The following is a 72,089-nucleotide window of genomic DNA, read 5'->3' on the forward strand; positions in this document are numbered from 1 at the left end:
AAACCTTTTAAAAGATCATTCAAAGTGGTAGTTCTAGGACGATGACCGTGTTGATGATTTTATTACGGAAAAGAGAGAAAGGTGTTGAGATGTTACCTAATTCAGAGTGGCAAGCATCAACCAAGTATGAGTATCTGGGAAAAGATAAAGCTCATGGGATTGAGATTCCAATTGTTGAACAAGGCGAGGAATAGCGATGTAGCAGCGTAGATTGAGAAGGGAAGAGAAAACGTTGTTGTAATGAGATATGTCAGAGACACGTCTAGAGAGCAGGATATTGAATTCATTGATAGCAGCACCCACCATGGAGATCGATTTCTTTTGCAGGAGAAACAAGGTAAGAGGTTTTTAGTGGGGACAAGGTAGGAATGTATGAACGATGAGAAATAGAAACACGATCACCAAAACCAACACATCTTCGTAACTTTGACAACATTGTTACCCAAAATCAATCTAGTATGGGAGCATTGTTTTATGGAACAGTGCTTTACTGTTCCTTCGTTCCGATCAGTTTGTTATTTAGTCCATTTTTATAGTAACAAAAATGACGACTAGATAGTGTCGGAATGGAAATGAGTCGCATGGAAAGCTCAACTCGACTCGATAAGAATTTGTTTAACTTGACATTCAGCTTGAGTTTAACACAAACTTTTTTTGCAGTTCGAGTTTGGCTCATTTAAAATTTATGAATAGTTCGGTTCAACTCTTTAGGTTTAGTTCGTTTGTTCGAATCACATCACTTAAAAGCAACAAATTTGACTGCGTAAATTTTTTTATCTGAGATTTCCTATTGTCGATCATTGGAAGATCTTTCGTTTTGGACCATGTAAAATAGCTTAAATGTGACGTGGCGACTCGACTTTTCTTTGTTATTATTTTTTTTGTCCACATGTTATTTTTATTTTATTCAAAATGAGTGTCGTTTTAACCAATTGCACACAGATTATAGAATGGAATAAAGTAGTCAAATATCATATCAATTTTACTAAAATAACCTTACTTATAAGAAAAAGACAAACTTAAATTTGCATTGAAAATTGTGTGAGAGAAAAGTTAGAGTATTTATTGAGGGTAAAGTTGGAAGAAAAAATTAAAGTTAAAGTGACATTCATTTTAAAACAAATTTTTTTGGCTAAAGTGACACTCATTTTAAAACGGAGGGAGTGCATCTTATTTTAAGGTGATGTGTTTTGTTTCGTGTATTTTGGAGTAAAGTATCTTCGCGAGAAAATTTGATTACAGATTATGTTCATGTTACTTGTGCTCCAAGAAGTGTGTGGTTCTAGAAGCTTGCCTATGCTGGTTTAATGTTGTTGTATATTTGAAGTAATTTTGCATATGGCAGATTGTAGCTGAAAATATAATATTAGTCCGCTGTTTTTGTTTAGCCCGTATGAAGAAAAGCCCATGCTTACTATGAGTATATAAGGAAGACTCAACACTTGAGAAGATTATTGAAGCCATCATTTGAAGAAGAGTCGTTAGGGTTTCGTGTCTTTGTATATCTCTCTATGTGTCGTCATTAATACATAGAGATGGTTTATTTAGTTGAGTTGTAAAAACTATCGAAGTAGTAAAATATTGTTCCCACAAGGATTGTTTTTAATCTCAACAATTCAAGTACGTTATTAAATAGGATGTATAAAGGTTCTTTTGTTTTGTCACTAGGCAGTTGATTGGTTTGATTGGATAAAAGTAACGACATAAAATAAAGATTGGTTTTAAAGAATAAGAGAGAGATGAGATCATGTATTTCGAATCATCTATGTTTCCCTAATTGGTATACTGCACCTATTCTTGTAAATGATTTTCTAGTTCCACGATAGTTAAAAAAAAATAGTCTCAATCAATCCCTTGAGTTAAGACCCTCTTCTCAAACTACAACCCCTAATTTTTTAGGTGGTCTAATAATCTTTGAAGGGTTTAAGTACGTTAACATAATATCACTAATAAACGATTATTCATTCCTAGACTAACCATGTTTATTAGAACAATTCAATTAGGTCTAAGTCGAAAGCTATGGTCAATAGTCATTCATTCTCACTAAATCATGTTTATATTTTATCAGGATATAAAAAGCATTAAGAACAATTGAATTGAATAAAAACTAGATTGTCATTCACAATAAATAGAGTTTCACAGCAACATGGATCAATTGAGTTTACAAATAGCATAATCAATGAAAAAATTAAAGCATACATAAACCGGTAAAGAATGGAGGAAATCGCCCCGTTCTTCAGTCTCTAGGTCTATAAATCGCACTTTCTCGCTCCAGAATTCGTAACCCTTGTCTTCATAATAGACTTCAGCTTAAATAGGCTCAAAAATTCGCCCTAAATCGTGACACGTTTTCACTTTTATAACAATTAGGGTTTCACCAAATCGTGTCACGTTTTTTCCATCATGACACATTTTCCTTGATGTCGAGAGCATGTTTTTTGTCTTGTCAAATTGTGTCACGTTTTTGGCAAATCGTGACACGTTTTTCTTCTTTGCATTTTCTTCAATTTTTCCTGCTTTTCTTGCTGCATAAGTTGCTTTGTGAACTCCAAAATGTGATCAAATTACATATAAAATTACGTAATGACGAGATGTCATCACTTGGCATGGATGCCTCGGGATGTAGGTTACGCTGCAGCGAACTGGGTTACCAATTCTCTTGTGTTCTTCTTTACTGCACTTTACTTTATTTATGTTTATTGTTTACTGTGTTTATTGTTGCACATGTTATCGAGGACATCATATTGTGTCATACATGTTGTCCAAGACATCACGTAGATTATCTGTCTTACGAGTACTAGAATTTCAAAAGCCATCTTCCAAGGAAAGAATGGACCTTTTGTGACCACTTGAAATTCAACAATGAAGTTGTGCAAGTCTGGGGAGTGGAGAAAAAAATGAAGTTGTATCTACTGGAAAGAGGTTTTCGGCCAGGAACCGATTTTCTCAAAGCAATAGGCTCTAGAAAGCAAAACTGAACATACTCAGATTGAAGGAAACCATAACTCACGATGGTTACGTGTGGAAAGCAAAACTGAACAGACATCACGTCATAAGTGTCTCACATCAACCATTTATTGCTAATTGCCTCCGCTCACCACTTCATGCCGCCACCAGATCCAACACGAAATGAAGAAGAAGCCTACCTCAACAATTTTTGTGAGTGTCGTCAAGGAGCCTTCAGCAACGCCACACACATTAAGCCATTGCGCCATAAAGATGACAACGACTTGGGGGCAATTGTTATGGACCGGTTAGAACGTCAATCCCATGAAGACACATGGACAAACCCCTCGAAACAAGACACAACATCATGAGTGAGCACATTAGCTCTAGTGCACACCACCTAACTGGAAGACGCCCTCATGCTGCATGCACCGTACATATGGCCTCCAACGTCCCCTGATGAGGCGCCCCATTTCTAGGGAATCATTTGCGCCTTCTTCTCCTATTAAAGGGTGACTCAACTAAAGGTGAGAAAAACACAAGAAGGGAGGGGGGGGGGGGGGGGGGGGGGGGGGGGAGGGTTGAATTGTGTTTTCTTTTTCTCTTAAAAAATCTTCTTCTGGTATTACTTTAGAAGCTAGTTGGGAGTGCTTCTGATGTAATGTTCAGAATCAGATATGCAGCGGAATAAAACAGAGCAGAGAAAAGAAAGAGAGACACAAGCAATTATCCTGGTTCCTTCCACAAACCGGAAGTAGTCCAGTCCCCCTTGCACTTCCAAGGAGATTTCCACAAATAATCACACAGATTACAAATGCTCAATACTCTCTAGTATGAGACTTCTCAAATGCTCAAGCACGCAGGCGAGAGACTTCCAATGCTCAAGCACTAAAGCAAGAGTCTTCTAACGCTCAAGCACGCAGGCGAGAGGCTTCTAATCAAACAAAATTACACATAAAATGTTTGACTTTGAACACTTGATATACAATCAGTGGTGTTCACAATACAATGCAATAAAGACTCTAGACTTGAGAATTTCTAAGATGTATCAAATTAGTGCAGAAATTCAAAGTGCTTTTTAGAATCAAATTTGGCAGAGTTTTGGCGCTTTTAACTTGTGTTGATGTCTCTTGCCAATCTTCAAGTCTTCACTGCTTTATATAGAGGTGAGTAGAAAGACGTTGAGATTTTTAGCACGTCTAAAGAGTCGTTGAGTTCCTTTGATCATCCACCAGTAATCTTTTGCCTGATTTGGGTGTAGTCCTATGAAGGATCAACTTCAAATTCATTCCCATTTTGAAGGAACATTTCTGCAGGCAGAGCTGTTGTCTTGTCTTGTAGCGTAGACAAAAGCAGAGTAGTGGAGGTAGTGGTTGTACACTTGTACTTTGTCAACTCTTCAATGAAGGACAAGCACCGAGTGCTTTTCAAATGACCGTTGATACCTCCCTTTCAATTCTTCGTCCTCTTAGACGAGATTAAAACGAAAAACAGCTCCTTTGAAACTTCAGTTTAAATATTCTGTTCAACTGTAGCTTCTGGTGATGATATAGCTTCTGATGAAATCTTGCTTCTGGTGGACTTTGCTTCTGATGATCTTCTGCTTCTGATGACGTCATTTCTTCAGAGGCACTTGTTACTTCAGAAACACTTCATAGCTTTAGACGCAGTTTCCTTCAGATGCTTTAGATTCCTTTGCTCTCTATTGTTCTTCCAAGACCTATTGAAATTGCTTAACTATGTCTATGGTCCTGTACACTTGAACAAATATTAGCAATAACCAATTGACAATTTTTAATATCTTGTTATCATCAAAACTCATTAAGGTTTATTGTGAAACACATTTTGTTCCAACATCAACGTCACCCTAAGGTAAGATTCATTTCTCACACGGTTTTACACATTCGACCTTATTTCCTACACTGACTTGAATGTTGGAGTGTTAAAATATCTGCAGGCATCTTTCGCTTCGCCGTGAAGACTGCACTGCCACTGTAACAGAACACCACACGACACCGTTGCCTTCATCCGCTCATTACCGGACAGATCAGATTCCAATAGCGAAATTTGAGTTCCTTATTCATTCATAGTCCAAGTTTCTATCAAGTTACTATAGTTGCAAGTCGTAAGTACAAGAATGTGTTTTTTTGTTAGATAGTATAAGAATATGTTTGTTTCAAGCTATATTTGTATATTAGTGAATTGTTAGGAGTTTATTGAATTTTTTTTATTCCAGTGTATTAAAGATTTTTTGGAAAGTAAAATATTCCATTGAAAAAGGTGGAAATAATAGTTTTCGATTAGAAAAAAATTATGTATAACCTTCCTATTATAATTGGTTCCCTAAAACAATTTTCTCTTATAAAATTGTGGTAATGATGTTGTCGATGTTAAGAAGAAGATGTGTTGGTGCTGTTTCTTCTATTATTATTCCCAAAAACATCAACAACTTGTTTCCTCATCGTGCTTTTGTTTCTACCTTATCCCCATCCCCATGGAATCCCTCTGAAGCAATCAAGCTCCAAGGTGATGCTCTCTATGAATTCAATACCCTCCTGATCATTAAAGGTGTCTCTGACATATCTCTTTACAACAACGTTTTCTCTTCCTTCCTCAATCTAGGCAGCTACATCCCTATTCTTCACCTTGTTCAACAATTGGAATCTCTATCCCACGACAATATGTAACATGATCATCGACACCGGTCATCGTCCTACTACTTCCACTTTGAATCATCTTTTAAAAGGTTTATGTCAAATAGGAGAGAGTTACAAACCAATGGTGTTTTACCATTACATCATACTCAAGGGTTTTCGGTTGGACCGTGATAGTTATTATTTTCTAATCCGTGGTTTATGTTGTTATAGCGGAGAAACTCAAAGAGCCATACAATTGTTGAGAGAAGTGTTAGTACTACAACCACAGATTGACACTGAACAAGATTATGATTTTCATGTCATGCTGTATAACAGAATTATATTTAGACTCTGCAAAGATAGACTTGTACATCAAGCCTATGATTTATATTCTGAAATGATTCATGTTACCAAAATCAACCCTGATTTTCACACACATTGCCATCTCCTCTATGGCTATTGCATTGTTGATCAGTTTAAACAAGCAATTTGGTTGGATAGAGAATTGGAGAAGCCAAACTACAATCCAAGCACTGGTTTGGTTTCTATGACGAAAACAGCAGAGAATGCATTGCGTACGTCCAAATACATTCCACCATGTATTTCTGCTCTTAATTTAGTTACTGAACAAGAGGTCAAAGATGCTAAAACTGTAGCAGCTGTGATGATAAAAGCTGGTATCCGACCTAATTTTGCTGCTTACAAGTCGGTGATTAATGAACTATACAAACCTGGAAAAGTTGAGCAGATTGCAAAAACGGTGGAAATGTTGCTATTTCATAAATCTTCGCTAGAACTATATTACTCCGATCCATATTGGTGATGTTTTCGCAAGACAATCAATGGTTACATTCCTGACTGATGATACTATATAACTTGCTCAACAAACCATACTCTCTACGTAAGAGATAGAAATAAGGATGGTGGAGCAAAGTATCTTTTGTTTGCGTGGTAAGGTTCCGAAAAAAGTTAGACATCATCATTTCGACAAGCTAATAGCATTCATGGCTAACTTATTATGGCTTCTGAGTCACCATGAAGAAAAAAATGGTTCCAATTCCATTGGTTAGTGGAAACTTGCATGAATAAAATACTCTTAACTGTATACAGAATAGTTTTTAACTGTATACAGAATAGTTTATGTCTATAAGGGCTTCTTCGACAACATGTCAGAGATCTATTAAAAGCGTATTAGTATTTAATCAAATTGAATATGAAACTCTCTCCTAAATGGATGAGGATCACACAACAATTGGAACTTAAATGAATATGATGCAGGCCATATGCATCAACTATTGTTGTTTCCTTTGTTGTGAAGCTGTTGAAGATTACAGGAAAATGAGGGGCTATGATTTCCTGTTTGAGGAATTGATTCAATTAATAAAATACTCTCGAAGACAGTTGATTAGTCAAATTCTGTCTGCTACATGATTTCGCTCTACTGTTTAATAAATCATCTCTTGACAATTCAAAATTTTATAGGCTCCAGACACAAAATTTTACATTTTGTGTTAAAGTTTACTTTGTGCATGTGACTTGGTTGACACTTGATAGAGGAAAAAGTGACAATAATGTCAAGGCGGGGAAGTGCCGACTGTTTAGAGCAGTTTTATTTGTTTTTCTTCCAATGAGAATGTTGGAATATGAACTTTAACAGAGCATTAACACTCGCTTATACGTACACTCTTTTCCTACTGTCATGTTTCCTGGGTTTGAATAGCAGTTGGAACCATACAAATGTGTTGCAGTTGTTATAAATTCAATGTAACATTTCTTATATAGAAGCTTGTGTATCTTTTTTTTTAGTCTGCCATTGATTTCTGCGGATCAGCTTTCTTATATCAATGATGCTAGTTGCACTACTTATTTGAAACTGAGATTAAATTTGAAGAACCTTTTGTCACAAGTTACTAACTGAACAAAACTAATAACACTGTTATGCAAATACTAAATTTGTTATTGTTATGTAGTTTCTGTCACAGTTACACTCACTGTTATCACCATTTCTTAATTATTTGACTCTGAAAATTTGATGCATCTATTTACACTTTAGAACAACCAAATTGTCATTAAACCATGAGTTTTAAGGTGAATCTTTATCATAACAGATAGTGCAAAAATTTAATTTTGGTGTCACAGCTACATGAAAACAAATCTGGATGTAATACTTATCAGAAAAATATATATATAAAAACCTGTGGTATTAAGGCATGGTATTTTCTTTAATAATTCAAAGTAGATTTTGAATACATAGCATTATTCAATATATAGAAATTTCCAAAACATTCCAATGAGTTTGTAATGTTTATTGCAGCTAAAATTGTTTGGTTGGGGCACTATTGTATCAGCAAGAGACAGAATTTGGATCTATCTTCACACAATGTGTTCTTTTATGTCAACTTTTTGTTCCAACTCTTATGTGGGGGATTATGAGAGAGACCGGTATGGTTGCTCATAACTATGCTAAGATTGACGCATATAATGATAATTCTCATCTTTATTGTGATAATCTTATAGGTGGTATTGATTCTTTGATTTATGATGAAATGAATTAGTCATCTCTGGTAAAAAAAAAAAAAAAAACTCTGAGCAACTCTTAGTTGAATTATTCCGTTTAATAATTCATTATAAACATTAAATTTTATCAATCCAACCGTCGTATTTAAGTTCTTATAGAATTTATCAACTTCAAATGAAATAAATGTATATTTATATAAATTTAATATACACCTACATTGTTCCTTAAAAAAATAAGACACCTACATTGTAACTAAAAAGGAGTCCATATTTAAGATGTGTTATTCTCGACCTAAAAAAAACAGTAAAGTGAAATAGAAAACATAGATAAGTGGATATGTGTGACTAAAAAAAGATAAGTGGGATGTGTGGAAGTGAATTTTGATTTTAATTTTTGGTAATGGCGAGTTAGCAATTCTAAAAAAAGATATGGACGAAAATATTCACTCAAAGCATGAAATGAAATCACGGGAAATCTCATCTTGCCGGTTGATAGAAGATCAATTGGTCCTCTCCAAAAAAAAAAAAAAAGATCAATTGGTCACATCACATATGTCACTAAAGAATAGTTAAATTAATAAATTGCTTACAACGATCAATGGGTTCACCAGGAGTAAAGATCTTCTTCATTTATAAAAATAAATAGAAAATGTCATTTAGAAAGAGATAGACAAAAAAAAAATATGGTGGGTCTCATTATCATTAATTATTTTTTTACTTTTTGTGTGTCTTTATCTCTCCAAATAGAGTAAATTGATAAAGTTATAAATGGAGAGGATCCTAACCCGTTCACGGGATGATCATGTTTGTTGAAACTGACTGTTCAATGGTGGTTAATAACGAAGCGGTTGACCCTATTATTCTAGGTTGTGGTTTGAGACAAGTGGATCCGCTCTCTATGTACTTGTTCATTATTGTACGGAGGGCCTCTCTTCTCTAATTAGGAGAGCTGAAGATAGAAGTGATCCAGGGGGAACTTCGGTTTGTAGAGGGCCGCTTTTTCCGTACTTGTTCATTATTGGAGTTGGATCTTGAATAGAACAAGTGGATTCACGGTTAAAACTTACCTTATAGCATGTGTTGTTTTCACGTTAAAGTAGAGGTAGACACACGTTTACTAAACTCTATTGGTTATAGTTTTTGAGCAAACGTAGATTTCTACCGTGATTTTTCGCTCTCATCCTCTACAAACTAGTTTATGGGCTATCCACTCTTTTTTGCTCAAAAGAGGAATTTTTTTTTTCTGCCCTATTTCTTGCCAAAAAACACAAAATTGCCCTACTTTTTCGAAAAATTGCATAAATGCCCTACTTTTTCTGGTACCCCTGTCACCACACAACCCCAAGATGCGGGGTACCCTCAAAGTTGACGAATTTTTTGTCCTTATTATACCCCACAACTCCAAGTTGCGGGGTACTTTATTTATTTATTTTTTTAAAAATTTTTAACTACCAAGCAAGATGGACTTGCGAGGTAGTTTTTATTTTATTTTTAAAAAAAATTTAAATACCCCACAACTTGGAGTTGCAAGGTATTTATCATGTTTTCCGCGCCAATAACAAATGTGGACTCAATCGCTGTCGCGGACCGAAAGGCTTTAGCATGGGTTGACAACATTCCCAAAGAAAAGCGGACTCAATCGCATGATGATGGTCGACGATGGGGCCACATGACAAGTAACTTGGTAGAGTCACAAAACAACGTGTATAAGGGAATTCGAGGACTCCCCGATCACAGCAATTGTGAAAGCATCCTATTACAGGTTGGCGGCCTTGTTTGCTAAAAGAGGACATGAGGAAGCAGCAATGGTTAATTTTGGTGAGCCATTTTCATCAAACATCATGAAATTTCTGAAGGCTGAGGTGATTAAATCCAACAGTCATAATGTCACTCAGTTTGACCAAGATCGGTATACCTTCTCCGTCCGTGAAACCATCGACCATAAAGAAGGATTACCAAAGGGCGAATACAAGGTGGATCTGCAAAATAAATGGTGTGACTGTGGACGGTTCAGAGCGTTACATCTACCATGCTCACATGTCATTGCTGCCTGTTCTAGTTTTTGTCACGACTACAAGACTTTTGTCGATAACAAGTTCACAAATGAGTGTGTATACGCCGTATACAACATCCACTTCGACGTTGTTCACCACCAGACATATTGGCCTGATTATGCATGACTAAAGGTGGTTCCTAACAAGTCCATGCGTAGGGGGAAGAAAGGTCGTCCACCAATTACTCGCATTAGAACCGAGATGGACGATGTGGAAACTGAGAGAAGATGCGGCGTGTGTAGGATGCCTGATCATTCCCGCAAAAATTGCATTAATATTAGACATCAGTAGCAATCTAGTCTTTATTTCATATTTATTGTATTTGATATGTTTTTTATTTTATAAATATTATGATTATTATTATAATTACTTTATTATTAATGCCTAAATTAACATTATTAATATCCTGACCAAAATAATGCAACTAATTATCAAAAAATGAAATGGTGTGATAAATTGAAAGATGAAAGAAAGTATTTATAGTAGATGAAATAATATATTTTAATTAATTATAAAATTAAAAATAATGACAAAAATACCTTGCAACTCCAAGTTGTGGGGTATTTAAATTTTAAAAAAATAAAAATAAAAACTACCTCGCAAGCCCATCTTGCTTGGTAGTTAAAAATTAAAAAAATAAAAAATAAACAAAGTAGCCCGCAACTTGGAGTTGTGGGGTATAATAAGGACAAAAAATTCGTCAACTTTGAGGGTACCCTGCAACTTGGGGTTGTGTGGTGACAGGGGTACCAGAAAAATTAGGGTATTTATGCAATTTTTCAAAAAAGTAGGGCAGTTTTGTGTTTTTTTGGCAAGAAGTAGGGCAGAAAAAAAAAATCTCAAAAGAGTGTAATGCTCATACTTTTGCATATAAATGGTGAAATTATTTTCTCTATAATCCCAAAATTAATAATTAAATATGTAAATTATTAAGTTAATATATTTTGTGATTTCAACAACTATCTTATCATAATTAAAAGTCAATTGGAACTTGTCCATAAATACGAAAAATGTTGCTGAGAGATAATATTTGTAGAACGTGGTTCACACTTGTTGTACTTGATTGATCTAAGTGTAGACTTGTACAGTAGGTAGTTTTAAGTTTTAACACATGGTGAAGGAGTTGTACTCTCTTTCTCCGCAACAAAGTGTTCCTTCTACGAAAGGATATTAATTAACATTGATTAATCTACAAAATTGTAAGAAAATCGTTTTAGTGGAATCTGAATTTGAATGATTACTACCTAAAATAAAATCCTGAAATCACCAGAAAATAAGTTGTCTACATAGACACGGAAGAGGAATGCAGTTTCTTCTTCTGTAACAAAATATGCTGACATGTCACGTTTTTATTGGCCACACACATAACACCCCCAAAACTGAAACGTTTCTTCTTCTTCATATGACATATGAATAATAGTATTATTACTACGAATTTTGACCATAGTGTTATTTTTGCACTCTAGTAGTAGAAGATTGATTACTCACTTTCATCTTAACTAACCAGAGTTAACTTAACACCCAGCCCAACCCAACCCAACCCTTTTTGTCTTATTCTCTCTCTTTCATATTCCTTGCAGTAGAATGGTCACTCACTCACACTTTTTTTATTTATTTCAACTCTTCTTCTCATTGTACCACTCGCTAGCTCAATATATCTCCAAAAACCCATTCAAAACCCTTTCTCACTTCTCTTCTTTCCTCGCATAAGCACTTTTCATAATCACTTCTTACTACAAACAAACTTCACATTTTCTTTCCTTCTTCTTCACGGTACTCATTTTTCTCTTCTTAACCTTCGATTATTCACAGCTTCGATTCAAAAACTCTCAAGAATCGTGTTAACTAAGTTTCTATTTCTATATAAGATATATCTCATTTTCAAATCAACATTATCATCATTTTTTATTTCTATTTTCCTTCTGGTTTCTTTATTTTCTTTGTTTCAACAAGAAATGGCATTGATCGTTAAGTTACTTGTGTTGTTGTTCGTTTTTCTGTTTTTACAGAGTTTGAAGCATGGAAAGGGGAATGATTAATCACAACCCTAAGAAACGAAAACTGGTGCTAAACGATGATGATGATGATACCGGAATCCGAAAAATGCGAAAGTTCAAAGTGTTGTTACCGAATGGAACTAGTGTGGAATTGAAAGTTCTGAACACAGAAAATGCAATGCATTTTGGTGAATTCGTTGGATTAATTCGAACTAGGTATCTACAAGTTCAGAGGAAGAATGAATCCATGAGGAAGAAAAGGGAAATCAATTGGAATAGTGGTGGTTTGTTTCTTGAAGATGTTAGTGATAATAAGATCAAGAACGTTGTTGATTTCAAAAATTTCATTCCTAACAAGTGCCACATTTTACGCCTTAATGTTAGTATATACTAATAAGATATTGATTCTGAATTTTTCTATTTGTGTTATTGTGTGTTAATTTTTGAGCTTGATATTTGGTTTTATTGTTTCTCAATCAGGATGGGAAAGGCGATGTTGCTGACACCTTTGAGGTTAGAATTTCTACTATGGATTTACCTCCCCTGCAGTCAAATTACACGCATTCGGGACATTAGTGATCGTTCAATCGAGATCAGACAAACTAAATTCAAACTCATTAGTTTAAATGATCAATATCGGACGATCATCAATGTTCGGAACGGGTGAATGTGTGGTCCTTTATATTATTTCCTTTCCTGATCACATTCTCTTTTACTTTTGAATTACATTTTCTCATTTATTTCTTTAATAACTATGATCTCCTACCATAATGTATAAATACAAACATGAATTGCAATTTACTCTTTTTAATATAAAAGAACCTTTTAAGGGTGATGAAATTGTGAACATTCTGGTAATCATGTTATTGGTGCAAATTATCCATCGGGTCTCTGCTCTCAACCACATTTCTCCCTTCAACATGGCTCTTACCCGAGACTTTGCTTAAGATATCTGAGTTTAGTTCGACTTGGACCATGTAACATGCATAAATGACTTGGAACATTTTGTATTTATTTTAGAAATTTACGAGGGAAAATGAATTCTTAAATAAGAGGAGGTAAAATAAAATCGGATGAACGTTGTGATTTTGATACTGTTGTTGTGCATTGTCTGAAATGCAGAATATGTGGGACTTGACGCCAGATACAGATTTGCTGCTGGAGCTTCCTGAAGATTATAATTTTGAAGCTGCTATTGCTGACTTGATTGTGAGTTCATTAACAAGACATACTATAAACTCAATCTTTTTATAAAGGTTTTGCACATATCAATACTAACACTACTATTCATTTATCAGGATAATGCTTTGCAGGCTGTGTGGTCCAATGAAAAAAACAGTAGGAAGCTAATTAGGTATGGTCGCATAACACAATGTGATAATGATATTTTCTTTTTTATCCTTCATTTGAGAAAAGAGATATTTTTTGGCTCAGATTTGAGAAAAGAGTTAAAAACAAAAAAGAATCCATCACTGTTTGATCACAGCACTAGACATATATCTTTTGGCAATCATAGTTTGGTTAGTAATCATTGTCAAAGTCCCTTTAGTCTATTGAACTTCAGTTTATTTGCACTAAAGGACTAGCTATAACAAACTCCTCAGGAAATCCATAGCTTGTCAGAAACGCTTACAATGTGTCCAATTTCTATGGAAATTAAGTTTTTGATATTTTAATGATTAACTGGCATCACCATTTTTTGCATACACCATTGTCAACTTATTCTGATCGTAAATAGAAGTATTGATAAATACATACTTGATTTGTATTGTCTACTTATTTTGATTGGTTGGTTTCTTATACTGACGCAACCCATCGTCACTTGTTCATGTGACTTTTTTGTTTTGCAGAGTTAATGTAACTAACAAGAAGATTACAATTTTTGACAATGGCTCTGGAATGGATGACTCTAATGAGAATTCCCTAGTAAAATGGTAGCTATCTGATTGTAGTTTATTTCATGATTTTTGAAGTTCCTAAGTACATTCTGATATCCTGTTACTTGAGTTAAAATAACCTTACTTTCAGAAGCCTTTGTAGCTTTTTATTATTTAAAATTTTGATAGATGCTAGATTTGTTGGTCAACTGAATTCAACTTTTTCTCTTTTTGACTCAATTTCATTGCATGTGAATCCTTAGTTGCTATGTTATATGTCACTTTCTTACTTAGTGATCTCTTACAGTTGATCAAGCTTCGTATCTCAAAAAATATGGATACAAAGGAGAGATTGAAATAATTGTACTGATCATAGATAGCAATAGGCGATGCAATTTTCAGTTGCAAAGGTCTAACTATGTTTTGCCGAATTTGTTGGTTATTTGTGCTGAGTATATAACAATCGGATATACATTCATTTTATTAAAAACAAAATCTCAAGAGGTACTTCGTTTGGTTTGAGAAAACATTTTTGTTTCTACATTGTCATATAATTATTAGAATGCCACCTTATGTTCCTTTTATTTTGATATTTCCTGTTGTGTTCTCTATTTCAGCATTGTTGTTTTTTATGAATATCAGCTAATCCAAACATAAAAACATGAACATTTTCTCAACCAAAAACAAGTCCTAAAATTTCAGTTATGCTAAAACATAATAGAACTTTTATAAATTACACCCAGTTTTCAAACATTGCTAGCTTTTTTTCTTAATAAATGAATATTTGTTTGAACAGATAGACTTTTAAATTTTAAAATATTAATCACACTCACACTTTCAGTGACTTTCAATCTAGTTGTATCATACCTTTTATGGTTTATCTGTTTGCATATTCAACTGCCGTCTCTTGATTATGGACTTTTTATCTCTTGTTCAGGGGAAAAATGGGAGCGTCACTTCACCGATTATCAAAATCACAGGCTATTGGGGGAAAACCCCCATACTTAATGGTATTCTTCATTTTTGTACTCTCCGACCCTTCATTCTTTGTTGAACGTGCTCGTTGCTGTCTGTGATGCTTATGTACAAAGAAACATCAAAATGTTAATCATTGGGATTGGGTTAGATAACTCCTTTGCATGTTTTAAGATTATTGTTTGCTTTGCTGTGTTGGTTGTGCTGTGCAGCCTTATTTTGGAATGTATGGATATGGTGGACCTATAGCATCTATGCATTTGGGGAGGTATGGTTTTTAAAATAAATCTCCTTCTGTCTTCAATTATATCCTAAAACTTATCTCTTTATCTTTTCCCCCTCTGATTTTTGCTACTCTCACATTACAGGCGTACTTTTGTTTCGTCCAAGACAAAACATGTAAAGAAAGTCTACATGTTACTTCTTCAGAGAGAAGCTTTGTTGAAAAGATCCAACTCTGAAGCCACATGGAAGGTATTCATGTTCCTTTAACAATGCAATCACATTAATGCATTCTTTTCTATCTTATTTTAATGTTCTCAACTGATAGTATTTTTTTTATTCGATCTAGACAAATGGTGGCATAAGGGAACCCTTACAGGATGAAATCAGGGATTCTCATGGCAGCTTTACAAAGGTATATAACATCTATTCTCGTTCTCTTGTCTGTTTTCACATTGCGTAATGGGAGAGTAAGAAATTTAATAGAGGGAAGGAAAGCAAGGGGGGTGAAGTTAAAATCCTAAAATGTTATGGTTGAAGTGGAGTGGAGGGCAAGGAAAATCAAAATTATTTATTATTTATACCCTTTGCAGAAGGTTGAAGAAATGAAACATGAGAAATTCATGAAGTAGTTTTGATAACGAAGAGTGGGATAACAAACATATGCAAGGTTGAAAACTTGAAATTAATCACATGATTCGATGCTGTTGCAGGTTGATATTTTTGAGCCAAAAGTAAAAGATGTTGATATTAACAAACTCCAGTGCCACCTCAAGGACATATATTTCCCCTACATTCAGGTTTGAACATGCTAGTGAATCGAATCAATGCAACAGATGTGATTATGTCTTGTCAAATTTTGTATGATTGTTGCTTCATATGTTCATTTTTCTTTTAATATTGTCAACATAAAAATTAACATTAATCGATTTCTGTTCCTTGGCAAAATATTGTTTTCACTACCTTGAACATATGGGTTTTTATTTGTTTCATTCATGCAGAATGATGACTTGTCTGAAAGAGGGAAGACCATTACACCGATTGAGTTCCAGGTTCTTTCTCGAGTATTATTTCTATTATATGATTTAATGAGCCAAAAAGCTTTCATATTAAAGCATCCTGTTTCAACAATGATTTGCTGAAGAATCATATCTTTGCGCTGCAGTCAAATTTACCGCGGTCACATTTAATAATTTAAAGAAAATTGTAATTTTTGTTCCATGAAAGAGTTACTTGATGTCATGGATCGGTATATATCAGATTGTAATAATAAATTTGGTTCTTTTTTAGGTCAACGGTGTTGATCTGACAGAGATTCAAGGTGGGGAGGTTGCAACAACTAATTTGCATTCTTGCAATGGTCCTGAGTTTGTTCTGCAGCTTCGTATGTCTCTTGTACAAGATCATGGTATTTTCATAAACTATTACTCTATCTATCAATATAGTTTGTAATATGGTAAATGATATTTTTTTAATCAGTAAAGAAATGTGATGTGAGTGTTGATTTCTGTTTGAATAACTATATTTTAGGTTCAAGGGAATTCCAAGAAGCAAATGCACGCCTTAGATTCGTATATTTCCCTTTCTCAGAGGTAATGGAAATAAATAGCCTATTGTATTGGACTTTGTCTATAATGGATCTCATAATCAAGACCAATCAAATGAACACTATGTACACAATTATAGGGAAAGGAGAGCATTGAGAGGGTTTTGGAAAATTTAACGGCTGACGGTTACATTATAAAGGAGAGCTTCGAAAACTTTAGTCGGGTTTCCGTTAGGCGGCTTGGTCGTCTCCTTCCAGATGCTCGCTGGGTAAACTTCCAACCTTTTCTCTGAACTTGTCAATATAATTTGTCCTGTGCGTTGGTTCTAGCACTATAATGAGTTTGAGTTCTAAAAATATTTTCCTCCTTAAGTTCTATTTCTATACTTGTTAGTTACTCTTACAAACTTGTTTATACTTCTTGAATACTTTTTTTTGAATAAACCATCAATTTAACGTACTCTAAACTATCATCATATCTTCAATTTAGTCCATAAACTATATAAATCAAATAACTTTCTTTCAATTAATTCATTGGTTTTTTTATGTGGATTAACTTGCTAGTTATTTTTGCCTAATTGAGCGAAAATATTGTTGATGAGTTACAATTCTTTTGAACCAGACTTTACTTCCTTTTATGGACTGGAGGAACAAAAGGGTATTGACTAATAAGACAAGGATACTGAAGAGATGTTCCCTAAGAGTTAAATGCTATGTTGGTATGTAGTTACCGTATGTAATCATGCACTTTCATATTTATTATGTTTCTTTGCTTGATCATCTGAGTCTGACTTTCTAATTCGCAGAAACTGATGCTGGTTTTAAGCCAACCCAGTCAAAGGTTAGACTTGCGATATTTTAAAATATTTGTTCGTAAATAAATGTGCTATTGTGTGTTCTTTTCTGTTGAATATTGTTGTAATAATTTGCATGCTTAATATCAAATTGGTTCCATATTATGTGGTGCACATATAAAGATACATCATGTATGGTCTATTGTTCCTCCCAAGAGAATACAAGTGTTATTATTTGTGTATACATGTATAATGCTATCAATTACAAAACCATAGGAGAGTAAGTTGGAAAACAGTATAATTGAGATAAAACTAATGAGTCTGTTCTTTTTATCTAAACCCTCCGGTTCCTAGGGAAGGGGCCATAGTAATCCCTAGTTTGGTCGTGACATAAGTAATGTCTAACCAAAGATTGTTTTAGCTTGGATAACTTCAAACTTGGATTCTTCCGAAGGATTTGTCCTTTATACAAGAATGATATTGTCATGTCTTTTTTTTTTCTCCTTGATTAAATGATAATCAAAATATCAATGCTTTTTCAGACGGATTTAGCTTACCACAATCCATTCACCATTGCTTTGAAGAACTTGGGTAGTAAAATTTCATACAAAGACAATGGTATTTTCTTCGTATAAATTCTCATGACACAGTTTAAAGCTTATTGTCTTTATTATTAATACATATTCAACTTTTCTGTTATTTTAAATCAGCAGATGTTTCTGTTGAAATTAGCACAGCCTCAAAAATGTTAAATCCTTTACAACTAGAAAAGGAGTACAACAACTGGATTCTACAAATGCACACTCGTTATGATGAAGAAGCTGATGCCGGTGACGATAAGCCAGTTATACTTGTCAATCCGCCAAACAAGAAAGCACTTGGCATTTCCGATGATGGTATGACTAACAAATTTTGATGGCAATTGCTTCTATTTATGTTTTTCTTGTGGCAGTTCAAGCCATAGCGTTTTGAAGAAAATGCCCATGTATATTAACAAAGAAACCTTGCTAATCCTCTGATGCGTGAATTTTGATGTATATTAAAACAGTTGCACTAGTTTAGTTTTGTGTAGTTAAAATGTATATATTTGCTGCTATTGGACTAAATTGAATCTTCCTTTTTGTGATTCTGTTTTTCTTGCTATCATGAAGTCGTTAGAGTTCATCGGGTTCTGAAGAGAAAGGAAAAGACATGGAGTCATGGACAGAGAATTAAAGTGTTAAAAGGAGCATGCCCAGGGTGTCACAACAACAATGTTTATGCAACCATAGAGTACTTTTTGCTTGAAAAATTTGAAGGAGACCCGGGTGGTAAGATTTCTGATTGTAAAGCAATAACCTTTCCTCTTTGTTTTGATATTTAATCTAGAAAGAAATAGAATATGCCATATCTTCCAAATTACAGCGAAATTAAAAGTAGAGTATTGAATGAAATGAAATGCAATAAAATATATTTATGGTTTCATGCAATCCACGTTATTAAAACCTAAACGATTTTATATCTTTAAGCATACTATAAGTTTTGAATCCTATAATGTTGTTAAATAAAAAATATTTTATATGATAATCAAATGTTTTATACCCCTTTTAATTATAAGGACTTTGTTTTTACAATACTAATAATTGATAACGACTTATAAAATTTTGAACTCACTTGCAGTTTCTTCTTCTGTGGTCTGCATTTTCTTCGTGTTATTTTTACAAGTCAACATGTTTATTAAAAATGAAACATTTCTACATCTAATACCTGTTAATTATTAATCTATAGTATAATAGCCTAGTGTACCAAAAATAAGTCAGAAACCTTAATAAGTTGACAAATAATGAATCTTTTTGTTGCTTAAAATATTATGCTGCCAATGAGATTTTAATATAGTACTAAAAATCTAGCTTTAATCGGCAACTTAATTAGAGCTGACCACTTTCAATGTTTTGTTGTTAATAGGAGAAGCTCAAATCATATGCAGGTTCGTTGTACATATTTTTACAAAACTCTGCCTACTAAAATCATATAAATCCTCTATAATTATCTCTATTCACTGTGCTTTGCTTGATTTTAAAGGCCAATAGATATCCCAGAGGAGAATGGGTGCTCTCTTGACGTCAGTAATGACGAAAACCCCACCTTGAATATTGGTAGCTCTTTGTCTTTACCATTAAGCGTGATCGACGCAGAAAAGGTTCGGTGATTAAATTTTGCTTTCTAAATGTTTTACGGTAGAAAGGCTTTATGATTTATTACTTCTTGGCAATATGTAACAGCTTTTACCTGTTGAAAGTATTGAATGGGAGCGTCGACTTAATAAGATACAACAGAAATCTCCTGCTTGTATTGACTCGCCGGGCTCAAACCGTCATAAACACTATAAACGAAAGCAGATTGACGTGGTAAGTATTTTTAGTTACTTTTTATATCTGTCTAGTGAGTTATTTATACTTTCAATCGTGAGGTTAGATACGGGTTTGTTAAATCATACTATATTTCATTCATCTGTTTAGTTGAAATGCTTCTGCAATAGAAAAAAAAGTAAGAAATTTGAAATTAGAAAGTAATATACCGATAAATTTTCTTCAAAAAAAATATACCGATAAAAAAAATTATTTTAATTTTATTATTGATTTTCAAACAAGAAAAAGCTTACTTGTGATTCCAATGTTTTTTAATATTTAGATTAGATTTGAAATGATAATTTATCATCAAATGACATTAATTTGTCTTATAAAAAAATGACATAGATTTGTTATTTGTAAATAGTAACTTAGCTGTTTTAATGCCAGTGTCGTGTCTGGTGCCGTCTAAATAATTAATATCCATTGTGTTACATTCATGAACGAAAGCTAATTTATTCTCATAAATAAGGGTCTTGTGATGAGTTGAAACATCACAATTCAAGCGCAACGAAAGGAAGTTTCTTTTTTTGGTACATGTCATATGCCAGTACATAAAATGACTCACATTTAATTGTTAATAAATGACTTGAGAATTTCATCTACTTTTACTCAGCAGAGGAAAAAATTATGAAAAATTGAAGAACTAACTTTTGAAGGACCTTTTCTAAATCTCCATACATATAGTGGATTAACTTATGGAAATTGCCTGAATTCTTTTTCACTAGTCAAGTCTATAATGTTTAATTTATTTCTACTTGAAATCTCCATATTTTCTCTACAACTTTGGATTCGATGCTGTTTTTTAAGTTGTAGTTTGCCGTTGTAAATTATTTTTTTGGGCGTCATGCAATGCAATATGGTGCCTTGGTGATTTTGTCTATTAGGTGGATTCAATCAGCAAAAGTTTTGAGAAAAGGGTGACAGGAAAACCTTCTCATTGTGCTAAGAAGTACGAACTTCTAACTGATGACCAAAGTCCTGAGCTAGATGTGAGGTATGATTGCTAAAGATATGAATCCATGAATTTGTAAGACTATAACGTGTCTTTCCTTCACAAAGCTTTTATTCTTTTCCCTTTGCTTATTGCTGGGACATATCTGTTTTAATTATTGGAATATCTTGTGTAATTTTAACTTCTTTTATTTGTACTTCTGATCAAGAATGTTTAATTTGGTATGACATTTGTTCAACAAATGATTTTCTGTACAGGGTTGGTTCTACGTTTCCAACCTTAGCCATTGCATGTTATGACATCCATGGTAATCGAGCACCGTTTCAAACGATTCCGGATGTGACTGTTCAACTTCAGGCAGCGAAGGACTTGTACTTCAAAGTGCATGGAACGAAGATTGGTCTTTCAACTGATAAAATGATTTTAAAAATCATGGTAAGCATGTTGTGTACTTCTTCGGTCTTATTGATAGACAAATAAATAAATAACTATTGCATTGTTTTGGAATGATTGACGCAGGATGCAATGGTTACACTTACAAGTAATGATTTGGACAAGATAAGGCCTAGCTATATGACTAATTTGATTATTGCTTCAGAAAATATTCCGTTGTCACTATCTTTTCCGTGCCGAGGTGATTTTGATTGATGTTTGTCTTTTATTCATCAGGAAATAATTAGTTTTCAGTGTTGTTTATTCTTATGCTTGCTATTTGTTTTCAGTTTCTCCTGCTTATCCCGAACATGTTGAACTGAAGCCTAATATAAGAGAAGACCAACTAATTCCAGGTTTCATTGTCAAGGAGTTAGTGTTGGAGGTATCTCAAAATTGGATATGTTGATGTACATTTTGTCTTTATCTGATTCATTTGTTTTAGTTCATTCACATATGGGTGTTGTAACCTAAAAGCAACAATGTGTGGGAGGGTTGTGTTTGGTAATTACGTTTCGAAATAAAAAAATTAAAAGTTTAAAATGATAGATCAATGCTACAGCTGCTGAATTCTGCCAATGTTTCGAGATACAAAAAAAGTGATTAGATAAGGGAAAGCCAAATATTTCATGGTTTATATGGCTGGGTTGGATCCGTCGGAATTCATGGTTTAAATACCACTATCATTTTGTGCCCGACGCTCCTCGAATAGGACTATTTCCCGTGGGGAAAACTTGTGGGAAACCCAAAAAGAGTAGCAAAGGCTATTAAATCATGTATAGACACATCCACACATCAAATTGTTTTGAGAAAAAATATAAAGTTGTGTAGGTATACCATTTAGAAGTGCAGATTTCCTCCAATCCTTCAGCCACCTTATATCAAGCTGCTGTTTTGGAAGTACATATTTCTTGTTATAAATTTAGATTTCATAAAGTATTTCATTTGCGCTCGCGTTCATTCTTTAATCATTATGTATTCATGCAAAACAATATGGATGATCTTAAGAAAATTGTTCATATATTATTTTAACTCTTTGAATGGCCAATTACAAGCTAATATCTATGTAACATTGCTGACACACACACACAGCCACATATTTGTGTTTCTATCGGTTTCAACTTAAGTTTCTATGGCAATTTTATAATTCTATATTTCCAATTGACATATTTGCTTGTATTTCTATCGTCCAGATGTTTGACGCATATAGAAACCATGTGTCTGAAGGCATGGAGGTTAATATTGTTGTGGATGGATTTGAAATGCTAAATCATTGCAGTGCATACAAGGTAATGCTTTGTACGAACTCTAGTATACCTGGATAAATGTTTTGGATTGATAGTTGTACTATGACAAAAATATATATGTAGGGAAATGTATGTATATCCTCTTATCAATATATGCATGAGCTTTTATTTCCCTGTTTTCTTCTCATGTTGTTAAATGAAAATTCTGATCTGCAGGTTGCTGATAAAGGAAAAATTGATCTTAGTGGTCTACTAAAGTTAACAGCAGGTTATGGTGAAAATGGTATGTTGCTTTGAAATATGATGCTACAAATATCAGATATGTATCAGCTAAATATACTTTTAACTTTAGCTACTGCTCTAAATTTTCTGCCTACGTTACTTGTCATTATTCTCTTTAGCGTCAAAATGTTATATATTGATGTAGTTTCAGTTAGTTTGCGGTTGTGGACATGATGCCATAACTGTTTCATTATTTAAATTCACATTTTGGTTGCAGATTGCAACATTGTTATATCTTCTTTTCTCGTCATCTAATTTGTTTGATTGATGGTGCAGCATCCATATCGGTTACATTCGAAGGTAGACCAATATTCAAGCAGGATTTTTCAATTGCACGAAGAATCTTGAGAATAGCATCTAAGGTTATTTTTAAAAACAATTGTAAAACTATAGTGTATTTGCTTATATTTTAACTGATATATTGTGTATAATATCAGGTGCCTGATTTTTGTGCTGCTGGTGGTCAGCTAGAAAACGTTAAATTTGAAATTGTCAATATTGATGGAGATGTTGATACGAAGATTCATCACGACAATCAAGATTACCAGTTTCATATGCTTACAATTAAGTCAGACCTTATTAATGCAGAGGAATCTATACGATATCTTTTCAAGCAGGGATGCTGTACAGTTCCATTCATACGTGTTCCAGAAATTGAGGGGACTTTTTGTTTTGAAGCTTTTCATTCACAATATACCAAGCTATGTCTGGCTGTAAAGGTTATATTTTTTTTTATTTTTATCATTGTTATATTTTGGCATAGTTATGATGTATATAAGTTGAAGGAATTTATCTGCAGGTGCGAGTTATCAAAATGTCCAATGCGAAAGATGTTGCACAACTTCTATCCCCGGATAAGAATATTTTTCCCTTGCAGGAACTATCACCATTTAATCATGAAAATAACTTAATGATCTCTGTCCTAAATAGTGAAGGAAAGGTACGGACGTGAAATTTGTTATGCTTTGTTTCATTTGTGTGCTCAAATTTAAATGTTTTAGATGTCAATAAGGCACAGCTTTGTGTCGGCATGCTTCAAAACTCATGAAAACAGCAAACTTGTTGGGTACATGAGATTAAAATTAATGTTTTCCTAAACATCAAACTTGTTGCGAACAATAAAATTTGTTAGGTGATTGCTCACGTGATTTCTTTTATTCATGTGGCATTCCACTTGTTTTCTTACACAGATTTGCCAACTTGGAAGCAAAATTAAAAAAGTAGAAGAATATCTTAAAACTTGTCATGAGGAAAAGGCTGAGAAGGAGAAAGAGATGTTGAAGCTGCGAGGTTCTCTCTCTCTCTCTCTCTCTATGTCTGTGTGTGTGTGTCTCTCTCTTTCTGTCTCTATTTTTACTCCTATCAAATGATGAGTTATATATTTCTCTCTTATGAGTTGTATCTGTTTACACAAGAGTGCATTTGTAAATGCTAGTTTGAGTCTGTTGCCACATTATACTAAACGTTTACTGAAATAAAAAAAAAAAATGACGTGTTTAGTTTGTTTAATTTTGTACTGTATAGTGAAGGTAATGACATTTGAACTTAGGACCTCATCATTAGACCAATCTTAGTGTCTTAAATGACGTTTTTTGTGATTGGTGTTTGTTATTTCACAGATAATGTTAATGTCAACACCAAAGAGGAAGTGATTACAAAAATTAAAAGCATGGAAAACTCAGCAACTTCTGTCCTATGTAGTCTGTCTGCACACGAAAAGCAACAGAATCATTTCTTGGAAGATATAATTGGGGTCGTTGCCCTCCTTGGTTCTGTTAAGAGTCCTAAGCTTAGCAGGTTTGTCAAGTGTTTCACCTTTCCCATCCCAGCCGACCATAAAAAAACAAATACTCTAAACAATCTTGCATTTCATTATCATTGGTAAAGGATAAAATTCTTGGTTCAAAAGTGTGATTGTATAAGAAAGTACCACTTAAGCTGAAAGGAAAGTTCTATCGGACAGCAGTCAGACCGGCAATGTTGTATGGTACGGAGTGTTGGGTGGTTAAGAGCCAACACGAGAGTAAAGTAAGTGTAGCGGAGATGAGGATGTTGCGCTGGATGAGTGGTAAGACTAGACAGGATAGGATTAGGAATGACACCATTAGAGAGAGAGTGGGGGTAGCACCTATAGTAGAAAAGTTGGTAGAAAATAGGCTTAGATGGCTTGGACATGTAGAGAGAAGACCCGTAGATGCCGTTGTAAGAAGAGTAGATCATATGGAGGAGAGTCAGGTTAAAAGAGGTAGAGGAAGACCTAAGAAAACCATTCGAGAAACCATTAGAAAAGATTTAGAGGTCAATGAGTTTGATCCAAATATGGTTTTTGATAGAACACTATTGGCGTCATTTGATCAATGTAGCCGACCCCACTTAGTGGGATAAGGCTTGGTTGTTGTTGTTGCTGTTGAAAAGTGTGATTGTAGTTGTAGCCAATGTAATTATGATGATTGTGGTAGTTGCAATGCACTTGTAGTTATGCTGTTTGCACTGAACATAATATTCCATTATTAGTTAGCTCCACAAATGATACATCCCCTGTATCACTCGCTCACCAACAATGAATCTTTTGAGGTCTACGACTACTTCTGAACTAGTTATCTTAATTTATTTACAGAATGCTGGCTGAATATCTTGGTGAAGATCAAATGCTGGGTGTTATTTGTAGATCTTTCGATACTGCAGTTTCTCTTTATAAGCAAAATGGAGAAATTGATTGTTTGCATGCTGAAGCAGCTGGTCTTGGAGAAGCTATAATAAGCAAGCGTTTTCTTGTTATGTCTTTTGAAGATTTAAGGTAGTGTAGAGTTTCAGGGTTCTCTATGACCATAATTTTGACTATTATATGATATGATAATCTTATAGAAACTTTTTTTTTTGAGAAAAACCTATTGGATAAGGCTTTATGCCTAGGTGCTTTTGATTTTTTATTTTTTTTTCTCGAGAAGACACTATGCTGACAGTGCTTCATTTGACAGGCCATACAAAGGGTACCTGCAAGAACATGACCCTCAGATGAAGCTGGCATTGCCCAATCCCAAGTTACACAATGGGAGAACCCCAGCAGGCTTTATCGGTTATGCAGTTAATATGATTGATCTTGATTCCCATCACCTACAGACAAGGACAGCATTGGGCCATGGGCTACGCGAGACCGTTCTATTTAGCCTTTTCAAGAAGCTCCATGTTTATGAAACAAGAGAGAATATGGTGGATGCTCTTGACTGTATAGAAGATGGTGCTGTATCATTAGATGGTGGTATTATAAGAGAAAATAGAGCTCTTTCTATTGGTTATGGGTATCTTCTATCCTTTTCTCTTTTTCTGTCTGTCAGCATGTGATGACTTCTAGCTTGTGCATATTTATTTAGTCTCAATTGTGCATGGATCTCATTAAACTTAGGGGGTGTTTAGTGCAACTCATATCTCATGACATAAACACAATATAAGCATTTGAAAGAGAGAATAGTTTTAACGATGTACGGGCACCCCTAATTCTTCAACATTTCATTTTCTCTTTATATCTCTCTTCCAATCACATCATCAAACTAACCAATCAAATATATCTCATCACTTTCTCTTTCTTTTTCGCAATGTGTTTAATGTGGGCGTATGGATGTTTAAACATTTTCTAATAGTTTATGATGTGTTACCAAACCAGGGAAAGTGAAAGAAAAAAAAAAAGGAATGATTGAATCATGATAGTAACAATCTCTTTTAAGACACTTTTTTAAAATTTATATTTTAACCAATAAATAAATGTGTTAGAAAATGTGTGTTAAGGATTTTTTTTCTAACACCTCTTTTTATTAAAGACATTTAAATTTTCATTTGGATTCATTACGAAATCTGCCTTTAAATGTCTCTGATTTTATACATAATATGATAGTTATGCATTTAGTTGATTATGTTCTATATGTATTATGTATAGGGCTTGACTAGAAATATTACTCATCTAACTGTTCTGTTTTGTAGGAACCCTTCTGTATACTTTCCTTGTACGAACAAGTTGGACATTTCTCCGGAAGCTATGGGAATCTTAACTCAGATTGAAGAAGAGTTGCTGCTGATTGAAGAAAAAATTGATAAAGCAACAAATTATCATCAGAAGTGTCTACATAAATTTGAGAGAAAAGAGAAGAAATATAAAAAACTTATGGATAAAATTGAGCCTATGGCCGAGTTATTGGAACCTAAACCAGAGATTGGGACCTTGGTAAACTTAGCTGACTGATCTGTTTTTTGTTTTCCTATGCTTTTGATCATTGAGCTTAGAGCTTTGGATAGTGTGCTTTCTTGTGGAGTTTTTGGTGGCCGGCAATCAATGACTGACTTCAGAGGAAATATTATAGGCTTTGGTTTTCTTTCCTTTTTATGAACTAATAGGCTTTGGTTACTGCCATGGGTTAACTGATGTTGTGTATATATCTTTTCCAGTGTGTGACAGGGTCATTTTTAATGCTGATGAATATATTATATATCTTTAATCCACAGTTTCTGTGTAAATAGTGTATTTTGATGCTCTTTCACTTAGTAATGCATTTATTCCACCAAGGTACTTTTAATTTTATCAGATAACAACATATATTTTTGCAATTGTTTTAAATTTCTGTAGTTTAGTTTTATAATGAAATCTTTAAGGGAAATGTTAACAAGTGCCCTTAGGGCATTGTTTAGTAACTTTAAATAGTAAGTTTTTATCAAAGTTTATGAAATCAATGCATTGGAAATTTGAGTTTTTAACTTTTTTAATGAATAATTTCTTTATTAAAAATCCTTAAAAAGTATTATTAGGGCACTCGTTAACAAAACTCAATCTTTAAAGAGTAGTAATGCTTAGTCCAGTAATGTGTGCTGTTTGGAAAATTTTAAACAGTTGGGTGAAATTGATGAAACAGTGGGCATCTTAGTAATGTGTGTTGTTTGGAAAATCTGTACTATTAGTATTCTTCATTTCAAGATGTCTTGGAATTTTGTAAGAGAACATTGTCATAAAATTTTGAAGAGACTCTGGAATCATGGAAATTTAGAAGGGTAGACACATTTTCTCACAATCAATAATATGAGAATTTTTATGAAACAACACGGTTCACCACCTAAAAATACAAATTGTCTTTTTTAAGAAGGAATGCAAATAAGTGGTTAAAATAAGTAAATAAAGAGGTGATGTAACTATTACATTGACAAAAATAAGAGCTTGTATTTTAAAAACAAATACTAAAACTGTTCTTATCACTACCCGTATCATTTGAACTATTTACCTGTTTCAGATTAACTTTTTCAATAATACCTTTAATTATTCAGCCACTATCACTTCTAACCACCTTAATCGATATGGGTATTTTAAGCTATATACACAGTTTTTAACTTTAGAATTCACTATGAAACTGAAGGGGTGTTATATATTTTGTCCATGAAGTTTTGATTATATATTCCCTTAGCTCACTTTCTCACTTTCACTGTTTAGTTACAAAGTAAGTAGATAAATGTTATGAACACTTTCTAACACCCATTTTTATATTGGATGAAATCGATTATCACTTTATATGTGATTCATTTCTAAAGTGTGGTGTCTACATAGATTACATCTAATAAAAAATGAATGTTATAGAGTGTTAAGAAGAGAATGTCATGTTTAGCCATAGACTCCCTCCCTCGCATTACTATTGACAACATGCATAATTTATCTTCTTTTTTACTCAATTGATTGTTAGCTGAATTAGAGCTGTCAAAACGGACCGGGCCGTATGGGCCGACCCGTTTAGCCCGATTAATTATAGGGCTTGGGCCTTAAATATTGAGCCCAAATTTTAATAGGGCTTTTTAGCCCGACCCTAAAAAGCCCGCTACCCGTTAGGGCTAGCCCGAACGGGCCGAGGGTAGCCCGCTAGCCCGCATAACAAAAAAATCCTATAAATTATATATATTTTTTAAATAATTCTTTACTTAGTTGATTATCAAAGTAATAAATAAAAATGAAAATTTAATGAATTAACACAAATATACATGTAATATAAAATTATATTTACTCGTTCGTTATTTATAATTTTAAAGAACGGAAATATAAATATCTATAACCATAACGTATCTAATTTATTTAAAATGGTTTTCCTCGCCGTTTTAGTTTACGACGTTTGTACAAAAATGTTTACAATTTATATTTGTTCTAGGCATTATTTAAACATATTAAAAATATTATTTATATAAAAAAATTATAGGAGTATTTTATAGTACTATTTGAAAATATATATATATATATATATATATATATATATATATATATAATTTTTAATACGGGCCGGCCCGTTAGGCCCGCGGCCCGTATAGGGTCGGGCTCGGGTAGTATATTTCAAGCCCGTTTTCAACCGGACTTTTTGGCCCGGCCCGATAAAGCCCGGAGCCTGTTAGGGCCGGCCCTAAACGGGCCGGGTCGCCCGTTTTGACAGCTCTAAGCTGAATGATTTCAGTTCACCTATGTTCGAACAGCGTCTCGCATTAGTCGGTCCTTGAATCGGATGCCGAATTTTAAAAAATATTACATTAACTATAAAATTAATATAAAAAATATGTGATGAATATTTTTCACTAATACATAAAAAAAAAAAGTAGGACAAACATTTGTCACTGATAAATAAATAAAAAACACGGAACATATAATTGTCATTGGATTATAATAAACTAGAAAAAAATTCTCATTGATAAATATAAAAAAATATATACTGGAAGAATATTTTTTTTTTAAGGAATACTGCAAAAATATTTGTCACCTATGCATAAACAAAACTATACAGAACAAATACATGTCTTTGATAAATATTAAAAAAAAAAAAAAACATAACAAAAATTATTTTTTATGAATACATAAAAAAGAACATGAGACAGATATTTAAACAAGAAAGTCCAACACACTTCAAATTTACAAAAGTTAATCGTGATAATTTGGTGTACGTATTACTGTTGTTTAATTTTGTTAAAGAATCTCACATTAAATTAAAGATGGATCGAATAAGTATTTATGGAAACAGTCATTGTCTCTCAAGTTAGTTTTGTAAAATTGTGTCAGACATTATAACAAATTATATGATGGTATCATTGCCACTACGAGGATGAGTTACGACAGAAGTGAAAGGGGGCAACCGAAGTTACAACACAGTTTAATGAATTCTTTTTCTAGCTGAAGAATAGTAAGTCCGCCAAAAAAGCACGGTGTATGATGCATGGTCGTCTCTCAATAGAGTCTAAATATCACATTAAAACTCGAATAAAGAAAGTAAGGGATGCAAAACATTCACTAAAACCGTGTTTGAGAAGCCTTGGATGATACTACATGTAAGTAACTAATTGTAGTGAGAGAGGGAAAAAAAATCTTGATTTCTGCTCTTCTTCCAGCAAATTTTGCTCTCACCCAACCAAACTGACCAAAATACGCCTACATTAGTTAACTAACGCAAACACTAGTTTTAAAACACTCTTACTTTCTGCTATATGCTTCAGCTGCCTCAATCTAGTGATTTGTAAGCTTCATAAATGATCTATCTGTATGGTATATTAAGCCACCTGAGCAATTATTGCTTTCTAAAAGAACATGCTGAGTATGATTTGATATTTTCTTTTGTACGTGTCTCTGAAATAACTCAAACTTATCATGCTCAGTATGATTTGATATTTTCTATTGGATAGAGGACGGAGTTATATGAATATTCAAAGCTGCTTGGAAACTCTCAGTTTGTTTTGCATTCATTTCAACCATATAAGCTTATATATGCATATATGCTAGCTGAAGTGGAAAAGGTTTCGAACTGCTGAAGCATATAGCAGAAGGCAAGGGTGTTTTAAAATTAGTGTGACTTAACTTATGCTGCGTGAGTTAAGTCACGCTGCGCAACTTAAATCACGCAGGAGTAATGTAGTAAATTCGGTTGGACGTGAGTGTTTTGTGCTGAACGAAGAGCAGAAATCAAAAATCTTTACTACCAATTATGTGATGAGACGTACCAAGTCGAGGACCCATGGAGTAAGAGATTGTGACTGAGAGATGCAAGCAAATGATTTACTAAAACAACAAATCTTTACCCAACAAATATTGGCAAAATTTTACCCACCAAAAAGAATTTCTATAAGATAGTATTAGAGAATTCATCAACGTCGATTGAATAATCAACCTAAAAGAATGTAATCTATAGTCGAATCGGAAATTTTAAGTTGTGACGTATTTAATTTTGAGGAGTGATATTTGGACAACCAAAATCAAACAACTCTATTGACAACTTTTTTTCCTCCTTTCTTATTGGACAATAACAATAGAGAGGGAAAAAGAAGAAGAGGGAATAAAAATATAACGAAGGTATGAGAGAGAAAATTATCACAAAAGTTATTTAAAAGTGGTTGTTCAAATATCGTTTCTCTTAATTTTTACTTTTTTTCTGAGGACGAATATAAACTTCTATCCAAAAAAAATATATCGAAAAATATATGGCTATAAGTTGGGACATCCATAATTCCATACCCATATTTTAGAAGTCAAATACAATCGATACACATATATTTCATACGGCAAAAGAACGTTAAAAAATCCATCTTTCAAAACAAAAACAAAAATTTTAAAAATCCAAAATGTTAAACTATTTGAATACATTCTTTTAGAGGATTTGAATACATATTACATTAATTTCATATTATAATTTGTTGCTGTATAACTTTTAATCTACGTCGGTCTTATAGTCTAATCTAAATCATTGTCTCCTTTTATATTGGGTGCAAATGGAAGTATTATGAGTGCAAATCAGTATCTCCTATTTAATTCTGAAGTATACAAATATAATTAGAGAAATATTAATAAGTGCCCTTGGGGCATTGTTTAGTAAATCAAAGTTATGTTAAATTGATCATAATTCAAACTTAAATCTTAAACTTTGAATTTGAAATTTGTTTGAATCGTGTAAAAAGAATCATTGTAAAAAAATAGCGTTAAATATCTCTATCATTTTGGCGAGTTTTGATTTAGCCATGTAAAATTTTCATTGTTATTAATAGATTGTTTGGTTTTGACCATGATGACGTTTGACTGTGCAAATGTGTTGATGTGGCATGCTAATTATGTATATATTTTTTCAATTTTTTTTTGTTACACGAGGAAATTACGTATCATATCTTTTATTTTTAACACATAAAAATTATATTCATCCTTACCATAATTTTTTTCATCTTCAAACACATAACCTTCATATTCAAACCCATAATTTTCACAAGATCTCCATCACCCTAATACAAATATAAAAAATGTTAAAAATTGTGTAACAAATGCATTGAAAATTAAAATATTTGACATTTTTATGAAATAATTATTTCTTTTCGAATCTGAAAAGAAGTCTCGAATACACTCGTTAACAAGACCCTACAAATATTCATAAACTCCTCAACCCAAAATTCTTAAAAAAAAAAAGAAAAAAAGGATCAACTCAAAAAAGAAACACAAATATTCATCCCTTTATTTCAAACCAAACAAATCTTAACCCATAGTTGATTTATACCCAACATATATGCTTTGTATACAAATCTCTGACAAACTTCCAAATGCAAAATCCTTCTTCTCTCTTCTACGGTTAGTGTTAGTGCCACAGAGAATAACAACAAATTGCCCTCACCCCCACTCAAGGTAATCCTTTTTGAAGTGATTGATCTTATGACACTGAAAGCTATTATACTTGTGTTTACCATTTTCACAAATTTCTTCCCATGACCAAAATATTCAATGATTTCACATTTAAGGTGTTTCAAAACCATATAATTCATCACAAACGCTCGTAATCTTTAAACTATTGATTCCCTAGAGGTTTTCTCTTTTAGTATCTCTAAGTTTTCCTTTTACCACACACAAAACCCTAACACATATGTCTTCTATTCATAGGATTTGTCCAACCTTTAAAACATGATGACCAAGAAAACAGAATATGCATACTCGTGTGTTGCGCAACCTTTCCTACGCATCGCAGGAGACGGAAGCTAGACATCATGTAAACATTCATTAGTTGCAATTTCCACACCAACCTCAGCGTGTCGCGCAATAAATTGAAGATTTCAAGACACAATTTAGCAGTATTGATACATCGAAATCAAGCTATAGAAAATATAAATGATAAAAATTGTGATTTTAGAAAGCAAATAAATCATTCTAAATAATATATTTATAATTTATATGACTATACATATATATCCTCTATAAAAAATTACTATACATATATGTTAATTATATCTCCTAAAAAATATTAATTATATAGACATTTGGTAAAAAAAAGAAAGAAATAATAGACGTAATAGGTGTATTAGATAAATTATAAAAAAAAAAATAAAAAAAAAAAGGGAATTTGGCTTGGAATTGGATGTGATCAAGATTAAACCTTTATTTTATTTTTTGGAATCAATAGGCGATACTGTAAACGTGTGGAAACACGTTCTTTGTTTAACTCAGTTGGTATGGACGATACATAATATATGCAAAGTCCGTGGTTCGAACCCCGACCATCACAAAAAAAAAAAAAAAAAAAAACATGTGGAAACACTTTGTGGTTCGTAGCGTGCTCCAGAGGAAGAGTACTCATTATAGTCTCATTAACAAGAGATTTGACTTTGTATTTGTGCGTATAAACACCCAATTCAGAGTGTCTTTTTTTCTAAACCACATTTCATTAAATTAATATATATTCGTAAATTTCTTATAATCTTATCTCAGTTGGTAGAGACATTATTATATACAGGTGTCAGGGTTGTAATCCCAAACACTCCACTTATTTACCTTAAAAAAATAAATTTCTGCTTGATAAAAAAAAATCTACTCCTAAAATTTCTATTTAAAAACTTTCCTAAAATAATGGTATATAAATCAACTAATATTTTTAAATTATTGGAATCAATAATTTATTGTGGAATTAAAGCAGTAAAAGAAAAGAGGTAAATGGAAAGAATTTGAAGGAATTTGACTAAGTCATTAGTAAATAGCCTAATTTAGAATTACCATAATTTTTATATAATAATCTTGTTTTAGGCATATTAAGAAGTTAGTTATAATTACTAAAATATATGTAAAAAAGATCTTTTGCTTTTGCTACAGTAATTATTACTCTCTCCGTAATGAGTTTTTTTTTCTTTCTAATTTCATACATATTAAGAAAAAATGTATAAGTTAAAGAGAAAGAAAAATGATTTTGAATGTCTTTATTAAGTATTAGTGCATTCTTCTTTATCATAGATGTAAAGTATAATATATTGAATTGAGAGTGGTAAAAGTAATATTAATTAGAGTTATATTTGGAAAAAAATAATTAATATTATATTGAAAAGTGAAATAGATCAATTCTTTTGGGACAATTTTTTTTTTTGCAAATGATTCACTTATTATACGACGGAGAGAGTACATTCAAGTTACATTCGGACTATCCACTCATATAAAATATATTTTTTAGCAACACTCATATAAAACATGACAATTTTTTTTTTGAAAACATCAAAATGGAATTTATAAACATAGGCAGTAAAACTATTTCAGCACAAGATGTACTGAAAGGCTACCCCTTAAAAAGAACAGTCAAACAATATTTAATAAAATATGACAATTGATTTGTACCTCAAAAAAAATATGACAATTAATAAGATGTATTTTTCCTCTAAAAAAAATTACATAAAGTTGAATTCAACGACTTTTGCTTACAAAATGAAGTATTTGACTTGAAAAATCATATGCTTCAATTTTTGTTGCAATGAATACGTAAAAATCCATAAAAATTTACTATTTAAGATTCTTAAAGAATTTTCTCAAGGCACTCGTTAAAATTTTTGTTTTGCTTGTTTATAAGGTTGAAGATTATATATTTACTTCAGTTAGTGATTGCAATAGATAATTAAATTTGTAAAAGATTAATAGACGATTGAATCCATTCGTCTCTGATTATAAGTCTTATTTGAAAAAGAAAAAAATTGTCCCGAAATATAAGTAATCCCTATGCAATTTACTAGATTTATTTATTTGAAAGAAATTCATCTTAAAATTTGAAATGTTAAAGTTACACATTAACACACAAAGAATATTATTGGAAGATCAACATACAAAATACCAACAATTTATTTTAGCATATCTTAAAAAAGGTTGGGGTGCTTATAATAAGAATCAAGGGAAGTGATAAATATCTTGAGTTTATATTTAAAATATTTTTAATTTTTTTAACTGTAACTTTCATTTTCTATTTCTTTTTGAAAAAAGAACTTTCATTTTTTGTTGACAAACACACTGTTTCTTTTTATTTGTCACCTTTGTGGATGGATTTTATTCTCATCTATGTGTAATTTTCAATCTTCAATAAAACATATATAAGAAAAAAAAAAGTAGTTTTCGGATGTTCGTAAGCATCACATATTCATGATTTAGTTATAGCTATCCTCATCGATGAGTTAGTCCAACATATGTCACAAGTAGAGTATTGTGCTATCCTCAAACATCGCCACATGATTCCGTATTTTTCATTGATGAATTTTGTACAGTTCGTGGTAACTTGTAAGGTGTCTCTAAGTATCTTTATGAACCACTAGAGCTGTCAAAATGGACTAGCATGTATTGCCAGTCCACTAACCTGAATAAAATGTAGGGATTGAGTCTTAAAATTTCAGGCAGATTTTTTCAAGATTTTTTAGTCCGATCTAAAATAACTGGAATAAGTTAAAAGCTCATACAAGACAGATCAATTCACAGACACACACTAAAAGAAAGAAAATAGTTCTAACTTTTTATGAATTATAAAATTTGGAATGATTGTGGCTTAAGTTAAAAGCTCGTAAATTTGAATGAGGTTGTGCCCTCCAAAACATTTACGTTTCTTAAATTTCTCTGTTGTTTTTTTTTTTTAATTATATTTTTAGTATAAATAAAAAGCAATGCTTATAAGAAATTTTAGATCCATTTAGCCCGCAACTCGTATAGGGCCGAGTTAGGTAGTTTTTTAGAGCTCACAATTTATAGGTTTTTTTACTAGACCCGATAAACCCCTAAGCCTGTTATGGGCGACCTTAAATGAGGCAAATAGTTCATTGTAATGAGCTTGTAGATTTTAGATACATGCCTGCCTCTGTTAAACATTTTCTTTTTGATATATTTAGATGGAAAAAAGTATATGCGAAGAAAAAACCACCTATGAACTTCTTGATTGATCCATAATAGGAAATGTCGACACTTAAACCAATAGATGTTTTGACGGACAAATGTGTAAGAGAAAAATATACATGTGTGGACTTGAGCGAGGTTTTCTCACATTTGGGATTAAAAATATGAACTTTTACTTTGCAGCATGTTTTCAAAGTTGTTTCAAGGAAAGTGTCCAAACATGATAAAATGTGTTATGACTTATAACAATAAACATGTTTTATACCATTTATGGTCAACACTTTTGATTTCGTAGCTTCAAAAGCTATGTATGTTTTACAAAGAGGTAAAAGGATCAAGCATACAATGTTATGTTTTGTATATCAATAAACATAGTTTTACAACAGGTTAGCGATACACATTGTTATTCCTTGATTTTTCCGTTAAATGTAATTTTTTATATATAAACAAATTTAATAGCGTAAAAATATCCTTGAAAAAATTAATTACTTATCATTTTCAAACGGTCAATTCAAAAAAAAAAAAACTATTATATCAAGTAATTAATATTTGGAGAGGAAAATATATTGTTAAAGGAAAATGCTAATTTGAGCATAGAATTATTGCAATTAATACATGTTTAATTTAGAGATGAAAATATCGATAAGATTTATCAATCAAATGCATAAACTTTGCCACAATAATCATAACTGATACCATCTGTCCTTTTCACAGTACCATCGACTTTTCCAAACTTTGTCGTCGCTAGATTCCCAAAAGACAACGCTTTCTCTCTCCTCTCTCTCACTTCCCACTGTCCTAGTCCTACTACTCAGTACACTCTCTCTCTCTCTCTCTCTCTCTCTCTCTCTCTCTCTCTACATTGAACACTGTGTTTTATTACTTACCCCTTCTCTGTCTTCATAACTTCTTCATTTTCAATGCATGATGATGATGATTCTACTGTCCAAATTTCACTATCCATAATTCATTCATAGTTAAAAAATTCATACTTTTACATTTTTCACTCAAAACCCACTTCTCAAATTTAGTTTTTTCAATGGATGAAACTGGTGATGACGAGTCTAGGAGGTGCAGTAGAAACGGGTCAGGTGGATGGAGGTGCAAAGAGCAAGCTTTACCTGGAAAAACCCATTGTGAAAGGCATCATGAGTATTACAAAAGCAGGAATTCGAGTAGTTTTGTTGAAAAGAATGGTGGAATAAGAAATGGGGTTGTTGTTGATGATCATGATAATGGAGGTAAAGGGTTGTTTGGTGGTGATGATCATGGTGTTGTTGAGGGATTTGGAGGGGTTTTTGGTGATGTTGAAGTGAATGGTGGTGTTAATGCTGGTATTGGCCGTGAAAGGTTTAATCTTTGGCAACAAGGGGATGGTCAACAAGGTGGGAGGTTTGAGCAAGCCAGTGGGAATTTAGGTCAGTTTTTGGGTGATGGAGTTGAATTTGTTGGTGGGTTTGTTGAGGATAGGAATAGGGCTGTTGGTTTAGGTCAGCAATGGGGTGGTGTAGGTGTATTTGGAAATGGTGGTGGTGTTTCTGGTGTTGGTAAAGATGATCATGGAAATGGTGTTGATGGTGTTTGTGGAAATGATTCACCTGGTTTTGGTTCTGATGGAATTAATGGGTTGATTGGTGAAGGGGGTTGTTTTGGGAATTTGTATGATAGGAGTTTTCAAGCTCTTCTTTCTCAAGGTAGGGTTTGTGATGAAGATGTGAATTTGACTGGTGGTGGAACTAGCTTTCAAGGGTTGGGTGGTGAAAGTGCTTATGATTTTAGAGGTGTGGGAAATCTAAGTCAGTGTGGTAAGTTTGAAGGTGAAAAAAATGTTGGTAGTATATTAACAGTTCCCGAGTCAAGTAACAAGATGGGAGCATTTGGTGTGGAAGAGGGAATGGAAATGTTATTAAGTGGAGGAGTTTCCATCAATGAGGAGGCAAGGGGTGAAGCCTTGAAGCCATTGGCTAAGAGAGGTAGGCCTAAGGGTTCTAAGAATAAGATTAAGAAGAAAGAGGTTGACTTAGTCACTAATGGAGAAACTGTTTGTGGAAGTGCTAATGTTGGAACAACTGTTGAAATTCTAGAGACTGAGAAATCAGTGTTTTCTGGTAAGGCTGATCAGGAAGGCGTGGACATGGGCGACATTGCAAGGACAAAGAAGCGTGGTCAACCGGAAGATTGGAAGCGTGGAAGGCATATTATTTTGGCAGTTGGTTATGAAATTGATGGGGTTGGTGAGATTACAGGACCAATGGAGCGTGGTAGAAAATCAAAGGGTTCAGTAAACGAAGAGAAGAATGTTGAGGAGGTTAGCAGTGAAGTTGCTGGTGCCGGTGAGATTGCAAGGCCTAAGAAGCTTGGTCGGATGGAAGCATCAAAATGCGGGAAGGAGATTGTCGTAGAGGTTAGTAATGATGTTGGTGGTGAGATTGTGAGGCGAAAGAAGCGTGGTCGACCAAAAGGTTCAAAATGTGGAAAGGAGATTGTCCTAGAGGTTAATAATGAAGTTGTTGGTGCCGAGGTTATCATTGAAGTTGCTGGTGCTGGCGAGATTGCAAGGCCTAAGAAGCTTGGTCGGCTGGAAGGGTCAAAATGTGGGAAGGAGATTGTCGTGGAGGTTAGTAATGATGTTGCTGGTGAGATTGTGAGGCCAAAGAAGCGTGGTCGACCAAAAGGTTCAAAATGTGGAAAGGAGATTGTGGTAGAGGTTAATCATGAAGTTGCTGGTGCCGGTGAGATTGCAAGGTCTAAGAAGCGTGGTCGACCAAAAGGTTATAAGTGTCAAAAGGAGATTGTTATTAAGCGTGGTCGACCTAAGGGCACAAAGAACAAGAAGAAAATACTAGAAGATCAGGAATTGCATGTCCAAACCCTTGTTCAGGATGAGGTTCAAAATGTTAAACCAAAGCTAGGTCGACCAAAGGGGTCTAAAAATAAGAAGAAAAATATTGCCGGTGAAGATGGAAACAAGTTACATAAGGAGAAAAAAAGGCGTGGTTGGCCAAAAGGTTTTTGCTTAAAGCCAAAGGAGATTGCTGCTCGATTGGATGAGAAGATTGAAAGGCGTGGTAGGCCAAAGGGTTCTGGCATGAAGCCAAAGGAGACTGCTGTTCAATTGGATGCGAAGATTGAAAGGCGTGGTAGGCCAAAGGGTGCTGGCAAAAAGCCAAAAGAGATTGTTGTTCGATTGGATACGAAGATTGAAAGGCGTGGTAGGCCAAAGGGTTCAGGGAAAAAGCAAAAGGAGGTTGCATCTCAATTGGCTTTACAGATTGAAAGTCAGAAGAGTACTCGTGTTGATGGAGCTTTGAGTACGATTGTGCCACATAAGCATATACAAGAGGAATCCATTTCACCGCTAAAAGATCCAGTAAATAAGGAGGAAAAGTCAGATTTTGTCCTTGAGTGCTCAAAGGATTCTGGAATTGAAAAGATAACAAAAGGGTTGATGAGCAAATCTGGCGATGTCCATAAGAGGTGCAGTGAAAGATTAAGAACATTGCTAACCGACCACAAGAATTCTCAGGATGTTGAAGTGGAAGAAACTTTTTGTGAAAATGAGGTGGAAGAAGCTATAGATCATGAATTGGAATCTTCAGATTTGATGGTGAGTTGCGCTTGAAGTTACATTCTCGTCCATTCATTATAGTTTTTATTATTACCTTAGCATTGAAATGTGTCTCTTTTGATTTCAAAATTTGATTCTTTCTTTACTCAAAATTCTCAGTTTGAACTCATTTGCTCTCTGTTTAGGGTGAACCAGAGACCAAAAAGGAGCCTAGGAATTTAAGGTGCCATCAGTGCTGGAAGAAAAGTAGGACTGGAATTGTTGTTTGTACCAAGTGCAAAAGAAAAAAATATTGTTATGAGTGCATAGCAAAATGGTAATGTTAACTAAACTGATTTTTGTCCATCGTTCTACTTTCCGATGAATTTCACTTGTTAGGTTAATTATTATTTTTGGCATATCCAACTAGAATGGTTCATGGGAGACAAATAGTTTTATTAACTTGGAAAGAGTATAGCTTTACAAACACCAGCTAATATTTTTGATAACTAAATTAGGTTACTGATTGCAGACAGGCTCTGGTTTTCTTATGATGTTTAAATTTGAATAATATAGGTACCAAGATAAAACTAGAGAGGAGATAGAGACTGCTTGTCCCTTTTGTCTTGATTATTGCAATTGCCGACTGTGCTTGAAGAAAACTATATCGACGATGGTGTGTGCTTTCATTCTCTTGCATTCTATTATGCATTCCATTACTTTTTATGCCTTTGCATTTCACGTGAAATGAATTATTTATCCACAGAATGGGAATGGCGAAGCAGATGCAGATGTCAAATTACAGAAATTGTTTTACTTGCTTAAGAAAACTCTGCCTTTACTCCAACATATCCAACGGGAGCAGAAATCAGAGTTGGAAGTAGAAGCAAGCATTCACGGTACTCTAATTTGATTCGGTTAATGTTATCAAGTTGTTGGACCAATGATTTCAAATGTACAATGTTGTGTTGTTTCCTCAGGTTCCCTGATGGTGGAAGAGAAGGATATTCTGCAGGCAGCAGTTGACGATGATGATCGAGTTTATTGGTATTATCTCGCAGACCCTCTTGGTTTATAGTAAAATTTTGTATGTTATGAACCTTTTTCCCTCATGTTTTTGTTCAAGCATTATTTTTAATTCACTGCATTATGATTATGATCTGAACAGGAAAATATTTATATTTGCTTGAGTAAGAAGTATAATTAGAACGAATCATGGAGCTGTGTTTTCCTAAACAATTCAACAATTACATTAGTTGCCTTTCAAAGTAATTGGTTATCTACATATATGTTTTCTTCTAATGCCTGTATTGATGTTGTGACACATTCTTCCTTTCCTATTCATTTTTGTTGAGAGAGAAGAGAAATTTAGAAAGATGTGTAATAAAATCCTTGTTTAGACTATAGAGCAAAGCTATTTTATATAGATATGAAACAATAAATACAATGATATATTTTTTACCACAAATACATGATACAATATCTTTTTTTTTTTTGAAAAAAAAAATACGCGAAGTAATTACATTTATAACTTGTCTGAAGATCTCTCAAAGGCTTTTGGTGATGTCACCTGATAAAGTTTCTCTCCAATGAACTGGCTGTCTATAGTTAGGCTTTACATATCATGTTGAGAGAGAAGAGAAATGCAAGGCATATGATCAAATCCACAGGTTTAAACTACATAGTAAAGCTATATTATACAAACAACTCTTTTTACATGATATAAAGATTTTCAGTTACCTTCGTTTTATAAGGAAGAATATACTTTAACTACTACTGTTACATGATACTATCTATTTATATTTTTTCTGACATGTATAAATACTGTTTACCGAACCCTGTTTTTTATTCTTTTCTTTGTCCTATAACATATGTCAAAGCCTACTACAAGTCAATTTTTTAGCAAGACAGTTGTTTAGCAGCAGAACTTTGATTAACCATTTTCTTTATTTTGGCACTGGTATTTGTGTTATTTTTATTTTTTTTTATAATTACCACAGATAGGTACTCACTCATCTGAATTAATTTCAGCTTGAACTCCAATTATCTCATATATCTAACTTTGTAAAATTTTACTCGTCTTATTTTCCATAATGTGATTTAAATTTTCATTCGGATCTTTCGATTTTCTTGTTTCACAGTGACAACTGCAATACGTCCATTGTCAATTTCCACAGAAGTTGTGTCAATCCGTATTGTCGGTACGACCTCTGTCTCACTTGTTGCACAGAACTTAGAAATGGAGTTCATTCCAAAGATATTCCTGCTAGTGGTGGTAATGAGGAAATGGTCAATACACCACCAGAAACTATTGCTTGGAGAGCAGAGACAAATGGCAGCATTCCTTGTCCTCCAAAAGCTAGAGGAGGTTGTGGTACTGCTACCCTTTCGCTGAGGCGCCTATTCAAAGCTAATTGGATCGAAAAATTGACTAGGGATGCGGAGGAACTTACCATCAAATATCAGCCACCTATTGTTGATCTTTCTTTAGAATGTTCAGAGTGTCGTAGTTTTGAGGAAGATGCAGCACATAATTCTGCAAGGAAGGCAGCTTCTAGAGAAACCGGTCATGACAACTTATTGTACTGCCCTGATGCCATTGAAATCGGAGACACGGAATTTGACCATTTCCAAAGACACTGGATAAGAGGTGAACCTGTTATTGTTAGGAACGTGTACAAAAAGGGTAGTGGCCTTAGCTGGGACCCAATGGTGATGTGGAGAGCTTTTAGATTGGCAAAGAACATATTAAAAGATGAGGCAGACACTTTTAAAGCCATTGACTGCTTAGATTGGTGCGAGGTTCGTGTTTTGATTTCTAGATTGAATAAGCCTCCACATGAAATTAGTTATGCAATTTTTTTTAATTATTTCAAGCCATATATATCGTCACAAAAAACTATCCTGAGAGTACTCCTAAAAATTTGGTCATCAAACAACAATCTACTCACCTATTTTTCAGCTTTTGATTGGAGATTCTTATTGTAGTTTGAACAATAGTTTATTATGTGTTCTATATGGTGATGCAGGTACAAGTTAACGCCTTTCAGTTCTTCAAAGGCTACTTGACAGGGCGTAGGTACAGAAATGGATGGCCGGAAATGTTGAAGCTAAAGGATTGGCCTCCAACAAATTTTTTCGAAGATTGTTTGCCAAGGCATGGTGCTGAGTTTACAGCGATGCTTCCTTTTAGTGATTACACACATCCGAAATCTGGTATTTTAAACCTTGCCACAAAGCTGCCTACTGTTTTGAAGCCAGATTTGGGCCCTAAAACATACATTGCTTATGGAGCTTTAGAAGAGTTGAGTAGAGGTGATTCTGTGACAAAATTACATTGTGACATTTCAGATGCGGTAAGTTCTTAATTTACACATTGCATAAGTTCTTAATTCACACATTTCAGAATATTGCTATTTTTTGTTGGTGAAATATGTATGATTGTTCTATTTCCACTTAATTTACACATTGTGAAATATGTATATTGTTCAAGTTAACAAAACCGGTAACAATGTTGCTTAAAAGAACCTTCACTTTGACAAAATATGTGGCCAAATTTGTGATTTTTCAATGGTGTGACCCAAGTGCTGGTAGTTTACATCGGAATAAAAAATAATAACCAAACAACACTGCTTAACAAATATAAGTCGTATTCCATGAAAGGACTAAGCATCATGAGATTTAGTGGGATTGAAAGTTAAAACTAGTTTTATCAGCTTAAATGATCAGCGTATAAAATCACTAAAGGATCCCCAGTGTAGTTTTATATTACATGTAACTAACTTAAATGTTTTAACTTGAGCTGGAGTATTAGACAAGTAATAAATAGTTCCATTTATATAGGTAGTGTACAGTTGCGTGTAAAACTGGAAAATACATTGATTGATCAGAATACTATTTGTGTCGCATGTCACACGCAGGTTTTCTCCTTTCTCATGTTATGCAGCAGGTGCTAATTTATGTTATGCATTGATCAGGTCAATATTCTGACGCACACAGCTGACGTAAAGACACCAGCGTGGCAATCCAAAATCATAAAAAAGTTAAAGAAGAAATATGAAGTTGAAGATATGCGAGAGCTCTATGGTCTGGACAGTAAGGCAGCTGGTTCGCGTGGAAGAAAACGTAAAAAGCGTCGCGTAGGTGTTACCGTGGATCTTAAAATATCTGAAAAAGAAGACATTAATGGTAGAGACTCAACCTTGCTTGAAAGTCAAGAAAAAGAAGACAAACTTGATAGAGAAGCTTGTGTTCAAGAGTTCTCTGAATCTACCAAAAGTAAATTAGATTTAAATGTGAGCAATCAGGAAGTCATCGATTCACCAAGGTTTCAGCAATTTGATCTCAATAGTCTTGATTCCAATTTCTTGGTTCCTAGAAATGACTGCGAGTCGATGCTTTATGATAATGTGGAACAACGGTGCTCACGACCACGCGATGGATCTTGTAAAGGAAATACATCCGTGATTGATAATCAACCTTGTGGTGGAACAAAAGAAACAACATTTGTCAATGGATTAGATTCTTCAGACATTTCCTCTTCGGATATTGAGACTGACAAAATAGAGTCTGTTGAAAATGAGATGCCGAGTAATAATTTATGTGGGAATGATGTTCATTTGGAGACTCAATATGGGAGTGCTGTGTGGGACATATTCCGTAGGCAAGATGTACCAAAACTAACAGAGTACCTAAATAAACACCATAGAGAGTTTCGCCACATAACTAGTCTTCCAGTGAATTTTGTAAGTGCAGTTGCCTTACCTTCATTGGATTATTGTTTTTTTGTACAACTTTGTTTTCTAAATAAATATGTTTTGATCTTCTTTGGCTTCAGGTGATTCATCCCATTCATGACCAGCACTTTTATTTGAATGAGAAACATAAAAAGCAGCTAAAGCTAGAATATGGTATGAAATTATGCTTTAATTTGTGATTAGTTTTGTGGATTTTGTAGCTATGAACTATTTTTCCTACCAGGTGTTGAACCCTGGACGTTCGAGCAACATCTCGGGGAAGCTGTTTTCATACCTGCAGGATGCCCTCATCAAGTGAGAAATAGAAAGGTAAATAAGGACACCAGTTTTATATTAAAAATAAAATCAGAGTGAAACTACTTTACAAATCTTTTACTTATATAAAACATTTTAGCGCAATCAACAAAAATTTAGAATTTGATCTCTAAAATTCAACAATGAATCTTTGAACCACAGCACCTAATAGAAGAGGTAAAACTTATTTCGTATACATAAACGTCATTAAAATAGGTTTTCAAGACAGCCTAAAAGAATCTCGGAATCATATATCTTAACTGGCTAAGCACAGTCCCATTTCCACCCTGATGAGATCATTTTTCTTTTAATTTATTTTTATTATTTTTATATATTTTTGTTATATAGTTTGGCAGTGTTAGGATAAGAGAATTAGTTCAGTTACTTATTTGTTTAGGTAGGATTATTTTGTATAAATAGGGTGTAGTGAAATTAGAATGGGGGTATCATTGAATACTTTATCTTTTGTGAGTAGAAGTGACTCTATTCTTGTGAAGGGGAAACCCCTGGAGGAGAGATTTTTCTCCTATTCTCTTTTATTATTGCTCAATCTTTCAATAAAATTGTTCGTAGTTTTCAATCAAATTCTCGGGTTCCTAACACATGGTTATGTTATTTCAGCCTTGCATCAAAGTGGCTATGGACTTTGTTTCGCCCGAGAATGTTAATGAGTGTGTTCGATTGACAGAGGAATTCCGGTTACTTCCAAAATACCATAGATCTAAGGAAGATAAATTAGAGGTACATGTTTTCATCATTCTGGAGCATATTATGATGACCTGACATTTTAAAATATTTAGCACAATTTTTTGTTTTGGAATAAATATGGTTATTTATATTTGCTGGTGATGTCGCAAATTTGATACAGTATAAGATCAAAGATTTTTTTTAGCATGCTATTCTGTGCATGACTTGTTAGGTTTCTTGTATATCTCATAATTTCCATGTTTTAAATTTTGCTATACCATCTAATATTCAGTAGTTACTCTTGTTAATTTTTATGTACACTACAAAATTAGAGTGAAGATGCATTACTTATCACTTTATCTAGAGATATTTCTTACACTCCATATATTCTTTGTCCGTAGATAAAGAAGATGGCACTCTATGCTGCCGATGTTGCTATCGCTGAAGCCACTAAACTCGTGGGAGCTAAATAAGTACTTCACTCTTAATCCTTTTCCATTTGATGCCATGAAGATTAATCTTTTTGAAATCATATTGTATGTTACTATGCCGATATTTTTATTATATAAATACAAATTATTATTAACATAAACTATGCATTTAGATGGCTTGTATTAATTAAGGTGATCTTGTAATTTTTCAGATGAATTTGAAGTCTGCCATCAACAACTTTTTGACAAATAATTCTCAACAGAAGCAATTTTACTGTTGTCTGTTGGTTTTATTCATCTTGATTTTAACCATTTTGGAAGAGCTTGTAAATGTGATGTGAATGTATCTGGTTCTGCTGTATCATATTAAGACATTGGAAATTCCGTCAGAGTTCAAGTTGAATGTTGGTTCCTGATGCACTAGCACTACACACCAACAAGATGTGTAGAGTAATGCCAAGTACTCGCGAGTTTTTGACGAACGGTATCAACATTTCCGTGTTGTTGGAAATTAGTACTAGTCAGTTTGAATATTTTTAGCTAGACTCTTGTATGATTGTCTGATTTATCTCATTCAACAACTTTTTGTTTTGATTATGTATCTTCTAGTGCCTGATCTTGAGCCCATGTAGATCATTTTACGGGTTTTGGATTTTTTGAAATCACAAGGTCATGGACCTTGGTCGTTGAATGAAGATTTGTCGGTTTATGTTTTGATATGTATTTTCAATTTTTACGAGTCGTCTGAGCATCATCTAATATTCGACCCTTGCTTATAGGGATTTTGGTCCATTATTCAAGACACTAACCTGAAAAAATTAAAGGTTTCAAAGAACGCTGAGAAAATTTAGTGCAAAACAAAAAAAATTGTTAATGAAATTATTTTTAATGTTAAACAGAAATAAGTCATCATGCACCTCACAATCACAATCTGATGGTGAATAATACTCGTACACAATGGGAAACTTATTAAGCTCTCCCACTCTAGAACGTGCCTTTTTGCAATGGTTACTTATCAATTAATAATGTGACTAATTTGAACAAGTGAGTTGCAAATAAAGATGTTTTACCACTTGAACCATAAATAAAAGATGCTTTACCCAACATTTGTAAATAAACACATGTTTCTATTACAAATATTTGATAATGTAGCCAATGTATTTCGGATTTACATCTTTTTGTTTTATGGATCTTGCCAAATTCATGAAAAATAAAATAGAAAGATTTCGATCAAAATAATGAATTTGAAAAAATAGGAATCAAAACTTTATGAGAATAAATAACATATTGCTAGTGAAAATCCGGTTTAGACTAACATCTAACAAAAAGTTATCATTTTCTTAAGTCTTATCAATCTAAGGGTTGTCGGCAATTCACTTAGCCTTTGTTTGAGAGTTTGGAGAAGATGGGAAGACTTTGGCAGGTTGCAAATATAGGGAAAAATGATAAAATCTTTCACATTTTTCGAAAGAGTGATTTTTTAAAGAATGATAAATTAATGCTTATGATTAATATTTGAAAAATTAATGTAAACCCTCTTCCAATAATTTTTTTTGAGTTTTCCTTAATAAAGAAGATTTTGTATTATGAAGAAAAATGAACATCCAACGCCTTCCTCTCTCAATGTCATTTATTTCTTCCACTTACTCATTGTTTTTTTTCTTTCAAACCACTCTCCTCCCTTCCCCTTTAAGCTTACAAACAAAGCTTTAATCCCAACAATTGACTATCTTCTCCGGCCTTCTTCACACATTGTTGACTTGTTGTTGAAGATCTATCATTTGGGTGCAGTCACTTTAACACAATTATGAGTTTTTTAAATATAAAAATTAACCATAAAATTAATACCGCTCGATCTTGATCGGATGGTTTGGATCTCACTTACTACATCTAGTTATGGGTGCAAATTGCACGTAATCCAGACTGTTCATGGGTTTACTCTCCTTTCTACTCTCTATCATTTGGGTAGCACTTGAGTGACATTGTGGTTGGTGACATTGGCGGCATTGGACAACCACAATGTCACAAGTGGCTTTTTTCTTTCCCTCTCACAAAGATATTTTGTTTTTTTGTACACTTATAACATTGTGATTGACCAATATCACCAACCACATTGTCATCCAAATGCTACCTCTATCATTTTCGTTGATCTCCCAACAAAATTGGGTGCCTTATATATTCATCCAATTCAAGCTTCAATTTTTCAAAAGTAAGATATGATGATGATACAAACTTATAATTTCCCACCACCCGTGTACATGCTCACAAAAAGTTTCAAGAAGTTTCACTGTCGTTATTGTTGTAATTAGTAATGTTCCACTCAAAAGCAAACCCATGACATAGAATAAACTATCAATTTTTAAACTATCTCTCTTCAATTTAATCTTTGAATTATGTAAATATACTAAGTAGTTCAATCCGTCAATTTAGTCATTCATATTAAAATGTTATAGAGTAACTTTATGCATTTTTATACATTTTAGGGATTAAATTGTCGGATTTCATATAGTTGAAAGACTACTTATTATAATCTTTTACGGTTTAAAGATTAAATTGATAGTCAACTACTCAAGTCTCTACCATTATAATTCAATTTCGTTTCCTTCACAATCCGTCTATTCTATGAAATCCCAAATCATTTTTTTGTTTATTTTACCCAAATATAAATTGTTTGAGTCCCAATAAATAAGAAAAAGAAAAAAAAAATGATTGTGAAGGAATGAAATAGCGAAAACATGCATGAAATAATGACAAAAAATGCCGATTAGATCTCACGTGCTAGAGTTATGTGAATTGATGATAGCCCTAAGAGAAAGTGGTAAGGCATTCATTCCAACACATAAATCCAAAATCTCCACCTATATATAATAAACCAAATCTTTGTAGTATATATAATCTAAGAACCCCTAATCAAATGATATCTTAGACACCTTCTAAAAAGGGAACTTTGAAGATATATAATAATCAAGTGTATCATAAATCAAACACAATTATTATTGAATCCAACAACATGCAAACAATATTAATCAAGTTTGATGACATGAAAAATTCATCAATCTTCTAAGAAACAAAATTTAAGTTTAAGAAAACTTGCATCATGAAAAACACCAAGATGTCCCAGCTTCATCTAAAGCAACAAAACCAAAGTTTAAGAAAACATGCATCATGGAAAATACCAAGATGTCCCAGCTTCATACGGTGGTGGTGGTGGCTTGCTAAAATATTTTCTGACCCAAACATGTTTCCCATTGATGATGAATTTCAATCTTGGGTTATACTCAAGAAGATAATTAATTACATCCATACCCTCACGACGTACCACAAGACGAGCATACAATGGGTGCTGATCTGGTTGATTAACTTCTTGCATCATCACTCTTTCAATGATATCTCCAAATTCTCTGCTTGGATAGCAAAAATAGGTAAAGAGAAATTAGGAAGCTACATTGGCACGATATCAACATCACATAACTTGTTTTTCATTAAAATTCAAGTGTTTTTTTCTCTCTAATTAATAGTAACATTAAAATAGAATTATCAAAATTACCTCAAACACTAAAAAAAATATGACAAGTTGCAGTTAAAGAAGTATTGAAGAGGTTGAAACTTCAATAATAAAATAGTTGGCTTTACATATTGTTTTTGTACTATGTAATGGGTTGAGTTATCTCTTTAATTGTTTTCTTTTATATATGTATAATATAGTGGTGCTTTATTTGCTGTTCAAAAATTCGTGATTACTTGAAGAAAAAAAATAGTGATTAGGTTTAAATTAAATAATATATTCACTAATATATGGCAGCTGATCCCATTCCTCACCCCTCTTGGTCTTGAATTTGGAATTTGCAGGTCCTGGAAAAGTACAAGTTTCTCATCTGGCTCGCTTGTCAAAATGTTGTACCAACTCTTTCCTTGCTCCACCACAGAAACATAGCCCCCTCTCCCTCCTGCGCTCGATGCGGAGAAGAAGATGAAACCTTCCTACACTGTGTCAGGGACTGTCATTTTTCTAGAAGCATATGGCAGGAAATTGGGTTTACAGGTAATGATTTCTTCACAGCTACATCAGCTCACGATTGGATCAAGATCGGTATGTCTGGCTCCCTTCCGAATATCTTTTTCGCTGGCCTTTGGTGGGTTTGGAGACATCGTAACTTAATGTGACTTAATAATGAAAACATGTCTCTCATTCGGCTGTGCAACAATATCGTTTCAGCAGCTGCAGATATCAATTCGGCCTTTGATAGTGAGGAAAATGTGAATCATTATGACCGTTTCGTGAAATGGAACAACAGAAATCACCTTGACTACATTCTTAATGTTGATGGCAGCTGCTTAGGCACTCCTTCCCGCACTGGTTACAGTGGTATTCTCCGTAATAGTGCAGGCTTGTTCATCTCAGGTTTTTCCGGTTTCATCCCGAATTTGACGAACATTTTGCAGGCCGAGCTAACAGCGATTCACCAAGGGTTGAATATGATTATTGATTTGAATATGAATGACGTCATGTGCTACTTGGATTCCCTTCTTGTAGTTAATCTTATTATGAATGACACTCCGAGATACCACACCTACGCCGTCCTCATTCAGAATATAAAGGATTTGCTAATTGTTCGGAACTTCTCTCTCCATCACACATTAAGAGAGGGGAGCCAATGCGCGGATTTCTTTGCTAAGTTGGGTGCTAATTCAGATGCTCATCTTGTCGTCCACCAATCGCCTCCAGCTGACCTCCTCCCTCTGCTTAGAGCTGATGCCATAGGCACTGTTTTTATTAGGAGATAGCTGCTTGTTTTGGTTTTTCTTTTGTTTCTGTTTCTGTTTTTTTTTTCTGCTTCTGCTGGCCCTTTGTAACAAAAAAAAAATCATATTTGTGTTATGTGCATCTATATATATTTTTCAAATAGTTTGGTGACTAGAAATTCGTTTTTTTTTTTTTTTTTTTAAGATTTAAGATGAATAAAGTGGGGTGTTCAGGGTTCGATCCCCAATCCCTACATATATTATGTATTGTCTCTGTCAACTGAGACATGTGTGTATGTTATTCTAAGTACAATAAGAAAACATTTTTACGATAAGTTATAATATTTATTACTATATAACAAAATTCATTTAACTATTTTACTTTTTTTTATCAAGTAGCCCATTGACTAAAAATTCACTTCTTATAAATGAATAAGTGGATGTCTAAAGTTGAAACTCCGCCCTCTGCATATTATAATGCACTGTCCATATCAAGTTAACTACTTTACTTTAATCGCGTAAAAAAAACAACTATACATTCAACCATAAATAATCAATATAAAATAAAGTCTTAAACATAAATTTCAGAGTAAAAAAATATTTTTGGTATCAATTCAAAAACAAGTTTTTTCAATAAAAAAAAAGTAGGTAAATGAAACAAAGTTGATATAATAAAAGGGTAGGATAAGGACCTTGAGAAGAAATATCTAAGTTCATTTTCTGAAACCGGATAACCTCTGGAAAATGTTATGAAGAGGGTCCTATCATCAATTTCTTGTGGCACAATTGGACAATCATTAGGAGTATAATATGCTGCTTGTGGTAGCATGTGAGTAGGAAGGCTAGCAGTCCCGTAAAGATTTGCACGATATAACTCTTGCTGCTCGGTAACACCATTATAAATCACATGTTCAATAATATCTGTAAACGCTCTAATACATACTTCATTGATGTACTTTGTGACATCAGTGATCAATTCGAGGCGTTTTTCATGGAAAAACTCGAACGTCGCATTGTGGTGCAATATGTGTTGAATCAATGGTAATTTCTTTTCCCTTACACAATCATTAGGGTATGGAGAACTCACAATGCAATCAAGGATGAAGACAGCTTCATCAGCTAGCATGTTTAGCATAACGTTTGACCAATGCTTGAGAATCTTTGCTACCAAATTGAATTCTTTACTTATCATCTCAATGCACATAAGGAAGGCCATTACATTGATCGATTCAGAGATTTCACGACCGAGCTCCAAAACCAAACGAATGAATAGTTGTCGATCAATGTTGTGAAACAAGTTGAACTCTTCTTTAGTCACAATCACTTTGAAACCTAGGTCTGGATTTGGTAGAATTTGTGGTATAGTAGAAGACATTGGTAATTAGATGATTGTGGTGGTGGTAGTGACGATGATGACCAAAATGACCAATATTATTAGCTATAATTTTTTTTTGTTGACAAAGCTATCATTTATAATGTTGTGAAATTGTTAAAATAATAATTTTTTTCTCTTCATATAAAACTATTTTTTTGACTAAGGTTTATAAGAATTTAAACAATAACAATTTTTTATTTGTAATCTTTGAAAGGAAATTTGTTTGAGATGATCTTTTTTTTTGTAATAATGGTAATATTTTATCAAGTATGGAATTATTCTAAAATATATTAAATTTAATTTGTGTTGTAGTATATACATTATAAGATATGTATTAAAATTCTTCTTTACTTTTTTTAGACACTTTATTTTATTTATTAGTCATTTACTTTAAACAATTAACAATTAACAATTTACTTGCAGGTATTATAACTATAAAAAACAATATACTAAAAACTAAAAATATTTGAACATATTATATTCAAATATATTGAAATTTTGAGATACATTTGTGGATAACTACAGTAGTAGTATTTGTTTATGCCGTAGAAATATATTAAATTTTTTTAGAAAAATGTAAAATGATAATGCTTTTTTACTAAGAAATATAATAAAATGATATTATTTGAAAAGACAAAATACAATGAATTCAACATGGTGAACATACATCTTTAGAAAAAGGAAAATACTATTTTTTACGAAATTCAAAGCGATGAAACGTACAATTTTTTTTATAGTCATATTTTTTCACCCATTACCTCCTTTTTTTTGTGTAAAATTCAAATTGAATATTTGTGAACTTGTGATAAAGGAAACACGTGTACATTCTTGCTTTTCTTGTACTAAGCCTTGCTAACAAATAGCAAGGCTCTTAAAAAAACATGGAGAACATACTTAAAAAAAATGTTGAACATTAATTTAATTATTCTTAGTGTCAAAAACTTTGTACAACATTATTAATATAAATTCACCAAATAGCTTTGTCCACATTTCGTTAAAAAAAAAAAAAAAAGCTTTGTCCACATACATTGTTTCAACAACATTTTTTTACTAAATATTTTTATGTATAAAAATATACAACTTTGAAAGTTAATTCTGATTTATTATATATTATAACATTAATTGGTCAAAAAATTGTATTATAACATTAATTTGGTCAAAAGTTATATTATAACATTCATTGAATCTGTTTTTTTTTTCTTTTTTTTCATGGCCTCCTATGTTTAATAATAATAATAAGAAGAACAACAACAACAACTTAGCATAATTTTTTTGTATGGTTGATTGTAGTTTGTATGAAACAACTAACATATGTTTTTTGACTATGCAATTTCTAGAAAATTATGGATTGATATTTTATCTTAGCTAGAAATTAGTTTAGCAATGACAAATAATTGTTTATGTCATTTAGTTCAACTCATAAGTTTGATTTTTCGAAGAAAGTGAATGAATGCTTTCACATGATTTGGTTGACATGCATTTCAGAAATATGGAAGCATGTAACTATACATTTCATAAGATATGGGGTATTTGATTTAAAAAAATGTAACCGATTTTCTTAAAAAAATGAAGAAGAAATAAAGCACAAAAAATTAAGGCCTTTCAAATTGATGAAGTTCATAAGAAGATAAATCTGAATATGCATTTGACATCATATAAGTTGATAAAATCTTTGACTATCTGCTTAAAGATAAGAAGACCCGACTATTAGATGGTCATAAAATTTCTCCTAGAAAGGAGATCAAGGAAGAAGTATTCAAAATGACAAAACACTTATAATTACTCGGCGACTAATTGTGTTTTCTTCCGAAAGTCTATTCAAAAAGCTACAAAAGAGAGCAATATTAAACTAGTTGATAAGAGGATATCGAAGATGACCATTGATACTAATCTTTTCCCAGACATGAAGATGACTATGTTATTATTCTTTGAATCTGTTGGATTCAAAATGTCAGGGGGAAAATTCATTAAACAAGTTTGGCATTCTAATAAGGTTAGATGGCTATTATTATTTAGTTAGGGGTCAAAACTGCAGTTTAGCCTTTTTTTTATTTTAATACATTTATTAGGATGATGCAAACAATAGGTTGTTGTTTTAATGTGCCAACATAGTTGAAATTTCATTGTTGTCGTATGATGCTTTTAAACTCAAATTTTACTTAAGAACTAGGTTATTTTTGACATGTTATATTTATGAATAAATACTTAAATTTTACTAAAAAAAAGGAAGAAAAAAATAAGATCTTGATGGGACATAAACCGAACCCATAAACAAACAAAAAATTGGAAACATAAAATAATTACATAGTATTACTAGAACCAACTTTAAAGTGGGTATTAGAAACTACCTCACTCTTAGGTTTATTTTGCTTGTTATACTTAAAATGATCCTCCTATCATTTTAATAAACCTTTCACAACAACTTTCCTTGTAGAAAGCAATTGTCAAACCGAAATGGTTTTCAAAGTAGAGTAATCCATAAATCGCAAAGGTGGTTACAATCAAAAACATAAATGAATAGTTACGTCATTGACGATAGGTTTCTAAACTATCACAGCTCATGTATCTACCACCACTTTCTTATCAACTTTTTCAGGAGCATCGTTCTTATGAACCCTAATATCGTCCCATTTAAAAAGGTTTACATGTGAATTACCTCATTCGACTCGCTTTGTAAATTTTTCCTTACCTTTAGTTGATTTATCATGGTTCACGTTTACAACATTAATCACAATATTTACTTAGTCGGTAACATTTTATTTCTCATTAACTTATAGTATTTTTTATCTTAACTATTTTTTTTACGTTAAATAAATTTTATTAACAAAAGTTTGACAATAAATCAAAAGTCAAGTCTGCAGAAATATAAGGTGAAGTCTCTTTAATCCATATACAATTCAGATTATGAAGAGAGTATTGAGTTAAATAATGGGCAGCTTGGTTGGACTCACGCCTAACATGCAAGAAAGTTAAACTACGGAAAAAAAGACATGAAAATTTATGCAATCTCCAATCATAGATCATACATAGTTTGAATATTGTTGATGAGGGTTCAGCGCCTGAACCGCTTTAGAAGCGTCTGATTCCACTATAAGATTCAGAAAAGACACGTCTTTTGCAAATTCTAACTCTTTCTGTGTAGCTAAAACTTCTGCTATCTCTGAATCTAGTAATGAAAAAACGTGACAACAACTAGCACTAACGACAAGACCTTCATAATCTCTCACAACAACACAATATCTCATTTACCCATTTCTATTGAACCTGTTACATCAATATTTAACTTATAACAACCATTCTAGGGGGTGTCCAGTGAACATCATATACAAGTAAGTTTAGACATCCACCGAACGTCTCTGATGACATCGTATTAGTACTATTAAAGTTCGCAATAGATCTTTGGGTCTTTTGTACAGTGGTAGCCACATAAATTTTAGTCCCCTAAATAAAATCTAGTGCACCATAGTTCATAACACAAGACCATCACATTAACTATAATATCCTCATTTGCATCAATAATATTTCTTTTCAACCACTCCTTAAAGGGTGCGTACCTAGAAGCATGCGAATTGAACACCGCACATAAAGAGAAAGCAAATCATACATGCTTTGACCAATGATAGTCCATAAAGAGACGTGAAATTGTTTCATTATGTTGCCCAGAAAAAACACACAATGGATCACAACTGGTTCCTTTTTTAAAAAGATCATTTTTGAGTGGTAGTTTTTCATGTAAAATCCTCTAAGCAAAATGGATGTGTCTTGAAATACTTTTTATTTTCCACACTTGTTGATCAATATCCTGCACTGAGCTATGAGGGCAAGTACCTCACACCTTGTCTTTAAGAAATGGTATGCACTCTTCACGGAAAAAATAGTAGACCGTGAAACATCCCACACAAACTCGTCTTGTAATTGGGAGAAAAAAAATGGCAATTGAAGAATTTGTTGAGCCTCAAAGGGGAGAAAAGTATCATTAATTAAAGGAGCATTCCAACATCGAATATCGTCATGAATGAAATCTGAAACAAACATAATATCACAATTAGAAGGTTTAGGTGACCAAATCTTGTGACCATTTTGATAAGAAAGCCAATTATCCTCCCATATATGAATTAGGTGACCATCTCTTACTCTCCAAATATCTATTTTCTCAATAACATCCACACAAGCTTGCATGATACTTCTCCAAGTATAACTCGGGCAATAACCAACAAAAGCTCTCAAGAAAGAGATTCTAGGAAAGTATCTTTCTTTCAAACATTGTGAGATCAATAAGTCGTCATTATGCATAATTCGTTGATGGTGGCGATTAGCGTAATTGCAAAATGGCAAGTGTACCAGTCGTTTCATCAAGTAATAAAGTGATAAGTAGAGTATCGCATCCACAAGGATTACTCTTTCGTCCGAACAATTCTTGTTACTTATTTTTGTTAGTTTGACGATATAAAAGATAGGTTGCAATTTTTATTTGTTTGCAACATAGAAAATTTACCTGTTTTGGTTGCAGAAAGTAAAGCAGCGGTTAAGATTCTTCGAATCCCCTTTGTATATACGATGTTGGATAATAAGTAATACAAATGTCGCGTTTATTTATCTCAGGTAGACTATACAAGTGATGAGGTCGTTGGGAGTTTCCTAAATAGGTAGGGCACCATCTGACCCAATGGGTATCATCCACTGGGTACCTAATTAGGCCTTTCCCTTTGATGGTTAACTGCACCTGCTGATCGCACGTTGATCCTTACGTGCGGGGTCTTGTTAATTCAAAGGTAATTGAAACATGAACTTTATATTGGCTTTCCAATGTTTCCCAAGGCAATGAAGGTCAAGGTTCCCTTAGGTTTGCCCATCTATGAACCTTAGGGCACTCATAACACACTCTCTCTACGCTTACTTAATAGTTCTACAAACAGGCAACCCTAACCTACGTCTACCTTACTGAGGGTTTCAAAAGAATGGTTCTATCAGGTTATAGCTTTAAGTCGGATAACTAGGTGCTTGTTTCTCTAATTACTAACCAGTTACTTCCTAGCTTCGGTAATGCACCACACGACCCAATGGGTATCATCCATTGGGTACCTACGTCTAGGGACAACAATTCCTGTGGTTTTCTTTGGCTAATTAATAATCACTTACATCCTAGACATATAGTTATCAGTAAAAGGATATAAATATCAAGATATAAGCATCTGGTTAGTGATAACAATATTAGGTCCTGTCACAACCTAAGTACCTAATCTAGGGTTGCACCTCTCACAGAAATAAAACTATAATCTAATAAAACTTAATAGCGAACCAAATAATAAATAAATAAATAAATAAACGACATATTAAATTAAATAAATATCCAACAAAAATATATAGATCTTCATTTTAGAACTTTAACCTAAAAAGATTTATTTACACATCGTAACTAAAATCAAATTACTAAAGATAAAAACATACCCTAAAAAATCAAGGAGAAGATAGTTTCTCTCCCGAAGCTCCAAAGTAGCCTTCCTCTTGAACTGCCTCAGTTCTGAACGAGAAAATGTCATTGAGGAAGGTTAATATTTATAGTGGAAATTTCTAAAAGGGTTTGGGCTAAAAATGCGGGCATTGTCCATGAAAATGGATAAAATGACGATTGCGCCCCCTTATTTTTCATATGCTCGGGGCGCATGGCATATGCTTGAGGTGCATATGCCTCTTTCATATGCCCTAGGCGCATGTTCTAGTGCTTCCAGACCCAAATACTTCGATCTTCGTCGTTTTTAGGTTTTTGTCTTCAAATAACTTGCATTGAAACTTGGAAACTGAATTCCTTCCTATGTAAAGTCTCCTGATGCCTTTTGAATCTTCATTCTTGTCTTCCCAAAGTCCCGATTTGTCAATTTGCATGCCCTATGTGCATGATTTCTTCGTGAATTACTTAAAAAAACCTCCTAAAATTGCTATATTTCGGGAAAACTAGATTTAGAGACACAGATCTAGAAAACATTACAAAAGTCCTGAAATCATAGACAATCGTTCTAATACTCCTCCTTTTTGCTGCTAAAACCTACTGAAAATGACTGAAAAGCATGCTAAGAATAACGTAAGATGACCTTTCATCATTCGCGAACCTTGTTTAGACAAAAACGCAAGGTTAAAATCATGGAATGTTCTAAATCCCATTCCACCTTTCCTTTTTTCCTTAAATAATATCTCATATTTAATCCAATGAACTTTACGCTCACCTTGTTTGCTCCTGCACTAAAATTTGCTAATCATGCTTTCAATATGCTCGCATAAACTCATCGGAAGTAGAAAACAATCATCACATACGTAGGAATTGCTTGAACCATTGATTTGATTAAAACTTCTCTTCCAACACATGACATAAATTTTTCCTTACAACCTTTCAGCTTCTTCCACACCCTATCTTAGACAAAGTTGAAACCTTGCTGCTTAGACCTACCAACAAAATTTGGTAGCCCCAGATACCTCGATTGACACTCACCAACCTTAATTTGAAACCAACTTTGGAACACAATTTTATGATCATCGGGTACATTTCAACTTAAAGAGATTTCTGATTTGTCCAAATTGATAAGTTGACCAGAAGCAACCGACAAGAATTAAGCACTTCTTGAATGGTTTGAGCATCTTAAATAGAATCCCTACAAAAAAGAAGGCTATCATCTGAGAAAATAAATGAATAATGTATGGAATCTTGCAAATTTTAATTCCATGGAGACTTTTTTTCTTCTTCTTGTGCCTTATTTAGAAGCCCAAAAAAAAACCTCAGTGCATAAGTTAAATAGTTAAGGAGACAAAATTGGCGTAGATCGTGCTGAGGACAAAACTTCCGACAAGGACTTCCATTCAGCAACACAGAGAAAGACTTCTCTCACATGTACATTATTAAGGGGGGGTGTATTGGATCATGATTCTAAGGGATTTTAAAAGACTTTTTTTCATGAAAAAGTCTTGTGGTATTCAATCAAGACTCTTTCCAATTTAAAAAAAGTCTTGTGTTATTCAATCAAGATTCTTTGTCATTTAAAAAAAGTCTTGTGGTATTCAATCAAGACTCTTAATCACTTAAAAAAAAGTCTAGTGGTATTCAAAATCATTCAAATTTCGACGAATTGTTTAATAAATCAGATTTTGATGGATTTTGTGAGATTTTCTAGTGAAATTTTAGCATGAAAACATGAGATTTCTTAGGTTTTTTTTTCCTTTTAAGATTTTACTATCTCTCCATCTCTCTCCTCCCTTCTCTCTTACTCTCTCTTTTCCTGTCCTCTCTCTCTCTCTCTCTCTCTAGCTCTCCCGTAAAAAATCTCTCTCTCTCTCTCTGATTCCTTCACTCTCTCTCTCTAGCTCTCCCGTCAAAAATAAAATAAAATAAATAAAAGAGTCTTTATTGAGATTTTGTGAAAGAGAGTGTGTTATGATATTTTTTTCAATTATTTTTTAAAATTCATAAAATCTGTTGAAATCTCTTGAAATCCATAAAATCATTTCAAATCCTTTAAAATCTTATGAATTAAATCCATTGAAATCCTTAATAGTCTTTTAAAATTATCAAAGTCATCAAAATCTTGCAAAGTCTTTTAAAATCATCAAGATTTTTTTAAACAAAAATTATCCTTTAAAATCCTAATTCAATACACCCCCCCTAAATTAACATTTAGGCAAAATTACACTTTTAGTCCCTTAACTTAATTTCAGGTAACAACTTAGTCCTTTATCTTTTTTTCATTTCAATTTGGTCCTTTTTGTCCATTTTCAAATACATTTTCAAGCTTCAAATCTTATATTCTTATACAAACATAGACGAGGATCATAAATTTGAAGACTGAAAGAGCATAAGAAAATAAAATCATGAATTTTAAACTTAAAATTTCATATGAAAATGGACAAAAAGGACCAAATTGAAATGAAAAAATGATAAAGGACTAAATTATTACCTGAAATTAAGTTAAGGGACTAAAAGTGTAATTTTACCTAACATTTATTAATATATACCCTATCAATTAACCTATGGACCATGTGCTCACTTAGTTCATGCACCATCAATTATACTGAACACTTTTTTACAAAATACTTATCCAATCTCAAATATAATTAAATAATCTTTTTTCAAGTTCTATTAAATAAGTGATGTATTTGAATTATATTATAATCCAGATATACGAAGAGAAATGCTAGCAATATACATTCTAACACATATTTTTCAACACATTTATTTTGATTGATTAAAATTCACATGAGATTCACCAAATTTATATGGGACCCACATGATTTGGTGCGACTCATGTAAATTTTAACCAATAAAAAAGACTTTGTTGAAAATGTGTGTTGTTAGCATTCTTCATACATCAATTATTTAATGAATTTTAAAAATAAATTTTTGTTTATTTATAAGACAAGACAACACAACAACTATAGGAGTGGAATCTTATCACTCCTTTCGTCCCCATATTAAATGATTTTATTCGACTATTTGCACTATTTATATAACATACTTTGATTATATCATTCTACAAATACACAAAGACAAATGATAGCATATAGATGTAAGAAGGTTTGTATCTTTAAAAAAAAATGTAAGAAGGTTTGTCTCGATAAACATTTTTAAAATATCAAATTTTATAATATATATATATATATACATATATATATATATATATAATTTAAGATATTAAAGATCAAAATTGTATATTGACTTGTGAGACAGAGTCAACTGATTTATATTTGCACAAAAGAAAAATCAGGTTTATGTTAAGCTAACATGTTCTTAGAACATTTGTTAATAAAACAAAAATAAATGAATTTTGCTCTTTACTCAAAACATTTTGCTCATTCATAACCAAATTTTGAAAATTTTGCTCTTCACTCACACGCTAGTGTTAATTTCTACGTGAGTTAACTCACGCAGAGACGTTTTGAAAATTTCAGTTGGGAACGAGCAAAATGAGTTGGAGGGAGAGCACAATTCAAAATATATATAGACTTGCTGTTGAAAATAACAAATTTTTTTTTGTCAAGGTTGAGAATAACATTCTATTTTACACTTTTAAAAAACGTTTTTGAGTATTTTTCTTACATTATTCTTTAAAAAATAGAATAAACTGTTAAATCAAATCAAATTTATTACAAATTTATTGTTCTCATCAGACCACCATCATGATGTACACGTGTACACTTAGTAGTTGAAATTGTACCAAAATCGTTACAAATTCATTTTCTCAAACACCACTTTTTGTTGTCAGTTTCAAAACCTTTCAGTTTTATTAATCTTTATTATTATTACAATAAAAACCAAAAGAAAATGCGTCTACCGTTAGATCAATAAATCATCACAATCCAACGGTTCTTGTTTCTTTCTCTCTCACAAGACAACCTCAAACACTCGGTAAGAGAGAGAAAGAGAAAGAACACAAAGAAAAGAACATGTTCTGTTCTTTTACATAATGATGTTCTGTTCATCAAAATCCACTTTTTTTATCGACCCATGATTACAATCTTCATCTTCCTTCTCTTATTTTCCTTTTCTTCTTCATAAAATTTTTCCCAGAAAAAAATACGAAGGAAAAAGAAGAAAATTGAAGAGAGAGGGAGAGAAATACCTAGATAAAAAAACTTCGAAATTTTCGATTTTGAAATCTGGGTATTTCTTAATTTTTGATTTTGAAATCTGGGTATGTTCTAGTTTTTTATTTGGTTGATTATTTTTGGTTATAATGGATTTGGATAGTATTGAGTGTGTTTCATCTTCTGATGGAATGGATGAAGATGAGATCCAACATCGTATTCTTCATCCACATCATCAACAACATCATCATCACTCTGAGTTTTCTTCATTAAAACCTCGTAGTGGAGGAAACAATAATCATGGTGTTATTGGTTCTACTGCTATTGCTCCTGCTACAAGTGTTCATGAGTTGTTGGAATGTCCTGTTTGTACCAATTCAATGTATCCTCCAATTCATCAGGTTTGCTTTATCTACACATAATTTTGATTTTGTTTGTGTTTTTTGCATATGTGATTGATTGCATGTTAGGGTTGTTTTTGTATGGTTATTGTGACTTGTTTGGTAGATTTTAATGCTTTGTAGTGTTATTGAGTTGATTTGGGGCTTATGATGATGAGGATGTCCTGAATTTGGTTTTGAAGTTTACATTATTGTGTAATTAGCAAGCTAGGTTGATCATAATCCATGCACCTGATTTTTGAATTTAGAATTAGTGAAAGGGTTCTGCTAACTACTGTTCTTAGAGTTTTGGTTTAGGAATTAAAATTGGCAATTATTTATTTAGTTCAAAGTATGACACTTGAGCTTATTATTGGCAACATTTCCAGTAATAATTTGGACTTTTCGAATGCTTAATAAGTGCATTTAAGGAACTGGCTAAAATTTGCCTTATAAAAATGCTCGCAGTGGCAGTAGTTACTTATATTTGTAAGGTTAGGTTTGGATTTTAGTCAAGGAATTTGCAACATTGTCAAATTCCAAACTGACGTTTGTTTTATAGAGAAATATTCGGGCAAAGGAATGATTCTTGTTGAAGCTTAACTTTACTTTTGTGCTTAATAATTGAAAATTGATCAGCTGGAGTGTGCTACTATTTAGTCCTAGTTCAATAAAGATCAGGCTTCAGACATATAGGTTGCAGGGTGTTTTACGTATTCTTCTTTGAAGCAATGAACTATGTGTCAAAATTTTGGCAAGTGATTAACAAGATATTGTCCAATCTCTTGAGATGAAGTGCATACATAAGTTGTAGCGAATATCGGTTCCGTATAGCTTGTTAAAATGCTCCAGGTTGAAAATGCTTTAGAGTTGTAGCATGTGATGTTGGTAGGGTGATATGCAATAACCATATGTCATGTCATGACCATTTTAGATGTATTGCTTTGGTTTGGGTTGAAACTAGTAAGATATAAAACATTTGAAACTTAACCTAACAGGTTATGATTTTAATAGTGTTGGTTATTGACCTGGTATTAAAGCCTTTTTGACCGAGTGGTTTGGAGTGCAATCCTTATTGCTCTCGATGTTTCAGTAATGAAGCTGAGTTTCACACTTTTGGTTGATCTGGGGATTGTTTGTACCTCAAAAAGCTCTTGCGCGAGGGCATATGTTCGATAAAAAACCAATTTTTAGTGCCTTTACCCACAGCACAATCTTTTAGGACAGTTGGTTATTGACATTGTATGAGAGTCTGCCTCTGTTGATCACTGTCTTCCGCTGTTGAGTGGCAAGTTTCAGGCCAACAACCACACCGGAGGGTATGCCACTCACAGATCAGCCTAAACCCGTTACCATTAGAGGTAGTTTCGCGAACAAATAGCCGCAAAGTGAAGATTTAAGAAAGCAACTCCTTGCTCACTTGAAAACTCACTTTTCGTTGATTTTCCCGCGCAAACTCAACTCCGAGGTATCGTAACCAGCTCTGATGCCAAATCTGGCTCAGGGACAAAAGGAAAGGTAGAGAAAATAGAGAAACACTAATATTCTCAAGGAAAAGTTATATTACTTGAATCATTCAATGCTTGATTATCTTGAGTATGACCAAAACACTAGGTGGTGAGCCTTATTTATACTATTCTAGGAAGGCTCTCCATTACAAACTAGAAATATCTAGAAACAAAGAAAAGTCTAGAGATATGGATACTCTAGTACATAAACCTAGAAGGATCTAGAAAAGTTAAGACTTCCCTAGTGCTTATTTAGTAGTGTCTAGTAGCTTCCTTGTTATTCCCTAGTATTCTAGAGACTTCTATATTATTCTTTAGTCTTCTAAAGACTTCCACATTATTCCCTAGTATTCTAGAGTCTTCCATATTATTCTTCATCATTCTCTATCATTACTTCATGCATTCCCACACGCTCCACGATTTTCAGACATTTGTGCCACCTTGCCTGAGAAATATCTTGGTGCGTCTGGTCTCATTGAGCTTGTTTCTGCTTCTGGTTTTTTTTTTAAACCACTTTTAGCCCGTGGGTCTACCTTTTGATGGGTGTTCGAGGACCTTCTAGCCATTGTTTTTGTTACTGTTCCCACCCACATTTTACTACACATTGTTTGTTCATGTTGTTCAATTGTTGTTAACAACACACTTTTCACCATGGTAGTCAAAATCGGTTTTGCTAGCACTTAGAATCGTACACTTTTACGGTGTTGCTCCCTATCACCGTGTTTAGTGCCAAGCACAATCATAATTTGCTAGCAGACGGTGGAATCGTCATGATAGGTGGTGGGATGAGCTATTCACGTTCTGCAGATTCTAGGTTTCCCGGGTCGGGTCACACAACTCAATATATTTGAGGGAATTTGTGACTGTATAGAGAATGCAATTTATATAGAGAATGGAATTTCTTGAATACTGATCTTGGAGAAGTATGACTTTGGGCTAATGTTCATTGTATTGGGAAGGATACAACAGTTAATCACAAATTGGGAACCGTTCCAGCCATTTACAGCAATTATTTCGGTGAAATTTTGTGGATTCTGATACGTTTTAGTTATTTTTTTAAACCGGGCCATTGAAACCAGTCCCGAACCGAAACCCAGAATTTGCAGAACGTGTAGAATCGTAATGGAATAGCCGATTCCAACACATAGCACGGCAATTCCACTGCTGCTAGCAAATTACGAATTACGCTTGGCACTGAACACAGTGATAGGGAGCAACACTGTAAAAGCGTACAATTCTAAGTGCCAGCAACCAATTTTGATTTGGTCTCTCTCTTCCGAGAACTCAAGAGCTTGGTCTCTCCAATTTAATATCCAGTGCGAAAATAAATGCCTACCAACTTTTCCTTCCGTTTCCTTCTTTATTCAATAACTGTCGAATAACGTAACTGCTTCCTAATAATATAATAATACCAATAAGAGGTCTAACAGATTTCGGCTGCGAACCTCTCGTACGATTTGTGAATTTTCCCATTAATTTTGAATTGTAATGCTATGTTTTAAGTCCTCTGGTTGAGCACACCAATAGTCTCTATTTAATAATGGCTGCTACCTTGGAAAGTTTTTTTATTTTTTATTAAGGGAGTAATGTATGTGGCATGGAATGGAACATGAAGTAGTACCAGTAAGGTTTATTTTCACATATTCTCTCAATGCTTAGTTCTTTTCTCTAATTGGAGCATATATGAAAAACTTCGACAGCTTTTATTGATCTTTTAGCGATGGGGCTCTGGTTCATAGGCCAGAATGTTACTTCTAGCCCTTCGAATTTTACTTAATATTTGCATATGCATTTCTTTTCTTTATTTACCTCCTCATTTGACATCTTCCTAAGTTGACATTAGCATGATTGAAACATATTGTTGTGTAGAGACGAGTAACAAATAGCTTTCTTGCAGTGCCACAACGGTCACACATTGTGTTCCACATGTAAAACAAGGGTGCACAATCGATGTCCGACCTGTAGACAAGAGCTTGGAGATATTAGGTGTCTGGCACTGGAAAAGGTTGCTGAATCACTCGAGTTACCATGCAAATACTACTCTCTTGGATGTCCAGAAATCTTTCCATACTACAGCAAGCTGAAGCATGAGACAATATGCAATTTTAGACCATACACTTGTCCTTATGCTGGATCAGAGTGCTCTGCTGTTGGCGATATTAATTTCCTTGTTGCACATTTGAGGGACGATCATAAGGTGGACATGCACACAGGATGCACATTCAACCATCGTTATGTGAAGTCAAATCCGCGTGAAGTAGAGAATGCTACTTGGATGCTCACTGTAAGTGTGCTTGCAAGATCTTTCTTGTTCATAAATTATTTGTACCCTCTATCAAATATGTGCCATTACAAATATAGATTTTTTGTATTTACGCATTCACACAATCACCAGATCAATATTGGACGGCTAATGTGCAACTTTGTATTTTGGACTCGATTTACCGAAGTTGAAACACGAGTCATTTGATCTTGATCTGACAGCAAGCTCATTATTCCGTGAATAATGAGCTGACGGGTCACTGATTTATTTTTGCTGATGTGTCATGTTGAATAACACTACTGAGTTTGGTCTTATCTCACTACATAATTCTTCTCTTTTCCAACTTCCATTTTTTCTTCGATAGGTATTTCATTGTTTTGGCCAATACTTCTGCCTTCACTTTGAAGCTTTCCAGCTAGGCATGGCTCCGGTTTACATGGCATTCCTTCGTTTCATGGGAGACGAGAACGAGGCTCGGAACTATACCTATAGCCTCGAGGTTGGAGCAAATGGAAGAAAACTCATTTGGGAGGGTACACCACGGAGTATTCGTGATAGCCACCGTAAAGTTCGAGATAGTCACGACGGCCTCATAATTCAACGAAATATGGCCCTATTTTTCTCTGGTGGTGATAGGAAGGAACTGAAATTAAGAGTCACAGGAAGAATATGGAAAGAACAACAGAATCCAGATGGTGGGGTGTGTATACCAAATCTTTGCAGCTGATGTGACTTTTGTTGTTATCTGTGTGTGCTGTATATCTACATTACACTACACCAACTTTGTGTATGTTGTAATAGAGTAAGACACCAAGATGATGGCTTTGAAATTTTCAGTTTTTGTTAAAGTTGTGTAATAAACAAGATTTGGAACTGGGATTTGTCTCAAAATTTTTATTATGGGATTAAAGTGGTTTACCCTTGAGAAAAAAGTTATTTTAGACTTTTAGAAATAAAATTTTTCAAAAAATATTTGAATTTCTCCTTTAGACAAAAGAAATATACGAAAGTATTCTTTAATTTAATAGTTGAACAATTAGGTTAAATGAAGTGAATTGCAATTTTTTTTGGATTACCATGTTACATTTTCTTTCCAAGTTCCAACTATTTTAAGTTTCAGAAAAACTTGTACAGTATTTACCAACAGAGAGGGATATAAACCCGTTCCCCTTGTTAATATCATATATCCCTGCTTTCCCCAAGGATTCTTGATAATCCAAAACTTTTCGACTATTACTTTTCTCCATCAATATTTATTCTGTATCCCGCTATTGTGATGACATGCTCAAGCTCACCACACGCTCCTCTAAAAATCCTACCCTTGTAATCCAAAAATCTATAGCCATCGTTCGCGTAAATTGCCACCGAATGACAGCTCATAGTATTTGTTGTTCGTTCCTCAAAGTTATGTATTCGTCTACGTGGGCTACTGACGACAACATATGATTACGGTAAGGTGTCTTATATCTCTTAAGAGGTAATTCTTTTCTACGCTACATATCTTAATATCGTATCCACGTACCCAAATGAACATCCATTGCTACATATCAATGGATGCTCGTCTGTGTACGTAGATACCGCAAGAGAGTATGAGACACTTTGCCGTGATCATATTGTGCCATCAATAGCCCGTGTAGAAAGTTACATCACTTTGAGGAACAAAAGACAAATACCGCGGGCTGTCAGTCAACAACCGGTGGCAGTATACGTGAATGTTGGTCATAGATTAATGGATTATTAAGGGTGGGATTTTTAGAAGACCGTGTGGTGAGTTTTGGCATGTCATCGCAACAGTGGGATACGGAATAAGTAATGATGGAAAAAAGTTTTTGGATTATCAAGAACTCTTGGGGGTGAAGGATGGGGTGAATCAGGATATATTAACAAGGGGAACGAGTTTATGTGGCATTAGTAAATATGGTGCATACCCCTCTCTGTTAGTAGTAAATACAAGTTTTTTCTGAAACTTGAAATAGTTGGAACTTGGAAAGAAAATGATATGTAGTGGCATATGAGCATATAAGAAAACAACAGGAGTTGAGATTAGAGCTGTTTAGTAGGTATTAGACCTATCTCTTAAATGAAAAACTAGTGAATGGATTGCATTTGGTATATTTTTGACTTTTTTTTAAGGAAACTAAAATTATGGCAAGTTTAATCAAATTAATAAGCTTAAACTAAAATTATTTTTGAAAAAGTTTCGGAGGAATTTTTTTTACGGAGAACTTGTAGAATTATAATTATAAACTAAACCCCAACCCGTACAATGTATAAGTCTTTTAGAGTTTTATATATAAGCATCAAATTGACTATGTTATTACGTAACATTTCTAAAGGCTACAATGGTACTATTAAATAAATTAAAGGCTTAAATAGGTTTTTCGTCCCTGCAAATATAGACCATTTGAATTTTCGTCCTTGAAGTTACTAATCCTTCCAATATGCCCCTGCAAATATTAATCATTTGACTTTTGGTCCTAATTACATCTGATTAGTAACTTCAGGAACGAAAATTCAAATGACCTATATTGCAGGGATGAAAGACCTATTTAAGCAAACCACCTCGCCCAATCATCACTTGCCACATGGGCACCACGTCGCTAATGACAGCTCACCTCAGCAAAAAAACCTAATTAGGATCAAAAGTCAAATGATTAATATTTGCAGGGACAGATTGAAAGGATTAGTAACTTCATGTACGAAAATTCAAATGACCTATATTTGCAGAGACGAAAATCATATTTAAGCCCTAAATTAAATTAGAACCATTTTCAATAACATTTCAATATAGGCTACATTGATACTATTGAATAATACACCTTTGCATTAACAAAACACCATTAAGTCAAAATATACATATATTGATATGCAAGCTTTTACTTTCAATGTGTAATCAATTTCTGTCTATAAAATTATGTATTTTACATTAGCACTTTCATGTATGTTTTCTTAAAAAATAAAAAAGGAAATACATATAAAAATACCTGAACTATAGGAAATATTATCCTCTTCAGCATTTGTTGTACATGATATTGATCTCATTGTTGCCATCCAATGTAATTTCAACATTCCTAAATAAAAAGCATTATGTATTTCTCTGTTTTAGTAAATAATACAAATTTTATATTAACAAAACAAATTGGAGTCAAAATATACCTTTATTAATATGCAAGCCATTGTTTCTCTTAATAAAGGTATATTTTGACTCCAAAAGATAGAAGAAACACAACGGTGTATCAGTTTTGGAATGCTACCTTCCTCTCAAATTAAAAAATCTAGATCGTAACTGCATATATGGTCAAGCTGGTCTTTTTTATTTACTCAATTGTATGGTGTGGACATAAATATAAATTAAAAAAATGAGGAGTAGAGTTTTAAAATAAAATGAATTAGTGATGGTAGTTGGTAGAGAGAGGAGCCAAAAAGTTATGCGAGTGAGTTATCATATATAAGAGATAAAACTTAATTTACATTGGAGTACATCACATTTACATGTCATTCTCTTCTTCACCTTTTCTAACCTAAAATCAAAACCAAAACCGTTTTTGCACATTCATTCACTATGGCAGTAACATGGCGTGATTCAACTACTCAAAAACAAAATTGTTCATCTCAAAAACTTTACGTTACATAATTCCGTTCAAACCCAAACAACAACATTCATCCTTCACCTTATTACAATTTACAACAACAACAATCGAATCCATTTTCCATCCAACGATTCACCTCACTACAACACTTTCAATCCCCCCACTCCCAGACCGCCACGTGGCAGAGGCGGTTATGGAGTGGATTAGAGGAGTACTAGAGTAGTCTGAGAGTGGAAGACGAGGGAAGCGTATAATAAATAATCCCACCCCCAACACACACACATGTTTCTCTTATTAAAAAAATGATGAGTTGATGTTATAATTTTTTTCTTTTAAAATTAGAAATTAAATTAATTAATAATAATCTTTATCAATCTAATTGAAAATTGAATTACGCTATTTAGTAAATGAGCAATGTTATTTGAACATCAATTTGATTGACAACCATAATTTTACAAAGAAAATTATGTATTAACACAAAAACCAAAATAATAGAGAGAGAGAAAGTAAAAATATAATGTGAGTATGAGAGAGAAAAATGTCACAAAAGTTGTTAGAAAATAGTTGTATAAATATCATTTCTCTTGGTAAATGACTTTAATAAAAAAAATTAAATTAATTTTGAAGGTTTTTAATCAAGCAGAATTTGGTAGATCTAAAATTAATCAGTACTTCTTTTTTATCTGTTTCTTCTATCTTTCACTTATATCAATCAACACATCAAATCTACTATATTTCTCATCTCTTTCTCTCTTTTCATTCTCTTTCTCATCTCTTTCTCTCTTCCCATTTTCTCATCACAACAAAACATAGTGTTGCAAGTTGCAACCACCTCCAACCTTTCAAATTGACTTATTCCCCATGCCTCTACCAAATTTTAAGTTTAAGTAAGAACAAAATAACAACAAATGGAAGAGAAAGAAACCGATAGAATTCAAACAATTAGGAGAAAATGTCGAGAGCCAAAGTAAGCAAAACTAAATCACCATGTTTATTCATCATATACAATTCAATAATTTCATGAAGATCATAATATCGCCCACATTAAAGGAAAATCGGGTAGCACTTGCGTGATATAGAATTAGGTGACATTGCCCAATCACAATGTCACAATGCTTGTGAAAGAGAGAGAAACACAAGCATTGTGACATTGTGATCGACCAATGTCACCCAAATACTATACAGGAAAATCAAGCTTCTTGGAACCACGCCTCAAAGTAGCTATCAAAAGATTCATTAAACACCATTAAATCTACTTAAACTCATTTCAACAAAAGGATAGTCCTATTTTTCTAAAATAAAACAACTAGACATAATGTCTTGGATAAAAAATTCGGAGCTTTACACACACTTCCATGTATTCCATTACAAGCAATGGAAGAAACATGAAAAAAGTTGTTGTCTAGTAAAACCTTTAAAACTCTAACCATTTCGACAAGCCTTAAAATTGTCAATTTGAAATTCTCCATATGTTCATTTTCAATCCCAATCCCATGGATTCTCATTCCTAAACGTAGAAATCTTATTATAGTCTTTGATAGATAGAAGTACAACGATGTAATTCATGAGATCAAGATATTCCCATCTTGTGGTAAATATTATTTTCTTCATTTTTTATATGATTGTACGAAGTTTTTATTAATGTGCATTTTATATTGTGGTCAAAGCAGGTATAATATCCACATTTATGAAGTGTTATAAATAAATTTCCCACTATTTTTGCTTGGAAGAAAGCCTCGATTGTCATAAATAAAGTTTGATCATCAAGACATCAACAAATGCATTCTCTCCATTATAATTCTATGATATGATTTTTGTATATTCTCTTGATTTATACTATTTATTGGAAATTAAACATAAATAGTAAAATACTCCTACAAATATAAATGAAAATACTAATTTATTTAATAAATTATAGTAATAAAATAGGTAAATAATCATGTCATCACTAATCGTGTTCATGGTCGTATTTTTAATATGCATTACACGATATGTCCATGTCCTTACTATTTTCTCCTTCACCGGATCCAAAATAGTATATTGCACATATTTGAGAAATTTTGGAAAATTTGCACATACAATTTTGAATGTACAAAGGGAATCGAGATATACTTTCTCTAAAGGGGACTCTACTACAACGTCCCATGCCTTAATGATGGTGTTTCATACTTCCTTTGGTTTGACTTCTTTAGTGTTCGCATTCTTAAGTTCGACATCTTTCACTTTGACATCCATCTTACATCTAACTCACATCTTTTGAAATGTGATGTTGACCTAATAAAGAAATATTACTTGGGAAAATTTTAACAACATTCGTTAAGGCATTGTCCCAATCAATTACAGATATCTTGGGATAATTATAAGGAGATTTCGACAAATCATAACATCTTTCTAAAACTCAGTTGAAATTGGCTTCTTTTTTAGATTCCATATAAGCAAAATGCAACTGAATATGTCATCTTATGTTGTGCGTTATAAATATGCTTGATAATCGTCATATTGACAACCTTTCTTATTTTCAAAGTCTTAAAGAATATTTTATGGAAGGACCATATTACTTATCATCTCATGAAAAAAAAGACCTCTCTCCATATTTAGATGTTATGTATAAAGACGACCTTGTAAACTTGTCATCTCATGATTGAAGTTTTTTACAAAATCAAGAAACTCGGTAATTGGTTCAACAATATTTGTCAGGTTTCAAACAAGGGGATACTTCAATTTTGAAGATACCAGTATAACAGATACTATGTGAAAAAATGAAAATGTAAAAAATAAATAAAATGAGAAAGTATTTCGAGTCATGTTACTTTCTATAATAATTGTTGTGGCACTTTTGTGTTTTATGTTAATCTATATATTATATAAATAGAATATGAGATTTTAGACTGACTATTTTATTCTTCCAACTATAACCTTAATCAAGACAGAAA

General features: G+C 33.1%; 4 protein-coding genes across 6 annotated transcripts; 3 read left to right on the forward strand and 1 right to left on the reverse strand.

The window, feature by feature from the left end:
* The first annotated feature begins 11,649 nt into the window (after positions 1 to 11,649).
* Positions 11,650 to 27,432, forward strand: LOC11433315 (structural maintenance of chromosomes flexible hinge domain-containing protein GMI1). Of its 2 annotated transcripts, none has more exons than XM_024782292.2 (37): positions 11,650 to 11,926; positions 12,163 to 12,529; positions 12,631 to 12,663; positions 13,273 to 13,359; positions 13,449 to 13,504; positions 14,001 to 14,084; positions 14,965 to 15,037; positions 15,215 to 15,270; positions 15,371 to 15,476; positions 15,574 to 15,639; positions 15,938 to 16,024; positions 16,226 to 16,276; positions 16,515 to 16,632; positions 16,755 to 16,816; positions 16,911 to 17,039; positions 17,393 to 17,489; positions 17,577 to 17,611; positions 18,107 to 18,182; positions 18,275 to 18,460; positions 18,716 to 18,874; positions 19,509 to 19,530; positions 19,626 to 19,743; positions 19,826 to 19,951; positions 20,839 to 20,948; positions 21,164 to 21,341; positions 21,426 to 21,540; positions 21,629 to 21,723; positions 22,532 to 22,627; positions 22,802 to 22,868; positions 23,144 to 23,229; positions 23,305 to 23,586; positions 23,667 to 23,807; positions 24,058 to 24,157; positions 24,487 to 24,664; positions 25,485 to 25,664; positions 25,846 to 26,166; positions 26,843 to 27,432. In XM_024782292.2, the coding sequence occupies exons 2-37, from the start codon at positions 12,173 to 12,175 to the stop codon at positions 27,099 to 27,101; spliced, it is 4,392 nt and encodes a 1,463-aa protein (XP_024638060.1). In that variant the 5' UTR covers positions 11,650 to 11,926; positions 12,163 to 12,172; the 3' UTR covers positions 27,102 to 27,432. The 2 variants fall into 2 exon arrangements, with proteins under 2 accessions (XP_024638060.1, XP_003588515.2); XM_003588467.4 differs by having other exon boundaries at positions 18,278 to 18,460.
* Positions 27,433 to 36,758: 9,326 nt separating this feature from the next.
* On the forward strand, positions 36,759 to 46,464 carry LOC11429788 (uncharacterized). Of its 2 annotated transcripts, none has more exons than XR_003008724.2 (13): positions 36,759 to 39,621; positions 39,768 to 39,898; positions 40,138 to 40,237; positions 40,328 to 40,460; positions 40,542 to 40,608; positions 41,703 to 42,363; positions 42,591 to 42,917; positions 43,539 to 44,306; positions 44,399 to 44,471; positions 44,542 to 44,627; positions 45,234 to 45,353; positions 45,701 to 45,835; positions 45,943 to 46,460. XR_003008724.2 is itself a non-coding variant. In XM_003588468.4 (13 exons), the coding sequence occupies exons 1-12, from the start codon at positions 37,054 to 37,056 to the stop codon at positions 45,770 to 45,772; spliced, it is 5,106 nt and encodes a 1,701-aa protein (XP_003588516.2). In that variant the 5' UTR covers positions 36,760 to 37,053; the 3' UTR covers positions 45,943 to 46,464. The 2 variants fall into 2 exon arrangements, 1 of the variants encoding a protein (XP_003588516.2); XM_003588468.4 differs by having other exon boundaries at positions 36,760 to 39,621; positions 45,701 to 45,772; positions 45,943 to 46,464.
* Positions 46,465 to 48,795: 2,331 nt separating this feature from the next.
* On the reverse strand, positions 48,796 to 51,848 carry LOC11425662 (uncharacterized). Its single transcript, XM_024776297.2, has 2 exons — positions 51,166 to 51,848; positions 48,796 to 49,131 (listed from the first exon to the last, which is right to left on the reverse strand). The coding sequence occupies exons 1-2, from the start codon at positions 51,846 to 51,848 to the stop codon at positions 48,894 to 48,896; spliced, it is 921 nt and encodes a 306-aa protein (XP_024632065.1). The 3' UTR covers positions 48,796 to 48,893.
* A 9,253-nt stretch (positions 51,849 to 61,101) lies between these two features.
* Positions 61,102 to 66,498, forward strand: LOC11423170 (E3 ubiquitin-protein ligase SINAT5). Its single transcript, XM_003588471.4, has 3 exons — positions 61,102 to 61,816; positions 65,201 to 65,587; positions 65,931 to 66,498. Exons 1-3 carry the CDS (start codon positions 61,565 to 61,567, stop codon positions 66,291 to 66,293), a joined length of 1,002 nt encoding a protein of 333 aa, XP_003588519.1. The 5' UTR covers positions 61,102 to 61,564; the 3' UTR covers positions 66,294 to 66,498.
* The last annotated feature ends 5,591 nt before the right edge of the window (positions 66,499 to 72,089 follow it).

Source organism: Medicago truncatula, chromosome 1 (genome assembly GCF_003473485.1).
Source record: "Medicago truncatula cultivar Jemalong A17 chromosome 1, MtrunA17r5.0-ANR, whole genome shotgun sequence".
Taxonomy (NCBI): Eukaryota; Viridiplantae; Streptophyta; class Magnoliopsida; order Fabales; family Fabaceae; genus Medicago; species Medicago truncatula.

Coding starts and splice junctions, on each gene's coding strand:
- LOC11433315 (XM_024782292.2), top strand. CDS start 12,173: ATGGAAAGGGGAATGATTAATCACAACCCTAAGAAACGAAAACTGGTG. Junction 15,477..15,573: donor ACTCTGAAGCCACATGGAAG/GTATTCATGTTC, acceptor TATTCGATCTAG/ACAAATGGTGGCATAAGGGA. Junction 18,461..18,715: donor ACTTGGCATTTCCGATGATG/GTATGACTAACA, acceptor GCTATCATGAAG/TCGTTAGAGTTCATCGGGTT.
- LOC11429788 (XM_003588468.4), top strand. CDS start 37,054: ATGGATGAAACTGGTGATGACGAGTCTAGGAGGTGCAGTAGAAACGGG. Junction 39,899..40,137: donor TATGAGTGCATAGCAAAATG/GTAATGTTAACT, acceptor TGAATAATATAG/GTACCAAGATAAAACTAGAG. Junction 42,364..42,590: donor ACTGCTTAGATTGGTGCGAG/GTTCGTGTTTTG, acceptor ATGGTGATGCAG/GTACAAGTTAACGCCTTTCA.
- LOC11425662 (XM_024776297.2), bottom strand. CDS start 51,848: ATGTCTTCTACTATACCACAAATTCTACCAAATCCAGACCTAGGTTTC. Junction 49,132..51,165: donor CTTAGATATTTCTTCTCAAG/GTCCTTATCCTA, acceptor CTATCCAAGCAG/AGAATTTGGAGATATCATTG.
- LOC11423170 (XM_003588471.4), top strand. CDS start 61,565: ATGGATTTGGATAGTATTGAGTGTGTTTCATCTTCTGATGGAATGGAT. Junction 61,817..65,200: donor TGTATCCTCCAATTCATCAG/GTTTGCTTTATC, acceptor GCTTTCTTGCAG/TGCCACAACGGTCACACATT. Junction 65,588..65,930: donor ATGCTACTTGGATGCTCACT/GTAAGTGTGCTT, acceptor TTTCTTCGATAG/GTATTTCATTGTTTTGGCCA.